This window comes from Polypterus senegalus, chromosome 1, assembly GCF_016835505.1.
Source record: "Polypterus senegalus isolate Bchr_013 chromosome 1, ASM1683550v1, whole genome shotgun sequence".
Classification (NCBI taxonomy): Eukaryota; Metazoa; Chordata; class Cladistia; order Polypteriformes; family Polypteridae; genus Polypterus; species Polypterus senegalus.
Window position 1 is genome coordinate 207,030,149 of NC_053154.1, and position 72,089 is coordinate 207,102,237.

The following is a 72,089-nucleotide window of genomic DNA, read 5'->3' on the forward strand; positions in this document are numbered from 1 at the left end:
ACTGCCAGTGTCCGCTAGGAGTGCTGAACGCGGTCTTGACCTTCGTGGAGTCCGTTAAAGGAATCTGCCAGTACCCTTTGGTCATGTCAAGTGTGGTCAAAAATTCAGCTTGTCCAAGTCTCTCGAGGAGGTCATGCACGCGAGGCATGGGATAAGCATCAAAAAGGGAGACCTGGTTAAGCCGACGGAAGTCATTGCAAAACCTATAACTGCCGTCAGGCTTACTAACCAAGACAATTGGGCTGGACCAGGGACTATAACTTTCCTCAGTCACTCCTAGTTCCAGCATCTGCTTGATTTCTAGCTCCACTTCTGCTTTCTTTGCCTCAGGAAGTCTATAGGGGCGCTCTCGGACTATAACCCCTGTTTCAGTCACTATGTCGTGCGCAATCAGAGAGGTCCATCTGAGTTTTTCACTCACCACCTTTGAGATGGATAGGATAGCTGATTCCAGCTCCCGTCTTTGTCTATAGGTAAATTCCTCGCCGAAATTAAGGGTGTCTATATGAGCAAAGAATGAGCAGGGCTGAGCGGAGGAGGGATCTGGTTCCCTCTCCTTCCACGGCTTCAGCAAGTTCACATGATAAACCCGCTCAGTTGGTCTACGATTGGGTTGTTTCACCAAATAGTCAGCCAATCCTTTTCTCTCCTTAATTTCATAAGGGCCTTGCCAATGGGCGAGTAATTTAGAATGAAAGGTGGGAATTAATACCATGACACGATCCCCCGGCTGGAATTCTCGGAGTGTCGTGCCACGATCATAAAACAGGCCTGTGCTGCTTGTGCCTCTTCCATATGACTTTTTAAAATAGGTCGAATTTTCTCAAATCTACCGCGTAACTGTGCGATATATTCCAAAATATTTGTAGATGGAAGAGCCTCTCCTTCCCAACCTTCTTTAAAAATATCCAATGTACCTTGGGGTTGTCGTCCGTATAATAATTCAAAAGGAGAGAACCCCGTAGAGGCTTGTGGGACTTCCCGATAGGCAAAGAGAACGAGGGGGAGGAGTTGATCCCAGTTCCTCCCATCCCCGCTGACCACCTTGAGAAGCATCTGCTTGAGAGTCTGATTAAACCTCTCCACTAGACCGTCGGGGCATAGGTGGATGACGTATTTGCCTGTGACGGACCAGGAATCTCTCCGTCGTCCTCGTGGGCTTCCGTATCTCTCTCCGCCGGCTGTGTACACGCCGTGGAGACAGCTTGAGACGAGTTATCCCCATCTACAACGAGGCCTAAGTTTATATCAGGAGTAGTCAATAGTTTACCGCATTTATTTTCTGACCAGTCCCGTCCTAGAATCGCTGAGAAGGGAGTATTAGGGTGGATCGCCATGGGATGTTTTTTTAGCGATCCTCCCTGACTCACGAAACACAGGGCGGTGTTGTACACCTGGATGTCTCCTTGAATACATTTAATACTGGTCTTTTTTTTTTACTTCTCTGTCGTGGTAAAACATATCGGCAATCAACAATGGAAATGTTGCTGCCAGAATCAAACGGGGCAAGGAGTTTATAACCATTAATGACTACAGATCCTGTATTTGAACACGTCAGGGGGTTGGCAAGAGCACACAAACTATCTCCCCCCTTCCACCTACATCCCGGCTCGCTCCCGGGTAGGTTGCACGCCCAGTGGCCCGGGAACTCAGAAACAGGCTCCGATGTATGTGCAAGAGACTTATTCAGTAGGACGTGATCTCTAGGAAATCCACTAGAGGGCTGTTCTGCTCTCCCAGATTTTGAGACTGGCTCGGGTGTTTTCAAGAGCTTTATAAGCTCTTCCATAGAATGGAATTCACCCCAGTCCGGCTGGGCAAAGTTTTAAGGGAGGCCTTTTAAAAAGAGGAGACAGGCTACCTGTTGAACTGTTTGGCAGGTGGTTAATTCAAATGGCCTTAGCCACACAGCCACCTTCTCCCAGAGGGCCATAGCCTGCTCCTGGACTGATCTCTCTGGATCAAGTGTCCAGTTTTTTATTATTTTTACCTGCTGGACGAGGGATAGCCCATATTTATCTGGGACCTCAGTCCCAATGGGCGGCTCAGCTCTCTCCTCCGAGAGAACATAATAAGCCCTTTTTGTTTCATCCCCAGAAACCAGCCTACGTCTGTATGTCCCCTTCACATTCTCCATTTGGTAAGTTATAAGCCCGGGGTTGTATTTGAGGAGCGGGGCCTGTACTGAGTCCTTCCTGACCCCCAAACGCACCCCCAGAAACTCGGCCCCAGTACTTTCCTACCTGGTTCATTACATGTCCGAGTCCCGGTTTCTTCTGGGACTTCATCCTGCCGACTACGCCACTGTCATAAAAAGGAGTCCAAGACATTATAAAGGTTTGGGGCAACCACCCGTATATTGTTTTTCCCCAGCTGCAAAAGGGTTTTCTTTATCAAACAAACGATGTGCATATCACAGAGTCCAAAACAGAACTGCTATAGTAGCCTAAGATGGAGGCTTTAAAGGTCTTGAGAGTAACTGACGTCATCAAAGGGGCCGGCTTCGGAAGTGACGTCTTCAGAGGCGCCGGAACCTTGCAGAATTTCCTGGGAAAGGTCTGTAGGGAACTGAGAGAGACAGTCAGCGCACTCCCCGCCCCCTGGTCAGATGTTTTATTACAATTACTCAAGCCCTTTAGGTGCCTCCTACTCGCACGTGTGTGACTATATATATATATATATATATATATATATATATATATATATATATATATATATATATATAAAGTTGTGCTTGAAAGTTTGTGAACACTTTAGAATTGTCTATATTTCTGCATAAATATGACCTAAAACGTCATCAGATTTTCACTGAAGTCCTAAAAGTAGATAAAATAGAAACTAGTTAAACAAATGAGACAAAAATATTATACTTGGTCATCTATTTATTAAGGAAAATGATCGAATATTACATATTTGTGAGTGGCAAAAGTATGTGAACCTTTGCTTTCAGTATCTGGTGTGACCCCACTTTGCAGCAATAACTGCAACTAAACGTTTCCGGTAACTTTTGATAATTCCTGCACACCAGCTTGGAGGAATTTTAGCCCATTCCTCCTTACAGAACAGCTTCAGCTCTAGTATGTTGGTGGGTTTCCACACATTAACTGCTCACTTCAGGTCCTTCCACAACATTTCGATTGGATTAAGGTCAGGACTTTGACTTGGCTATTCCAAAACATTAACTTTATTCTTCTTTAACCATTCTTTGGTAGAACAGCTTGTGTGCTTAGGGTTGTTGTCTTGCTGCATGACCCACCTTCTCTTGAGATTCAGGTCATGGACAGATGTCCTGACATTTTCCTTTAGAATTCTCTGATATAATTCAGAATGCATCGTTCCATCAATGAAGGCAAGCTGTCCTGGCCCAGATGTAGCAAAACAGGCCCAAACCATGATACTACCACCACCATGTTTCACAGATGGGATATATGTTCTCACTAGCCTTCTTACGAACTCGAGGATAATTATTATCAGTACAGGTGATTTGTTTGATTTCAGCTTATTTAATCTGAGCAGCACTTCTCTCTCTACAATTTCCAAATTCCTCAGTATCTCCTTAGTAGCCGCGTTTACCTCTGGGAGGTTATCCACTTGCTCACTTGTAAACACCTCAGAAAAATGTAAGTTACGGCGTCCGTTATTTCATTGTCTGTATCTTTTAATTCCCCTTTACTATTTCTGATGCACTTGACCTCCTCCTTAACTGTCCTTTTACTACTGAAATACTAAAAGAATCTCTTAGGGTCTTCTTTTTCCTTATCCGCTGTATTCCTCTCCACCCGTCTTTTAGCCTCCCTGATATCCTTCTTAATGGTTGCCCTCATGTTCTCATATGCTCTACGATTCACTTTGCACTCATTAGTCTTGTATGCCTTATAAAGCAGTTTTTTCCTTTCCAACTTTTTTTTTTTAAATCTTTATTAATACACCATGGAGTTTTTTTTTTTTTTAAATTTCCTATTAATTCCAGATTCAGGTATATCTGAGAGTGATCCTGTCTGTGTCTAACATTAGGGTTTTATGTAAACCATTGCTTACTGGAGAAAAAAGTATTTGTTTGCTACATAGTGGCACATGGAAGCCACTAATTCAGTTTGCAGAAAATAATAATTGAATCTCCATTAGAGCACAGTATAAATTATGTTTTAGTTTTAGTGGGGTAAATTGCCATTGTTGGATATAATCTGCTTTGTCTTTTAGAGTAGAACCACATCAAAGTATGTGCTGTGTAGCTTCACTAAGGAGGAATATGTGAGAAGTTTTGCAACACCTGAAATGTGTATGGAATAAGTTGTCCCATATGTTCATTATTATGAAGGTACCGTGTGGTGATATGTTGTAATTTCTTTGTGAAAATGTGAAAGCCATCAGTCCAAGCAGACGAGGGAGAAGACTTGTTGATGTTGATTAATCTCTGCAAGACCATAGCTAATGTAGGATGTCCCAGCTGTGTAGATGGTGGAAATTTAGTGCAGTAGTGCTTGGTGTTCTGATCCTCCTACAGTGATGGAGTTGTGGTCTTACCACATCCTTCTCAACATGTTTCACAGCTTTCTTGCAGCCATTTCTACCCACTGTACAAAGACAAAGAATTAAGTCAAACTTTAGTAGTTTGTATAACTAATGAAAATGTGCTTAACGTACATAAAAATCTACTATCTTAGATTTTGGTCTATGCTGATCTGTCTTGATTACTTTTATGAAAAGGGCCAGTTTATATTTAAGTAATTGTTAAATGGGCAAAACTACCTAATTTTAAACCTTTCTACATATTGAAATCAAAAAGGAGGATCAATGCTTATTTGCAGTTGTGACAGATAGGGGGCGCTGTCGTCCCCTTGAACCCTCGGAACAGACCCCAGACACCAGATAAAAGTCCAATAATTAAATTTTTTTAGACTATAATGTGCACGAAGCACCCTCCACTCCACAATACTCACAAACACTACAATAAACAATAACAATAATCAATCCTCCAACTCCCAGACACATTCTTTCCTTCCTCCCAACTAAGCTCGCCTGTCTGGGATCTCCCACAGTCTGTTATAGTCCTTGACCCAGAAGTGTTTCTCTCTCTCTCTCTCTCTCTCTCTCTCTGTCCATGTGACTGGTAACACTTCTGGGTCAGATTAAAACTCCTTTTCTTCAACCCGGATGTAAGGCAAGTAGTCCTTGGTCCTCTCTGCAGCGTCCTCTGGCGGCCCCCGTGGTATCCAGCAGGGCTGTAAATAAACACTCCAATGTCCATGATGACATCTCGCATGTGAACGGTTTTAGAATGACCAACACTTATTTTTTAATAAAACTACTAATAAGAGCGTAGAAGGCACAACGTGTCCAGTGTGCGGTCGTCCAAGCGAGAGCGCACATTCGTACAGAGTAAGCAAGCCACTGAGAAAGCACGCTCTGCCTCCACTGAAGTAGGTGGCACAGTCATCAGATACTGATACACTTGTTCTAAACAACATCCGCACTTGCCGTTGCTCTGAAACACTGCCATTTCAGCTTTTACTGATGTATCCAGTTTCTTGTCATTCTGTGATATGCATATACCTTTCCAAAAATGTATTTTTATTTTTTTTTTAATTCGGAAAATTACTTGTGAGGCTCAGAAATCTAAAGAAGCTACACATTTCTTAATTACAGTATGGCATTTAAAAGGTCAGTTTCAAAGGTTGTGCAAATAAATATGGAGAAATATTTTATTTTACAGGCTTTAAGAACATGCTGGTGCGCACACACAGTCTTTCTGCCTTTCTCTCCATTTTCCAAAACTGGAGTTTGGAAGACAAGATGATAAAATGTCCGTCCTTAGGAGTCCACATTTCTTTGCACAGTACACCGATACAAGGCATATTAACCTAACCAAATGTTTGTGGATTGTGGAACAAACCAGAATATACACAGTAAAGCTGGAGAGAATTGGTTCATAGAAAAATTCCAGAATATTGAATTTTCAGCTACTGTACTTATGGATGCATTTCATCTCAATATTGAAAACAGACCTTTTTCGATGCCAGCAGGACATAGTAGCATAAGAAGGAAAAGATTTGGTCTGATAATATACCCAGGCTGTCTTATCAGACAATAAAACCCACCAAGAAAAAAAATTCCAAACCTGAACTGATGTGGCCATGTATTACACATCGTGTAAAACCTTTACAGTTGGCTATCTGCAGAAAGCTTGAAGCAACAGGATCTGGGAAGGTTACATTAGTTTGATTTTGATAATTGAAATCGTTCTATTAATGTACTGCAGACGTTAGTATTCATTTCTTCACACTTGCCGTGTACTATCAAGAGTCTCCAAGGCTTGCCCTTTTTTGGCAACTGTGACCCTAGGCTTGGAGAAGCAGAAATATCTTAAGTGCTAGTCCCCTAGCTTTTATTTCAAGTAAATAGCAAATTTAATGTTAACATTCAAGAAAACTTATACTAAACACACCGTTACTTATATGTGGTTTTATTTTAACTGTGTTTGTGTGTCCTGGATGTTAATTACTCTACCTCAAATTGCCTGAATTTCCTTCTAGCTTCACATTATGTGCTCTTGGTATGCTTTTCTGTCAATTTTCAGCATTCCTTGGCTAATCTAATTTAGCTTTCTAGGGCTTTGCACAGGCTATCTTCCAATTTCTGTTTATAATATTTTACCCTTTAGGCATGAACTAAACCCAGCATGTACATCATAATGTGTCAGAAATAAGTATGTGAAAAATTCAGAAATTAGGAATCTAGATGGAAGGAAAGGAACAAAAGTTTCTCTTTATGCAGGCGATAGGATTCTGTTCATTACAAACTCAAATGTATCATTGCTGAAATTCATAAATGCATTAAATGTTTTTTTTTATTAAAGATTTCTGGGTTTAAAATTATACTTTAAATGCTTGCTTTTTTTCTGTAAACTTGTATACACATAATAGTAATATTAGAAGTCCATCAAACTGATGGTTTCACAACTGTAGCCAGGAGTTACATTTACAAAGAAGACTGAAGATCTCTTTAAACTCATTTTAGGCAGTTTGGTTGAAAGCACCATACAGGTTATTAATAACTCTTTACATCTCCTTTGGAGGCAGGGTTAACATAGTTACATATTCTCTCAAATTTTTATTCCTATTTCAGAGTATTTCTGTAGTTATCAATAATTCATTTTTTAAAAATGGGGATTGTGTTGTGGGCTTGTTTACAGGGAGGAACAAAGCCTACATATTTTAAAAAGTTGCATTCCAAAGATTAAAAGCAGAAGGTTGTATGTTTATATTGATAATATATACTTTGGAAAGAGGAAGACAGTACTGAATTCACACCAACTTCGTTGGTTCTGAAAAGAAAATCTTGTAGAAGTCTTTATGCTGTGCTTTGTTCTCTCATTAATAATTATATTACATTATACACGTAATCAAATTATACCTCGTTCACTCACTCAAAATATGGAACTAATGTAGAAATCACATTAAGGAAAATACACTGCTGGCTATTGCTCCATTACATGATCATTTTGCATTTGAGACCTCCCACAACTACACATTGTTTAAGTTTTGGAAGATGATAGGCATTTAAACCATTTCAATCTCCTTTATATTGATAATGTATTAGAATAGTTCAGCTTTGAACTATTCTAAATATGAAATTCCTTAGGCACATTTCATTTGTTAACATCTTAGGAACTTCATTAAAAAGAATTTACCTAGCTGCCCTTATTCACATCCAGTGTTCATACCAGAAAATATTTCTCTGTACATTTCCCTGTATAATTTTAAAAAATCCTGAGATGAGACTTTTTAGAATGGGACAAGATGTGACTTTTTCAGAGAGATACTTTCATGTCCCGTGAGACGAGACTTTGTGCCAAGAGATTTAACCATGCCCAGGGCCGGAATTAAAAGTCAAAGAGTAGATGACAAAGTAGAACATCTTATAGAATTCAAAAATGTTGGCACGATACACATGCAGAGCAGGTTAGAGATAATGAAAGTAAAAAAATTCAAAAGTCTCAAAAAAAAAAAAATGATAGTAAAGATCACATTAATGCAATCAAACGGAAATTATTACTTGGTGAAATAACGGAACAACGAAAAGAGATTGAATATATCGTTCGGCTTTAAACTTTTAAGTCGGAGACTTGTAGATCGCCTAATTTGCGTTTCCATCAGGTAAAAGTAGAGATTCATCCCAATGAAAAGGCATATCCGCAAGAATTAAAAGGTTTGTTGTTTGGTGAAAGTGAAATCCACATATGCGAGCGGCAGAGATGCAAAGTGGCTGGCACATAGCGCGGGCCAGGGGGTGTTGTTGAGCAGGAGGCAAAGCCCCCTAGTTAACCAATATGAAGATAAATATTGGCAGTATTTCTAAACTTTGCCAAATATTGTCACAGAGCTCGCTGTTAGACCACCTTAGCCAGTGCTGGGAATTAAACATCTCAATTAATTTTACAGTGGAACCTTGGTTCACGAACGCCTCGGTACACGTATAACTCGGTTTACGACCAAAAAGTTTGCCAAACTTTTGCCTCGGCTCACGACCACACACTCGGTGTATGAACAAGCTAGTTTCCCTTTCGGTTTGTACATGTTCAGTCTCTCCCTGTGCATTTCCTGTGCAGCGAGCGAGAGAGAGAGAGCGCGACACACACACACTCTCACACACACAGAGGCAGCGCACACGTCAGCACGAGAGAGTGTGACACACACACGGCACACGCAGCAGCGCTAGAAAGCACGACACACACACACACAGAGGCAGTGCGAGAGAGCGCGACACACACACGGAGGCAGCGCGAGAGAGCGCGACACACACACAGAGGCAGCGTGAGAGAGCATGACACACACACAGTGCCAGAGAGCGCGCGCCATACACATTCTCAGAGGCAGCGCCAGAGAGCGCGCAACACACACACACACACTCAGAGGCAGCGCACGCGTCAGCACGAGAGAGTGCGACACACACACGGCACACGCAGCAGCGCTAGAAAGCACGACACACACACACACAGAGGCAGCGCGAGAGAGCACGACACACACACGGAGGCAGCGCGAGAGAGCGCGACACACACACAGAGGCAGCGTGAGAGAGCATGATACACACACAGTGCCAGAGAGCGCACGCCACACACACTCTCAGAGGCAGTGCCAGAGAGCGCGCAACACAAACACACACACACACACTCAGAGGCAGCACCAGAGAGAGCACGACATACACACTCAGAGGCAGCGCCAGAGAGAGCTACGGGGGTCTTCCCAGACTGTCTTAAGACTGCTGTAGTTAAACCCCTTCTTAAGAAACATAATCTTGACCCCTCGGCTCTTGAAAATTTTAGACCCATCTTTAACCTGCCTTTCTTAAGTAAAGTTCTGGAGAAGGCAGTCATTATGCAGTTAAATGACCACCTCAATAAACATGCTATTCTTGATAAATTTCAGTCGGGTTTTAGAACAAATCACAGCACAGAAATGGCACTCGTAAAAATAGTAAATGATTTGCGAGTGAATGCAGACAGAGGCCATTTATCTGTTCTCATCCTCTTAGATCTGAGTGCTGCATTTGACACCATTGATCATAATATTCTTAGAAATCGCCTTAGTCAATGGGTGGGCCTCTCTGGCAGTGTCTTAAATTGGTTTGAATCCTACCTGACAGGGAGAAAATTTTTTGTTAGTTGTGGGAATTACAACTCAAAGACACATGATATCCAATATGGTGTTCCACAAGGCTCTATCCTGGGTCCGCTGCTCTTCTCAATCTACATGCTTCCGTTAGGTCAGATTATCTCAGGGCACAACGTGAGCTACCACAGCTATGCTGATGAGACACAGCTATACTTATCAATAGCACCTGATGACACCGACTCTCTTGATTCACTAACACAATGTCTGACTTGTATCTCAGAATGGATGAATAGTAACTATCTCAAGTTAAATAAAGAGAAAACTGAAATCTTAGTGATTAGCAATAATGGATACAATGAGGCTATTAGAAATAAACTGGATACATTAGGATTAAAAGTCAAGACAGAGGTAAAAAGCTTAGGGTAATTGTTGACTGTAATCTGAATTTTAAATCGCATATTAATCAGATCATTAGGACAGCATTTTTTCACTTAAACATAAGTAAAGTTAGACCTCTTATATTACTGAAAGATGCTGAGAAATTAGTTCACGCGTTTGTTTTCAGTCTACTAGATTACTGTAACGCACTCCTCTCAGGACTACCCAAAAAAGACATAAATCGTTTGCAACTAGTGCAGAATGCAGCTGCTAGAATCCTAACTAGGAAAAGAAAATCCGAACACATTTCTCCAGTTTTGATGTCACTACACTGGTTACCTGTGTCATTCAGAATTGACTTTAAAATTCTGCTTATGGTTTATAAAGCCTTAAATAATCTCACCCCATCTTATATATCGGAATGTCTGACACCTTATATTCCAAATCGTAACCTCAGATCCTCAAATGAGTGTCTCCTTATAATTCCCAAAACAAAACTTAAAAGAAGTGGTGAGGCGGCCTTCTGCTGCTATGCACCTAAAATCTGGAATAGCCTGCCAATAGGGATTCGCCAGGCTAATACAGTAGAGCAGTTTAAAACACTGCTGAAAACATATTACTTTAACATGGCCTTTCTATAACTTCAATTTAACTTAATCCTGATACTCTATATGTTCAATTCATCATAATAACTATTCATGGTGGCTCTAAAATCCGTACTGACCCCTACTCTCTTTCTGTTTCTTTTTACGGTTTCTTTGTGGTGGTGGCCTGTACCACCACCACCTACTCAAAGCTTCATGATGCTCCAACAATGATGGATGGATTTAAAGGCAGAAGTCTACGTGACCATCATCATCATCAAGCCCTTCCGTGAGAACCCTAAATCCAAAGAGGACTGTTTCATTTATGTTAGGTAGAATGCCCAGAGGGGACTGGGCGGTCTCATGGTCTGGAATCCCTATAGATTTTATTTTTTCTCCAGCCGTCTGGAGTTTTTTTTTTTCTGTCCCCCCTGGCCATTGAACCTTACTCTTATTCGATGTTAATTAATGTTGATTTATTTTGTTTTCTTATTGTGTCTTTTATTTTTCTATTCTTTATTATGTAAAGCACTTTGAGCTATTGTTTGTATGAAAATGTGCTATATAAATAAATGTTGTTGTTGTTGACACACACACACAGAGGCAGCACCAGAGAGAGCGCGACACACACACACACACACACAAAGGCAGCGTGAGATGCAGACACACAGGCAGCGTGAGAGAGAGCTGGACGCATTAAGGTAGGAAGGCAGTTAAAGAATGCACTGGGCTTGATTTTGTTTTCAATTCTGTTTCCAGCAATCAGTTCGTAGCGTGCATTGTTGCAATGTTATTTTTCTTTGTGGTTTATTTACGGATTTTTTCAAATGTTCATTATTTTCCCTGTCCTTAAAACTCATTAAAAAAAGTGCTTTTAGCCAGCTGTTGGTAGCGATATAGCAAGAACTATTGCAATGTTAATATTCTCTGTTGTTCAAGGTTTTCTTAGTGTTATTCAATGTTTTTACATTTAGCTTACTATTACGCTGTGCATTCTATGGTTTAATTAACTATATTTGTGCTTAACAACTTAAACAAATATATATATTTACATACAGTTCATATGGTCTGGAACGGAATAATTGTATTTACATACAATCCTATGGGGGAAATTGCTTCGGTTCACGACCAAATCGGTTTACAACCAGAGTTTTGGAACGAATTATGGTCGTGAACTGAGGTTCTACTGTATTAGTTAAGAAATGGAATTTGAGCATTTGCAACATTCATTCTTCAGTTTGTGCAAAACATGGTTTTATCCAGCTAAAAATTGTCCATTGCACCCATCTTTTCAAGTTAAAACTATAAAATTTATCAGGGTCTGAACCCTAATTTTAAACAATGCTAGATAGCTCCATCTTCAAATAGACATATTTTAGAACAGTGCAAAATGAAAGCATATTTGACAAGTTTTTTAAGTATGAGACTGTGTAGTATATATGATCATTGCAAATATGCAGGAGTTTTTTTGGAGTCTTTCGGACTAGCATTGTTTATCTGTTGACAAACCGACCATTATTTCCAACACTCCATTGCTAGCGTGTTGACTAATTGTGAAATAAAAGACTCCAAAATTTGTGCCAAAATGAAATAAAGTGACAATTATGAAATAATCACATGCAAAAGCATATAAATAGCTCATTGTGGAAAAAACGCATATTTAAAGGTCATATTATTATGCAATACAATGTTATTTTATAATTAAGTTTTATTTCAAAATTGACTTATTATTAAAGAGTTTTAGTTTTACAATGCAACTTTTCCGAACAACACATTTCCGAATAGCTCTTTTAAAGGCTGTGCTGTATATTTCCCAATGTCTGTTTTCATGCTGTTTTTGTCAATTTTCATTCAAGACCAGTGGGCTGATCATTTTCTTATTGGTTAATCCTTTGCTGTTGATTACTTTTGCCTGAGGCAGATTGTAGCTATACCAAAAGCCTTTTAACACTACTTTTCTCATGTTCAAACTGGCAAACTATCGGGGTGTAGTACAAGTTGTGCTAGTTTTGCTAAATATATGGAAGTAATTTAACATACTGCAACTGTACCAAGCAATGGCTGTGACTAACAAACTGTATGTTAAAAGAGTGAAAACCTAGTTATATATTCTCACTGTTACAATTCAGGATATATATCTGAAAAAAGAAGCCATGCTGCTGATCTCCTGCTGTTCTCCTCCTTAATGTAAGCTGTTACTGCCGCTATATCTGATTGCCTACTCCTTCCCGCTATTGTTTTATCAGTCTTTCTTTCATTCTTCCAGAGTCAGCAAGAACTGTTGAAGATAACCAATAAGAACAGATTCATCCAGGTCGTCTTTGTCTGATCAAGTGTCAAAACCTTTAAGAAAAGAGGCATTCAGAAAAGTTGCGTTGTGAAATACAAACGGCCTGTAAAAGTAAAGCCATGGTGAAATAAAACCTGTAATAATAATAAAATAATGACATTGTATTTCTCAATAATTAGATGACTTTTTTTCCATAATTTAAGGACTCGTCTATCTAGATAGAGATATAGTGCTGTACTTTTACATGTGATCATTTCTTAATTGCCCTTTTCCTTTTCATTTGGCACAAATGGTATTCCATATGTAACACACCCTCCATATAATATTTTCTATTGTCTGAAACTAGAAAAAAAATCTTCACATGGAAGTGTCTAGAGATCCTTAAGAGATTGTAAAGATTTTATGATTTTTTTTTTCAAATGAACTTTTCTGTTTGCTGGTGGTGTCTCTGCTAAATTCCTATTGTTTTAATTAATAAGACTGTATAGCACAATGTGCCTTCCTTATTTTTTTTCTCATTTTATTTAAAATTTGCTCTCTGTTCTGGGTGAGAGTGGGGGTTGTTTTATCATGGTTTTTGATTACATATTTGAATTATTTCAGTGCTTTATGGGATCACTTGTAGATCTGATTAAACAGATTTAAAAAAACTCATTGTTTTACAGAAATCTAGAATGTCATTATTTAACTTGCGTAATGTATTTATTTTGAACAAATAATTAAAAATATATCAAAGTGGCAAAAAAGCCAAGTGCATTATGCTTTTTTTGTATATTATTTATATCTAAGTTTAATTTCTCTTTCTTTTTTTTTTGTTTTTGCAACAATTGGTTTGACATTTTGTAAAACACTTTGAGGTACATCCTATGTATGAATATATAGTGCAGGATAAATCCTATTATTATTGGGAAGTCCTAACTGTGAAAGCCGTCTCTGATTACTGCCTTCTGCATGTCCAGTTCAGTACATTTTTGAAAGCTAGTTTGAAGTTGGCATACAAAGTCAAAGTAGTGTCTAGCTTTACCATTTTTCCTGAAGGTCTACCAAATGCATTTGTCATAGGTGTCCATGGTTCTTACATTTACTGTATCTGTCTCTCGCCTATTTTGGCACAGGAACTTTCTGAGCTTCACTTGGCCAGCAGGAGTCATTTCAGCTGTTCAAGATCATTTTGAGTACACTGACTTGGACGTGTTCAAGAAGGTTGCAACCAATGGTGACTGCATTAATTTGAAGTGGTACACTGCATCAGGGACCAGCTACATTAGCAAGTGCATTGACCATGTTACCATCTCCAAGATTATCACCACATGCCTCAGTCATAAACCATGGACTACTGCAAAACTGTGTGTGCTACTGAGACTCCAGGACTCCGCTTTTAGAGCAGGTGACAAGGTGGCCCTTTTAGCAGCCACTTCTAAGAAAGTGGTGACGCACAGCACGTGTCAAGGCATTCAGGCTATCACTAACTACAGGATAACACCGCCAACCTGTGAAGGTGATGCCTCCCCTCCAGATGTGTTGAACAACTTCTCTGTGCGGTTTGAGACACCGAATGACATGGCAGAGAGGAAGACCACCACTTCTCACAACGATGAAGTACTGTGTCTGTCCACGGCCGATGTGAGGAAAACTCTACACAGAGCCATCCCATGGAAGGCTGCTGCACCAGACAATATCCATTGTTACAACTTGCTTTAAGACTGCTACCATCATTCCTGTGCCAAAGAAGTCCTTATTGTCCTGCCTCAACGACTGTCATCCTGTTGGACTCACACCCATCATCATTAAGTGCTGCGAGAGGCTCATCTTGAAGCACATAAGACCTTGCTGCCCCTCAGTGGACAACCTGCAGTTCACATACTGCCAAAACCATTCAAAGGATGATGCCATAACCACAACCCTCCATTTGGCCCTCTTTCACTTAAACAAGAAGGATACATACAGTATGTGTGAATGTTGTTCATAGACTTTAGTTCAGCATTCAAGACTCTCATTCCTCAGCACATGATTGGAAAACTAAGCCTGATGGGCCTGGACGCTTCCCTCTGTAATTGAATCTTAGACTTCCTGCGTGAGACACCTCAACCAGTCAGGATTGGAAACCACATCTCCAGCACCACCACACTTAGCACTGGTGTTTCACCAGGCCTGTGTGCATAGCCCACTGCTGTTCACTTTACTAACTCATGACTTTTCAGCAGTGCACAGTTTGAATCACATAATCAAGTTCGCTGACGACACATCTGTGGTGGGCCTCATCAGCAAGAACGACTAGTTACCATTCTAAGAGAAGGTACAGAGGTTAATGGAGTGGTGCAAAGCCAACAACCTAACCTGTCTGTGAATGTAGACATAACAAAGGAGATGGTTGTTTACATCAGAAGTTCTAGAAGTGACTACTCTCTCCGATGTACATCGGCGGTTCAAATATCGAGATCATCAAAAGCATCAAATTCTTTGTTGTTCACGTAGCAGAGAACCTCATCTGGTCATTCAGTAACAGCTCCAGAGCCAAGAAAGCCCATCAACACTTTACTTCCTGCAGAGGCTGAGGAAAGTCCATCTCCCACCACCCATCCTCACTGCCTTCTACAGAAGGACTATTGAGAGCATCCGTCTGGTTTTGAAATGGTACTGGATTGCAAGTCCCTGCAGAAGATATTGAGGACAGCTGAGAATGTCATTAGAATCTCTCTTCCCTCCATCATGGACATGTACACTTCATGCTGCATCCGCAAAGCCGTCAGCATTGTGGAGGACTCAAATTACCCCTCATGTAAACTATTCACTCTCCTGCTGTCTGGAAAAAGGTACCGAAGCATTCTGGCCTTCATTACCAAAATGTATAATAATTTCTTCCCTCAAACCATAAGACTCCTAAACACTCAGGGACTAGACTGATAACACATACACACCTTCCCACTCAACATGTCTTTATATCTATTATTTATCATCATACTATTATTCTTTTACTACTTCCAATTTCATGTTTACATTTGTCCCTCTATTAAGATACTGTCACATTTTGCCCTGACATGTGTTATGCTACATTTTTCTTTAATATTATTGTCACTGTCTCTATGCAAAATGGTATGGATTTATTCACATGTGCATGTTAAATATGGCACACAGGGGCTCAGCAGTTAGAATTGCTAGCCAAGCATTGGATTAGATAGCCAAAGACAACTGGAGGATTGTATAGTCGGCTTAAACACAGAATAGTGTATTTCTGTCCTCTGTCAGCACACAATCTTCTTTCCTTGTTGGGAGAATGAGAACTGGCATGTAAGCACTATGATATTTCTGTATTTTGTGGAGGAGGAGTTCAGCCCTTTCCTGCCCTTGTTTGGAGACAGAAAGGACCAGCAAGTTGAAGAAGAACAGTATAAAAGGCTTGGACAACAGCCAGACCCTTTGGGGCACGTGTCGGCAAAGTTCTGAAAAACCTCCCAGCGTGGGGACGAAAAATGGCTGACTGTGTTGATCCAGATTCCCACCTGGATAAAGTCTGTCCATATGCCTCCCGTCTGTAACCGGGTTAACCGTCAGTAAATGTAAACTAAAGTATATTTTTTCTCATGTGATTCTTGTACCACCGGAATCACGATGGGAGGGATATCGCCTTTTCTGGTATATTACTATATTGTTTAGTTACTTAATATGCCGCAATTTCAAAAGAACACATTTCCAAGAGAGCTAATGCCTCTTCAGGAAACAACCTGCTATTTTTTTGTACCACTGTCTGTCTTTGCACTGTCCTGCAATGTTTGCACATGCTTCCACACATGCACTTTATGTTAAAATGTGCAGTTTTTTTTCTGTATTCCTGTGTTCTATGTAGCACCGCGGTACCTGAGCAACGTTTTCGTTTCATTATCTACTGTACTAACTGTATATGGTTGAAGTGACAATAAAAAGTTACTACTACTGGAGTACATCCATTATTATTTGGAAGCCATATTACCAGTGTGAAAGCAATGGAGAACAACATATGTAAGTTTTACAATCAGGAATTTTATATATTCCTTGCTGTAGTAGACTTGAACTAGCACCTTATCCCTAGCAGATTTTGAGGCAGATGTGCATTTTTTAAATATGTCATATGAAGGACTGTGTCCAGCCTGACATCCTTGTTTTACAGTGTTTTTTTTTTTTTTTTCTTTTGCAGCAGGAATTAAATCTTTTATTAAAAGAAAGATTTGCTAGCAAGGACCAAAGAATGCAAGGTTTTGTAGCCATAGTAAAATGGTACATGTGCAAGTTAAACACTCTGAGCTACACAGTATATCCAATCATAGTTTTGCCTAATAATCTCAGCTTTACAGATCAGGTAGCTGTTTTAAAGTCCTTTGAGCAGCTGCCAGATATGACCAGGGCTAACTACAATGTATGATCTACGTATAGTTACTGGCCTTCAGTTTGTATAAGGCAGGCTCAAATGAAAACTGTTGAACTGAACAAAAGAGTCTCTTAACTTGAGAAGGATTTTATTCATGTTTGGCACAAGTAATCTTCTCTAAAAGACACAAAACCAATTCTGGTCTGTCCCAGTGTGAGTGTGTGCATGATGTTGTGAGATACTGCTCTCATGACCCTGAATTGTATTAAGCAGGTTTTAGAATATCTTGTTATGACAAAATAACATGTTATTTTTGGGGTGCAGAGTGTTTAGAATGCCAAATTTACTTCTATACAATGCAGATTATGGAGCAGTGAATTAATTTACAAATCATTAGTTCTCCATGCCAATTTCAAGGACATGTCTTATGTTTCACCAGATGCATCACCTCACATTGCCCAGGTTAATAATTTTAAAGCAGAACTATCTTAACTTCTATAAAATGTGTTTCTTAAAGTTTACCCACCCAATGCCAAATTATGGACAAGGCACTGTCCTTAAAACTCACTGTAAAAAAGAAAATGCCCTCCCAAAGGTACCCCAGTCTCAAAATATTGGGTTCCAATATAGTCTAATGTTGTTTTCCAGATTTTGAGCCACTTTGTCAGGAACAAAGGCACTCTTCTTAAAAATGTACTGTACTAATAACACCACCCAGGTGTTTCTTACAATTTACCAAATTAGAGGCAAATTTATTTTATTTCAGGGCTCCAAATCTGTGAAAAAACACTGCCTTTAAAGCTCACTGTATTAGAAAAAGGAAAAGGGGTCAAATTTTTGTGTTACAAAGTAGTTTAGTGTCTCTGATAAAGTGGGATGTGTGTTCGGTATATATTATTGAGGTAGGACTAAGGATGTCAAATTGTATAAAGAATTCACACACACATTGAGCTTTGTATGTTTATTTTTAGCTGCTGGCTGTCATTTGCTGTTCAGTGTTGTGGCCATAAAAAATGTAATGTGGTTTAGACTTCTTCAGTAGCAGCACAGTTTCCAAGAAATATCTTACTATGTTTTTAGTAGATGATTTTCATTTTCTGAACAACACTTACTCATTGAATTTAAAAAAAAAAAAAACTTCCTTTGTGTTTTTATTTGAACAGGTGGTAGGCTTGCGGATCTGCAAATAACCCCAACACTGTTGCATTATAAAACAATTCATAATACTAAGGCTCTATAAGCTGAACTCAAGCCATGTTGAAGCAGAGGGAGCTAATGGCTGGTTTGGAGCAATAAACATTTTGCCATTGGTTTCTTTGGTGTACATAAATCCAGCGTTTTGGTTGTGCATATATTTATCCCTCAAGGCTGTCAAAGATGAGTTGTGCTCACTGTCATTGCGGAGTAGGGTGTCAGCATTGGCTGTGTCTTTAACTCAACATTAAAGCTGGAATACAGTGTAAGTCGCATGGGCCAGCTAAGGAAAATACTAACTAATTATGCTTTAGAGATGCTTTTAATTTATTTTTTCCTTCAGGACTTTGAAATTGTTAATTTCAGTTCAGAAACTGTTATGTACTGTATGAATGTGTATGTATCTATCAATATATAGTGTATAATGTAAAAAATGTGCTCTGTGTAAAAATACAGCATATGAGGAGTGAGATTCAAAGTGAAATTTAATATCGGCTTAAATTTGTTTGGTTTTACTAGGTTTATTTTTTCAGCATAATTCCATTATATTAAACATGCATAAAGCTTTTCAGTGCCACTCCAAAAAATATTTTGTTTTTCTTTGAACACTATTCTCCATCCATTTTCCAACCCGCTGAATCCAAATAGGGTCATGGGAGTCTGCTGGAGCCAATCCCAGCCAACACAGGGCACAAGGCAGGAACCAATCCTGGGCAGGGTGCCAACCCACCGCAGGACACACACAAACACACCCACACACCAAGCACACACTAGGGCCAATTTAGAATCGCCAATCCACCTAACCTGCATGTCTTTGGATTGTGGGAGGAAACCGAGAGCCGGAGGAAACCCACGCAGACACGGGGAGAACATGCAAACTCCACGCAGGGAGGACCCAGGAAGTGAACCCGGGTCTCCTAACTGCGAGGCAGCAGCGCTACCACTGCACCACCGTGCCGCCCTTGAACACTATTCTGCTGACGCTAATTTGACTTCTTCATCATTTGTATAGCATGTCGCAAGGATGTAATGTTTCAGATTATGTGATAGTCACACAGAACCCGGTTTGTTGAATAGGTTACATCTGTAATCTCTTTGAATCCACGGTTTCACATATAAGCCTTTGGAACTCAGGTGGCATAAGCAAAGGCACTGTTTGACAAGCATCAACCTTTCATTTCTGTTTCATCTCCTCTTGTACACTGGGTTATGTGGTTATGTAAGTATTAAAATATATGTATTAACATATATGCTGAAATTATTTAAAATGGAAGGGTGTGAAAAGATAATATAAAGATTGTCAAACGAAAGCTTCAGTACAGTAATACTGACTTCAAAGCAATAACCTGTTGGCCCTAATGATTAATAGAAGTAGAAAACAAAAGGTGTTTCTTCTTTTCATAGAACCTCTTTTTTAAACCTGTAAAAGCGTGAAATTAATGGAACTAAGGGATGTAATGTGGGAGGGTCTCAAAGGCTTTGTATTGACATTACAAACAGAACTATAGTTTACAAGAATATTACACAACAGATAGTAGCCACACTGTGACTGTATCACACTTCATTATAAATATATTTTGTTTTATATAAATAAATGTCGGGTCAAACAAGATCAATACAGACGGGATCCTGGCACATCAGCTCACAAAACTAAATATCAAATGATGAGAGCAATGCTTCAAGTAAGAACAATACAATACTAGAAAAACCTGAAGATCTGCCAAACAGTAAGGAGACCAGGGTTTGTGTCCTGGGTCCTACCTGTGTGAAGTTTGCATGTTCTCCCTGTGTCTATGTGGGTTTCCTCTGGGTGCTCCACACAGACCAAAGACATGCAGGTTAGTAATTGGCCCTAGTGTGTGATTGGAGTTTGTGTGTTTACACTGCAATGGACTGGTGCCTTGTCCAGGGTTTGCTTCTGCCTTGCACCCGATATTAGCTGGAATAGGCTACAGCAGACAGCTGCAACTGTGATCAGGAGTAAGTAGGTTAAAAATGACTCCCTGACTAACTGATATTCACCAAAAGTTGTTCACGAAAATTGTCTCTTCCTGTTATACATCCAAAGAAGCTGCAACAGAACTCTCTGTTTGCCAAAGCCAACATTGTCAATTAAGTCATGACATGTGTTTTATTATGTTTCTATCAGTCATTTTTTATAGGTATCTTCTGCAATACATAGTGTAGAGCAAGGTTTTTATAGTTAACGAAAACTAAAATCAAAACTGAAACTATTATTAAAAAGCATTTTCGTAAACTGAAATGAAATAATTAACAAAACCGAAATGAAAAACTAAACGAAACTATTAAATTAGCTGGATAGACTAACTGAAATAAAATAACAATTTACTAAAATATTTTTAGTTATCTTTTTTGAATGAATATTCTTGCCGTTAGTGTTAACCCTTGTAAGTTTTAACTCTAAATCAGAAAGTCATCCACCACGAGCCCCGCCCGCACACATTCATCTAGTGAACAGTGGCTGGTGACGTAGGGCGGCCGTTCGCACAGCATTTGCGGCGACAGAGCAAACTGAGTGCGGGTGCGTAAAGCGTAAGAAATAGAAAGCGAGTTGTGCTTGTTGTATATCAAGATGTAATTCAAACGGCAGAAATCAGAATGTGCAAGACAACAAAACGTTTATCATATGGACAGAAAAATCACGAGTGGGTAACGTTTCAGTTTATTTCTCAGGTGTCTGTTTTTGTTGACAGCAATTTACCTGCCACTTCGCACAGGAGAACTCGTTTTTACTTTTTCATATCCAAAGTATGAATCTTGACGTTATAGACCTCCCAGAGTCCAACGATACTGTTTTTTGGAATTGTGTGTGTACGCGCGCGCATGTATGTGTTTGTAAACACGGTAACTCAAAAGTGCAACTAGATATACGGATGAAATTCAGCATGTGGTTGTTACACCACAATTGTAGATTTGTATTAACTTTTGGGCCAAATCCATCACCCGGAAGTGGTACTTTACCTGAACACATACTCGATTTTTTTATTTTATTTATACATCTGCAGAGTCCGATTTATTCAACTTTACTTTTATAATAATTGTTCAATATATTATTAATTTCATTTTTTGTTGATGGTTCCTTAATGTACATAATATAAAAATATAATCATTGTCTTGCGGTTTACTCCTCAAATATCCATCCCCATATCAGAGTATACGAGAAAGTCGAGGGGAGACCACTGGCGATTTTTGAAAATAAAACGGCACTGATCGAGACACTGACTAGGTCTTCATACAAGATCAGCAAATTGTTGCTGACCAATCACTTTTGCTTTAAAACATCTTTTAACTAGGAAGCGATACAAACAAAGGTAGAGAGTCTGACAAGTGATGAAAAACTGCTAATGGGTTTTTGTATTTATTCTATATTTATTAATTTATCTTTTTTAGTTCATATTCACAACTCAAAATACCTGATATTGTTAAAGTAATCCATTAGCAGAATTATATTTTAAAATATTTGTCTCCCTCTTTTCAATGTTTTTCTCTCTCTCTCAAAATAGATGGTTGAAATATAATATTCTTTTTGTTCTTAACATGAGCCTTATCATACATATTGCATTCCAGGGATTTTTCCTGACTTGCATCCAAACTTGCTGCAGTAGGCTCCAGGTTTCCTGCAACCCTACTCTGGATAAACAGGTTTAGATAATGTACAGTATATGTTGTTTTTAATTTCAGACGCTGTCTCTATTGTTTTTTGCCTGTCCGTACTCTTATTATCTGCTCTTGCCGTGCTCATTATGGTTTTACTGTTCTTATGGTGGGCAATTCAAGACTCACCACCCCTAACTTTGACACTACATGCTTGTTCTTTGTTTCCCTCAATACAGCTTGGTGGTGTCTGCACACTGATTCAACTGTAACAGCCCTGTTCTTCCTAGGCCCCTGTGATTTTCATGAGAAAATACTTAGAAAATTATACAATTGTATAAAATTGTTCATATTTAGTGTCTAGTTTTGATTATGCTTGTTTTTATCAGACAAAAACAAAACCAGATAATAAACCAGGCAGTATAGTAAGCTTTCACTAACATTAAATTTGTATCCAAATCTGTTAAGTATACAGTTCTGATTGTGACACAAAACTAACTCCGTAGGCACTCCATGCCATAATTACTAAAACTAAAACTGAAACTAATATATATATAAAAATAAAATAAATATGTCTTTGTGAAATAAAAACTAAACTAAAACTAAAAATACATGATGAAGGCAAACTAAAACTAAACTGAATTTCTAAGTAAGGTCAGAAAAAATATTGAAATAAAAACTAATATAAAAAGGCAAATCTATAATAATTTTGGTGTAAAGTCACTAAGTAACAATATGATAGGTGTATTTGTTTGAAGCTACTCTGATATGGAAAATTTATTTTAGACTTCTATGTTAAAAAAAAAAGGTATGAATTGATTTGGTATCCTTTTTATAATGTGTTTCTAATTTTTGGAAGATGCTTACTAGTATACACAAGTTTTGATCAGCAGTTCTATCCTAACCCTAACAAACTAATCAGAAAGAAATATTACCTTTGGTTCACTCTGTTTCCTTGAAGATGCCTTCTTGATACTTAAATTAGAAAGCTACATTTCTTCATACAATGCTTTACAATAGTTACGAGTACAAATTATTGATACCTAGATATTAACCTATGGGTCATTGGATGCCGTAGATGGATTGTCAACTCAAGTTAAAAAAAACCATCCGACATCACTTTAAAGTTTAAAGGGGCTGCAGATTGCATATATCTGTTTTGTACCATTCAAAGAAACATTTTGTTCCTGCATAGAGATTGAAACAAATGACAATGGTCTCCAAGCAGATGGTATCCTGTCATACCTTGCCTGCTTCATTAAAAAATGTAACAAACATGAACAAGTTGCTTAAATACCCCATAACATCACCTACTCCAGACTTTTCCAGTTCTACAGTATGTCAACCTCACAAGATTCATCCCATAATCCTGAATGTTAGAAGAGCTTACAGCCTAGATTTTCTGAAATACACAGTTATTCACTTTTAATATGAAGCATAAAGAGAAGTGGTCATTGTGCATTATCTGCAGTTTGGTACTATCAGACGTAAGCATGAAGCCTTCAACTGTAAACAAATTTGGAAACAAACACTGCTAAGTAAATTATTTGACTTTTTAAAATGAAAAATTTGAAGCTTAACAAAAATCATTCTAGCATTTTGTACAACAAGCCAGCAGGCACTCAGGCCATTGTCCGTTGACACATCAAACTTTCAAAGACTTGTATAGGAAAATGCACATGACTGCAGTAGAGTTCATCTTGCCTTGTGCAGTAGCTGTGTGAATGGAAATTCTAGACAAAACAGCTGCCGGCAAAGTAAAACACTGCTCTCTGCATTCTCTTCACTTCACCTGGATTTTGATATACTTGTGATAATCTTGTAAGCCCAGAGGCCTCATGAATAACACGATGTGTAGAATTCGCACTATAACATGACATAAGCACAAAAGCGGAAATGTGCTTACGCACAAAAAAATCCAGATGCATAAATCAGTGCGTTCACCAGCTTCTACGTTCTTCCGCTACATAAATCATGGTCAGCGTGAAAATTAACGCATGTGCACACACCTGCTGCCCCACTCCAATTCCTCCCAGAATGCGTCTTTGAATACCGTTGCTCCAACTACTATGAACACTGGAAGTATTGCGAGATCACTGCACCCCAGTATGGGAAATACCCGAGCCATTGAGAGAAACATCGCGAGATCTTCACATCCCTGGCTGGATTTATTTTGTGGAGTGAATTCTAAGCTAAATGGAGTGGATTTTAATGTTTTGCGACCTGTACAGAGATTTACTCCACAATCATTGGTTAGGTTTGAACTGTTTAACTCTCAATCCATCAGCAATAAATCCACACTGATTGAAGAACACATTAGGGAGAAAGGACTTCACTTCATGTGTCTGACAGAAACCTGGTACCAGTTAGTGGTTTACGACCCCTTAACATCTAGGCCGGTCTCATTCTTGTGCTCAGCACCTTTGTACCCCTGCGAGCTGCAAAAAATGAAGGTGGCTGGGTGTGTCGCTCAAGGATTCTGGGCTGACTGTCCACAAACAGGCTTACAGGGAACACAAGAGGGCATATGCAGAAACTCTGAAGGTTGCACGGTCCAGGTTCTATTCTACCATCGTCAGAAACAGCTCCAGGAACACCAAAAAACTTTTTTCAATTATAAATCACCTTCTAAAACCTCCTTCACCTGCCCACTCTGAGGCTACTGATGAGAGGTGCCACATGCATATCAATTTTTTTAAACAAAAAGTTGATAACATCCGCTTACACCTCTCCACTACGGATATCCTGTCCCCCTCAACTGTCGACCTAGTGTCTGAGACTGTTCAGCCCTTTTGCTCCTTCTCTGTTGCCACACGGGAAGAGGTGGAGGACGTCATCAGGAAAATTAAACCGTCTACCAGTTCCTTGGACCCTTTCCCCTCAGCCTTGCTGAGGGCCAACATCTCTGCCGTCTCTCCACTTATCACCAGGATCATAAACCATTCCCTCCTGGCTGGCTATATTCCTTCTGGACTAAAAACTGCTGTCATCAGACCTTTACTAAAAAAACCCACCCTGGATCCTGAAGTTCTCTCTAACTATAGGCCCATCTCCAATCTTCAATTTCTTTCTAAAGTTCTGGAAAAAATAGTTTCAGCACAACTTCATGATCATCTCAAACTGAATAATCTGTTTGAAAAGTTTCAGTCTGGTTTCCGCCCTGGCCATAGCACCGAAACAGCCCTGGTCAGGGTCACCAATGACCTTCTGATGATAGCAGATATTGGTTCCCCTTCTCTACTTATCCTCCTTGATCTGACGGCTGCTTTCGACACAATAGACCATAATATCCTTCTTCACCGCCTGCAATACACCATTGGACTCTCAGGAAATATTCATAACTGGTTCACATCATACCTGACTGGTAGAACTGAGCATGTTGCCTTGGGCAGCGCAAAATCTCACACCATTAACGTCACCTGTGGCTCTACATGCTCCCTCTTGGAAATGTCATAATTTATCTTTCCATTGCTATGCCGATGACACTCAGCTTTACCTCAGGACTACCCCCATCTCCTCTACTGCTCCTCTGCCAACATCCACACTGACTACCTGCCTGGAGGAGATAGAGGCATTGATGAGGCTCAACTTCCTTCAGCTGAACAGATCTAAAACAGAAGCCATCTTAGTTGGCACACCACACCATCTCTGCTCTTATACCATCACCAGTATCACTTTCTGTGGCCAAAATATTCCTCTTTCCACATCTGTTACCAATTTGGGTGTTAAAATGGACTCTCAACTCACCTTTGACACCCAAATTAAACACTTCTGTAAGTCATCTTTCAAGCACCTCAAGAACATCGCCAAACTCCATCCAACACTCACCTTGGCAGATGCAGAGAAGCTTGTTCATGCATTTGTCTCCTCCAGGCTGGATTACTGTAATGCACTTCTCATCAGGATTCCAGGCAAGAGTATCCAGAGACTCCAGTATATCCAGAACAGAGCTGCCAGGATCCTGATGAAGGTGTGAAAGCATGATCACATCACCCCCATCTTGAAAACACTTCACTGGCTCCCTGTCCCACTCAGAATAGAGTACAAGGTCTCCCTCCTCACCCATCAGTGCATTCATGGACATGCCCCCCTTTATATACAGGAATTTCTCACTCCTCATACCTCCTAGCACTCCCTCCGCTCTGTACACGCAAACACCCTCCAAGTCCCTAGAACCAAGTTCAGCAGCATGGGTGATAGGGCTTTTTCATCTGTGGCGCCGAGGCTGTGGAACACCCTCCTTGACTACCTGAGAGCCCCACAGTCGACTGATGCTTTTAAACGAAACCTAAAAACTCATCTTTTTAGAAAGAGTATTTTATAGATTCTCTTGTTTATTACTTTATTTTTTACTCTGTAGCATTTTGAGATTGCTAAAATCTAAAGTGCAATACAAATAAAATTTATTATTATTAATATGTAAATCGATATAAATAGCCCTTATGCTCAGCGTTCTGTGAAAAGGCAATGGCAAAAGCACGAGAGAAAATAGAAATTCAGGGAATACCAAGTGAAAGCAAGGAAAAACTTACTATTTGTTGGTTTAAACAGTGGTATAAACAACAAAAGGAAGTTGATCGAGTGACATAGCGTGTCAGAGAAACTTGAAAGCTGAAGTTCACAAAGTCGCACAGTGCCCAAAATAAAAAAGAAGTTGTCAGATATCAAAGTTGCCGTGAAAAGGCGAGTCGTAGCCCACCGTCTGAGTGTCATATGAAAGCTCATTAGGGTACAGAGGAAAAAAAAAAAAGGCACACAGTGGGGAAAAAGCACGAAATGTCAACTTTAATCTCGAAATTTCCACTTTAATCACGTAGTTTATTTTGTGATTAAAGTAAAACATCATAAACTTCATGCATGTTATTAAACATGGGAACACGGTGGCACAGTGATTGTTCATGTCTCACGCAAGATGTTTGCTGCGCCATGCGCGACCTATGAAATAATTTATTGTAGCAGTACTGTCTCTTATAAAATGTGCTAACCTCCAATTCCTGTCCTTACTTTTCTTTCTCCAAATACCCAAACGCCATACAATCAGCTCTGTAATAGACGTTAAGCCATCTGTAAGCTTAGAACGCCGATTCTTCAAAACTTTTAAGAAACATTGAAATATCTTCGTAGTACATGTTTAGAAGAATACAGTGCGAGGCAGGAACAATCCGTGAACGAAGCACCAGCGGCTCACTAGCGCTGCGGTACTATGTCCTTGCATGTTTATTAACAATATAGATTATTTAAATGAAGTTAAAGTTTTATCTGTATATTATAATAAACCTATTTTGCTGCATTTCATCTTAAAAATAATACAGTCATCATACGTAAATATGTGCTTTATAAAGTGGTTTAGGTTGTGCAATATTAGAACTGTATCGCAAGTTTACAGTGAGGTAATTGTACTTTTAAGTACAAACAGTTCTACAAGGAGCACTTGATGTACTGATTGAGTGCGTTTAGAGTTCTTGGGATGAAACTGTTTCTGAAGTGGTTCCTTACACAAACCAGTAAAATCCTGTTAAACTGAAAAAGTATATTGCGATGTCTTGCTCTATTTTTCTAAATGTGCCTGCTATCATCTTTTAATCAGAATGAAAAGACGGAGCTCAATCAGTCTGTTATGTTGTGTGAAAAGTGCTAATTGTCAGTCCAGTTGGTCTTTCTAAACTTCAGTTAAACGTTTGAATAAGGGATTATATATTTTCCAGTTCATGTCTCCGTCATTATACGTTGATGGGCACTCTCAAATTAATGATGGGAGCATGAAGATATCCTAGTACAAACATGGTTTGATTTACTCTTTAGGTTGTACTATTAAATCACATGTTGAGGAAAGATACATGAATGTACATTTATTCATGGCTGCAATTCAGGGTTGCAAGTGCAGGAGCTTATCCAGGCAGCATTGAGTAGACAGCAGCAACCCGATGAGGTGTTCGTCCTTTGAACTCATATCAGTATGGAGCCCATTTAAAGAAAATTTATGTAGGCAATGGGAGAACATACAAGCTCTATAAAATGGTGATTGGGCTTAATTGAAACTCTGGACTCTGCAGCTATGAGGAAGTAATGTTATCAACTGGGCCATATCTTGCAGATTAGATGATGTTAATGCTCCCAGCTAGCCATTTCCGATCAGTTTTTTGTTGTTGTGGTTATAAGTGTAAACGACATTCAACCACGTTTCAGCAATAACCACAATGTATGCTAATTTAGAATGCAGCTTAGGAATGAATCAAACCTCCTTTTAAAACTTAAAATCATAGCTCAGTCAAGTTACTAAGAAATCATCGTGAGTAAGGATCTGCTGCTTTTGCTACAATGGCTTCTTATACTGTATACAATCAACAAGGAAATAATGCAAGATATTATGTACCTTCTACTGTCCAGGGAAACCCAGCAGGCTCTAGACCTGCTCTCTACCAGTTTTCAGAAAACCAGAAAAAGTGTTTGAATGGTGAACCAAAGGCTTTAGGGGTATGTTTTACATATTTTGTTCTTTCTAGTTCTACCAATAGTTTCTAGCTGGATATATGTATGTATATATGTGTATGTGTGTGTGTGTGTATGTGCTTGTACAGGTATTTCATTTACATTTTTTGGCTAAGCAGATGCATTTGTCCAAAATGACTGCGAAAGAGATCAGCATAATCAAGTATTATGTATATGAGCACATAAAATACATAAATTATTTCCAATATTATAAATATATTTTAACATTAATGTATTACAATATGCCTATAATCTCTGTTTTATAAATTTATTGCAGTGCTTATCTATATATAGGTGAGTTTGTAAATGATTCTTAAAGAAAGGTAAGTTCAGGTCCTTTATTCTATTATTAGTACTATTAAATGTTTACTATTTAGTATTTTGACCCAACAAATTAATTTTCATACAAGCTATTTCACATTTACGTATATATTAAAAAAGATTCTAACTTTCAATAAACTTTTACAGTAGATAAATTGTATTTGTTTAACATTGTAAGGGGAATAGGCTCCACAACCCAGTTGAGGACTAAGCGGGTTAGGTAATACTCTTAGAAAGTAATGTAAACTACCTTAAGCTAATGTTGCTTTTAGTGGGCTGCATTACAAATTAATATTTTTTTAATTTATGCACAAATTGCACACTTTTAATATATTGCATATCAGTAATAATAAGTCGTAATACATTTTATTTGGCACCTTTATCATGTTCAAAACACTTCAGCAATAGTTGAAAGCACAGAAAAGGATGTCAAACATTAAACAAATAAAGAGGAAAATACATGAATGTCAAACGTTTAAATTAGAGTAAGAAACAATAAATAGGAAATTATGCGAAGTGCTAGAAAAAAACTAACAACATAACTGTCTGGAAAGAAAGAAGATTGTTGGGGAATTAGTAGTTAAGTCAGATCACTTAAAATAAAGATCTTTTGTATTTTCAAAGACAAAAGAGAATTGTTAGTGGGATAGGACCAGATTTTATTAATGGTTTTACAGTCAAACACTAGAAAGACAATGTACATTCAATTTGTATTCATTTGATGTTTAGATTAGATCTGACAATTAAAGAGAGACCATTGCCTTGACCTCTTCTGTAAGCTGCTCAGAGCACAGTTCTTACAGTTAGACATGCAAACTGTTTGGGTCAGCTGCAGTATACCTGAGGGAGAACCGTTCTTACTGTGGATCAAGACCAGGCTACGTGGTACAGTACTAAGAAGAGACAATACTTGCATCTAAGTGCTGTTAAGATGAACAGCAGAACAAGATCAATACCAAGTTTAAGACACAGCTAGTCTTGTTTTTGTTTCGTGTTTCTTTTTGGTTTGCTCAAGTGGTGTGCTGGCAATTAATGTCTCACCCTCTCTGTTAATGACATTACGCTACACTTTCATCTCTGTTTAAAGGGACAAAGCAAAAGGAAAAAACATCCTTGTGTAAACTTAATAATAATTGCAATCGTTAAGCTAAGATAAATCGAAGTGAGTGTCACAGTCGTTGTTGTAGATGTTATTCACTTCAAGAGTCTGAAAAGCTACGAAATCTATAGAAAGTGAAGAAAGTAATGATGATGAAAGGTGCATGTTTAAGTAGAATCATATCCAAGGATGCACCCCTTTTGGTTGCATGACTAGACTTCTGTATGGGCTAACCTGGGCTACAGGACACCCAACGTTTTATTAACTTATATGAAAAAACATTTGTTTCTTTAACTTCATTGCTGTCATCCGTGATATCATTCATCCTAGTCATTCGCACACAGCCTACCCCGAGCGCTATTGACATTGCATTTGAGGTAGCAGAACGTGTGGCATATAGGCTTTCAGAATGTAAAGCTCGAGAAGTAGAAAGCGATTTGTCATGTTAGTGACTGCTCCTCAGAAATGGCCAGTGGTTGCATTTAGTTTACACAGTAAATTCCGGTTTATAATGGTAGTGAAGCATACAGAGGTAATGACTTTGCTCAGACAGTAAACTGAGCCACTTCTGAATGTGCGTTGAAAAATGTTACACATGCTCTGCCCTTTCCTTTGCTAAAAAAAAAGTTTGGGAACTGCTGGCGTAAAACATGCTTAGTCCATTGCAGGTTTCAACTTGATTGATTATTAAACTTGTAAGGTAAGCCCAAGTCTTTGTTTTTAAATAACTAGTAGAACGTTACATTTAAATTAGAAGTGGTCATATCCACTTAAATTCTGTAAAATAACATCAAGTCTAGTTTCAAAGGTCCCTAACATCCTACAGTCTACCACACTGCTTGGTAACTTATTTATAAATGTCTGTGGTTCTTTGTGTGAAGAAAAACTTTCTAATGTTTGTGCAAAATGTACCCTTAACAAGTTTCCAACTGTGCCTCTGTGTTCTTGCTGAACTCATTTTAAAGTCTCAATCCAATGTACCAATTTCTTTCACAATTTTAACACATTAATCATGTCACTTCTTTATCTCCTTTTGCTTAAACTGAGAATGCTTAGCTCCCTTAATCTTTCATTATAACTCATCCCCTGTAGTCCTGGTTTGAATATTTAAATTAAAAATAAGTTGCTAGAATATCGCTCATTTTTTATGCTGGCTTTTGTTGTTGATGTTGCCACCATAATAAAAATAATAATAATGTATAGAAAAGCATAACTACAAGTAATGCCTAAAACCATTAACCCAAGTTTGAATATATGTGAAATTTTTCTTGGGTTTAATTTGAATATTCACACTTTATTTTTTGATTAATTTGACAGCCCTAGTAAGTATGGGACTCCATTCGAGCTATCCCAAGCTGCATAGGTAAAGTTTTCAAAAGCTTTGCTTGGATTTCTGTTTCTTGTTGTAGGGTGACACAGCCATTGTATAAGGTTGGTTTGGTCACAGTGGGGTGCCCAATGTGCTATGTTTTCATGAGCTCAAACACTCTAGTGACATCCCTGCTGGTAATGCTATAACTGATTTTGTCATTTGTGTAGATAACACAGAACAGTTGATACTTGTCATTTATTATGCTCCCAGATTTTGCTAATAACCAAATTAATCCAGCAGTCACCACAACATATAAAATACCTAGTCAGAATCTGGGCAATATTTATAATTTCTCCTCACAGCATAATGTTCACAGGGGACCATATATATATATATATATATATATATATATATATATATATATATATATATATATATATATATATATATATATATATATATATATATATATATATATATATATATATAAAACATTTTATAAGAGATCTCGTATTAGATTTAGAAAACACTCTCAAAGATGATTTCATGACTCTACAATACTGTATAGAAGAAACTGGCAGCATCTTTTAATACACACTTTCTGAACTGGCATCCGAGCAATTTGCTAATTAGGGACACTGACTGAGCGTCTTTTTACTGAATATTAATGTTTAAATGTATGTTGATCCACAGTTTTCTGGTTTATTTTTATATATATTATGCAATAAAAATATTTCCATGCATCGCTTGTCTGTGACGTTAAGCTAAATATATTTAAATCAGTATCATGCTGTTCTACATTAGAACAATGTAGATGAGAACAGGGCATACACCCCAACAAAGCTAGCCAGTCCTATCTACTTAATTCTTCTTAAAAAAAGTCAAGTTGAGTTTTGAAAGTCCCTAAAGTGTTACTGTCTACCATGCTACAGTACTTGGTACCTTATTCCAAATGTCAATGGTTCTCTGTGTAAAGAAAAACTTCCTAATGTTTGTGCAGAAGCTACCCTTAACAAGTTTTCAACTGTGTCCCTGTGTTCTTGATGGACTCATTTTAAAATTAGTATTTATTCCTTTCATAATTTAAAGCACTTCAATCATGTCACTTACTCTTTTTTTGCTTAAACTGAAAAGGTTCAGCTCTTTTAATCTTTCTTCTTAATTCATTCCCTTTAGCACTGGAATCAGCCTAGTCGCTCTTCTCTGGACCTTTTCTAGTGCTGCTATGTCATTTTTGTAGCCTGGAGACCAAAACTGCACACAGTACTCAAGATGAGGTCTCACCAGTCCATTATGAAGGTTGAGCATAACCTCCTTGGACTTGTACTCCACACATTGTGCTATATAACCTAACATTCTGTTAGTCTTCTTAATGGCTTCTGAACACTCTTGGGAAGTTGATAGTGTAGAGTCCACTATGACTCCTAAATCCTTCTCATAAGGTGTACTCTTGATTTTCAGACCTCCTATTGTGTATTCAAACCTAACTGTACAGTTTATAAGGTTGGAGAAACCTGCAGTGAACTGAGACTTAGGAAGTCACTTGGATGAGTGATGAAACGTATCGAAAAAACATTCAAACCTAACATTTTACTGCCTCTGTGTCATACTTTACATTTACTGACATTAAATTGTATCTACCACAAATTTGCCCAAGCCTGTATGCTGCCCAAGTGCTTCTGTAATGATTTATCAGATTCCAAATTATCTGCCAATATCTTGGTATCATCTACAAACTTATATTCCTATCTAAATCATTTATTTATATATGTATTAAAATATATATTAAAAATAGTAGCAGCCATAGCACTGACCCCTGTGGGACACCACTCTTAACATCAGCCAATTCTGATGAGGTTCTTTGCACCATCATCCCCAGCTTCTTGTGTCAAAACCAATTCTACACCCATCAAAAAACATCACTCTGAACTCCAAATTTTTTTAGTTTGATGCCCAACCTCTCACCTTATTAAATGCTTTCTGAGATTCCAGATAAATAATATGATATGCTCCACTATGATCATATTCTTTTGTTGCTCAATGTTTTTTTTTTATTTTATTGATTTTATTGTAATCATTCCATACAGATAGATCAATTTTTACAAAAAATAGGATTGAAAAAAAATCAACCCAACCACCACCCCTGAGAAAGAGAGCATGGCCAACGAGTAAAGCTTAAAGCTTGTAAACATACATAAATTGATGAGTTTAATAGGCGGATAAAGATAAATGGACAAGAAAAAAAAAAGGAAATTGGAAGATAATCTATTTACGCAGTGCTTTAAGAGCTTATTCTGAAATATTATTGATTAGATCCTGCCAGGTTTTGAAAATGTTCTGCACAGATCCTTTAACTGAAAATTAGATTTTTTCCAATTTCAAATAGAATAAAGCATCAGTTTCCCACTGACTTAAAAGAGGAGAGTTTGGATTCTTCCAGTTTAGCAAAATAAGTCTGCGTGCCAGTAGTGTAGTGAAGGCAATCACAGTTTGTTTGTCCTTCTCTGCTTTAAGCCCATCTGGAAGAACACCAAACACAGCTGTTAATGGGTTAGGAGGGATTGTGACTGAAAGGCATTAAAACATTTTTGTCCAGAATGGTGTTAATTTGGTGTAGGACCAAAACATATGACCCAGTGAGGCTGGAACTTGATTACAGCGTTCACAGGTTGGATCTCGCTCTGGAAACATTTTGGACAGTTTTAAGCGAGACAGATGTGCTCGATATATAATTTTGAGTTGAATACTTGTATGCTTTGCGCATATGGAGCTCGAGTGAATTCTCTGCATTGCTACCTTCCACTCCTTTTCTGATATGTTGAGTGAGAGATCTTTTTCCCATTGACCTCTTGGATCTTTGAAAGGGAGGGACTGTAAAATAATTTTATATTTTGCAGAAATGCTGTCTGAGTCCTCCAAACTGAGCAATATTTTTTCCAGCATAAAGGAAGGTGCAAGATGAGGGAAATCAGGCACGTTCTGTTTAACAAAGTTTCTAATTTGAAGATAGTGAAAGAAATGTGTCGCTGGAAAGTTAAATTTGGAATGTAATTGTTCATAGGATGCAAAAATGTTGTCTATATAAAGATATCTGAGCAATTTAATCCCAAATGTTTTCCAGATATTAAAAGCTGCATATGTTTGCGAGGGTTGAAAAAGGTGGTTGTCTGCTTAACGTCTTCCAGCTGATCTGGAAGTTCTCTGAGTTTAGACGCATTTTTCTGAATGTGTTCCTTAATTTTTCTCAGTATATCTTTAAAGAATGCATCAAAACTATTATATATACGTTTTCCCAAGTCTTTATATTCCTGCCGCATCTCTTGCAGCTCCAGCCGCAGCTTCTCGCTTGTCTTGAGCAAGCCATTCATTTCTTTCTTCATATTTTTCTGAATGTCTTTCTTGAGCTCACTTGTTGCTGTGGCCATGGCCGATGTTGCGATCATTTCCTTCAGTTTGGACAAATCGTTTCGGCTTTTGTGCTCCGCAGGTGAAGTGGCAACCCCAGCTACAGCTGATGCTGCGGTGTTGCTCAATCTTATCCTTAATAATTCCTTCCATTCATTTTCCTGTGATGCATATTAAGCTTACTGGCCTATAGTTGCTTGGATCTGCCCGGTCACCTGTTTTTTACAACTGAGTAATATTTGCCATTTATCAGTCCTTTGGAATCTCCCCAGTGTGCAGTGACTCCCTAAAAATATGAGTCTAGGGTTTATATATGTACTCATTAACCTCCTTAAGAACTAAAGGCTAAATATTACTTGGTCCTGGTGATTTGTTTATTTTCAGCCTATTTAATCTGAGCAGTACTTCTCCCTCTACAATTTCCAAATCCTACAGTACCTCAGATATCAAGTTCAGTTTACATATTTTATTGATGTCATATTTATGCCTTTTCGTGTCCACAACAGTATGTCTGAGTTGTGCTTAATTCTGCAATTCTGCGCGGACGCGCGCGCACACACACACACACACACACACACACACACAGGCACGCACGAGTCACACACACACAGGCGTGCGCAAGTCACGCACACACACACGGGCGAGCGCGAGTCACGCACGCACGAGTCACGCACGCGCACACACACACACACACGAGTCACACACACGAGTCACACACACACGAGTAACTCACTCACACACGCACTCACGCACATGCACACACACATACACGCACACACACACGAGACACACACGCACACGCGCACACGTGAGACACACACACAGAGGCACACGCGACGGACAGACACACACACACACAGAGGCGGGAGACAGACAGACACACACACAGGCGAGAGACAAACAGACACAGAGGCGTGCGCTTAAGAGACATACACGCGAGAGACACACACACACACACACACAGGCGCGAGCGTGCATTGTTGCAATGTTACTTTTCTTGGTTGTTTATTAAATTACAGATTTTTCAAATGTTCAATTTTTCCCCTGTGCTTAAAACTTAAAAAAGAGTTTTTAGCGAGCGGGTCATAAGGCTATAAGCAAATTCTTGCAGTGTTAGTTTTCTCTGTTGTTCAAGGTTTTCTTAGTGTTATTCAATGTTTTTACATTTAGTTTACTACAGTATTACGCTGTGCTTTCTATGGTATAGTTAACTATATTTGTGCTTAAAAACTTAAAAAAATATATATATTTACATACGGTCTGGAATGGATTATTTGTATTTACATACAATCCTATGGGGGAAATTACTTCGGTTCACGACCAAATCGGGTTACAACCAGAGTTTTGGAACGAATTATGGTCGTGAACCGAGGTTCCACTGTATTACTGTCCGACAAAATTACAGGCATTTTACGGAAATACAAACACACTGAGGAGAGGCAAGACACATGACAGCCCGCATGGAGTTTGCTAAAAGAAACCTGAAGGACTCTGAGATGGTGAGAAATAAGATTCTCTGGTCTGATGAGACCAAGATAGAACTTTTTGGCCTTAATTCTAAGCGGTATGTGTGGAGACAACCAGGCACTGCTCATCACTTGTCCAATACAGTCCCCACAGTGAAGCATGGCGGTGGCAGCATCATGCTGTGGGGGTGTTTTTCAGCTGCAGGGACAGGATGACTGGTTGCAATCGAGGGAAAGATGAATGCGGCCAAGTACAGGGATATCCTGGACAAAAACCTTCTCCAGAGTGCTAAGGACCTCAGACTGGGCAGAAGGTTTACCTTCCAACAAGACAGTGAGCCTAAGCACACAGCTAAAATAACGAAGGAGTGGCTTCACAACAACTCTGTGACTGTTCTTGAATGGCCCAGCCAGAGCCCTGACTTAAACTCAATTGAGCATCTCTGGAAAGACCTAAAAATGTTTGTCCACCAACGTTTACCATCCAACCTGACAGAACTGGAGAGGATCTGCAAGGAGGAATGGCAGAGGATCCCCAAATTCAGGTGTGAAAAACTTGTTGCATCTTTCCCAAGAAGACTCATGGCTGTATTAGCTCAAAAGGGTGCTACTACTAAATACTGAGGTAAGGGTCTGAATACTTAGGACCATGTGATATTTCAGTTTTTCTTTTTTAATAAATCTGCAACAATTTCAAAAATTCTTTTTTTTTGTCTGTCAATATGGGGTGCTGTGTGTACATTAATGAGGAAAAAAATTCATTTAAATGATTATAGCAAATGGCTGCAATATAACAAAGAGTGAAAAATTGAAGGGGTCTGAATACTTTCCGTACCCACTGTATGTATATATATATATATATATATATATATATATACATATACACAGTTGTTTAAACATTAGGTGTGTTCTGTGTGCAAAAATCCTTGTAGCACTCACTGTGGTTCCTATTTAAAGTGGCCCCATCTGCCGTTCTTATATTTGCTCATATTTTGACCTGTGTTCATATTGCAAAAAGTGTGCAGAAACCCTTGCAGCACACACTATCCTGAGCAAAAGTTTTGTCACTGAATTGCTGAGGGTTTTGTACGGAAGCGTATTAGGGCCACGGTGAAGAAAAAAAAAAAAATACGTGAAGTGAAGAAAAAAAACTATATGTCGAGAATAAAGTAGAGATGCTGACTTTATTCTTGACATTTCCACTTTAATCTTGACGCTTATGATGAGAATAAAGTCGACATGTTGCTACATAATTTATGACGAAAGATTCATTTTAAGATGAAGTTTAGTTTATGATGTTCTACTTTAATGACAAACAATGAGAATAAAGTCAACATGTCGAATTTAATCTTGAGATAAACAGCGATAATAAAGTAGAAATGTCGAGAATGCGTATCTTCCGTAGTGCAAGTGTGAATTGAATATCCAACAGGCTCTCCCTTTCCCACTCAAAAGTCTTATTCATAGGTACTTTACATTTTTTTCAAACGTTTTACCAACAAAAAACAGCAAAAGAAGTGTTCAGAAAACAACACTGCTCAGTTATTTCAGAAAAGAGACGTCACAAACTAATGAAGGTGTGGCATCAACTCCTCATGTGGCAATTTCAGACAAAGACACTGCAGAGGCTGGTCAATCAGGAGAAGTCTCTTCAGCACACACTCTGCCAATTGATAAATCTAAGCACCGCTTATCTGTTATAAACAAACAATGGTTTAAAGATTTTGATTGGCTAATGGTCAAAGAAAATTTTACGTGGTGCTCATTGTGCATGAAATACTCAAACAAACACCACCCAAGGAGGGGTTACTTTGGGTAAATGTGCCATACACAAGAATTCGAAAAGAAAGCTTGCTGGACCATGAAAAAAGTAAAACGCACATGGAGTCTTCTGCTGACCTTTTACTAAAGGATGTACTTCAGCAAACTCGAATTGGTCAAATTGAAAGATCTGTATCTGTGTTAAATAATTTACAGAGCGATGCCTTTGTGGGAGCTTTAAGATCCATACATTGTTTGGCAAAAAATGAGTTGCCACATACAACGTTGTTTGAAAAGCTGTTGGAACACTGCAAAGAAATGGGTTGTTCCTTTTTACAACACCTCAATTCACATTACAACTCTGAAAGACTAATGCAAGAGCTGCTGGATGTCTTAGCATCAGAAATAAAATCTAACATACTGAAAAATATACACGTTGAAAAGTTTTTCAGTATTCTGTGTGATGAAACCACAGATATCTCAGATATAAAACAATTAATTATCAACATTAAATATGTTTGCCAGGTCACTAAAGAGGTCAGAGTTAGTTTTGCATCAACCCGCAATATGATTGCGGAGACTATAAGCAATGCACTGCTTAGTGAGTGAGACAATGGACACTCTAGGCTTGAAAAATGCTAATTTGGTTGGACTAGGGTCAGATGGAGTGGCCGTTATGATTGGGAAAAAGAAAGGTGGGGCAAAACTGCTTAGAGATAAAAGATCTGGACTCTTGGTCTACTGGCACTGTGTAAAACCACTGATTGGCCCTTGCAAGTGCCCAAGCAGCAGCTGCTGTACCTTATTTAACAAAACTGAGCATCTTAAGGCAGCTATTCTATTTCTTCCAAAATTCTTCAGTTAGGATGGCTGGTTTAACGGAAATTCAAAATATTCTGAACATTCCCCAGATTAAGCTGAAAATGGCCAGTGACACTAGACGGCTGTCTGATGACTTTGCAGTACAGTCACTATGACAGTGTATGATGAGTGATTTCCTTGGGGGGCCCAGATCCTGGGGACTTTGATTATGGGAAAGCTTCAGACAACTGGGCCTGTAGGAAGAAAAGAAGAATAAATATTTAACTGAAGACACCTTCTGCATATGCAAGTTGGCTTTGAAGAATATTTTAACATTTTTCTTTATTAGGTTTCCTATACTTTTTTTCATTGTTTTCACTTTTCTTACCGACAGCGACAATACTTGTGCCTCTTGGTTTATGTCATAACAATTGTTATTTAAAATTTTTGTTAGGGTTGCAGGATCCTGAATTGGATACTTCTTAAATTTAATAAAAATATTCTGGCACAAGTGTCAAACCTTAAAAATGGAAATCATATTGAGCTTTGTAAAATAATAATTAACTAATAAAAATAGTGCACATTTAATTTTCCCCACCACCAAATTTCCCCGTTCCGCCCCACCCGGCTACTTTTTCTTGCCACCCAGCTGGAAAAAATTTCTGGGGAGAACACTGATATTATCCATTTATCCATACATGAATACTTCATATTGTGCTTGGCAAGCTAGACTGCAAGGAGGTTCAAATTACCTTGAATAAAAAGTAAATAAGGATATCTTGAGTTGTACATGTATGTATATTATGAATTTAATTTGAATTACACACGAGTAGGAGTTCCAACCAAGGTAAACTGGTAAATTGCAGAATTAAATGTAATTGTCACAGCATAAACTTCGAGCACTAAACATAAAGATCGTGTAGGCTCACACTAAGGCTTTGAAAGTATATGTTTTTACTACTGTTTGTATTCACTTATTAAGGAAATGTCATCTCTGATGGAGGAGCACTGGATTTGTCAGGTAGAAGGTTCCTTTCATCAGATTGGCTTAACCAGCACTGACTCAGCTGTGGAATGACCAATAGGTGGAGGCAGCTTGATGGCCGAGGTCTCCAGGATTCTGAACAAATCTTGATCCTATTATGTTATATCATCTACTGCTGAATCTACTGTAATATTACTATTATATTGTATTGAGGATTACTTGTGTTCTGTTCTGTGTATTGTATTTACCCCTTTTTTGACACCCACTGCACACCCAGCCTACTTGGAGAGAGTTCTCTCTTTGAACTGCCTTTCCCAAGGTTTCTTCCATTTTTTCCCTTCAAGGTTTTTTTTTTCTGGGAATTTTTTCTTTGTTTCTTAGAGAGTCAAGGCTGGGGGGCTGTCAATAAACAAGGCCTGTTCAAGCCCATTGAGGCACTCCTTGTGTGATTTTGGGCTGTACAAAAATAAATTGTATTTTAAATTTAATTGTTTGTTACAATCTAATTGCTTGTTACAATAGTGGCCTTCTCAAGGTTAAGTGGTATCAACAACATGTGTTACTTTGCACTAGTCTGTTTCTTAGGTTGGCGATGCCATGATATCCACATGTTAACGAGTGGCCATTTAATGAAATTATTAGATATTCAGTCCTTTCTGGTTACAGAAAACCAAAGATTCCTTGAATATCCAGCATACCAAAATAAACTTATATCATAATGTGTGCAAAGCAGTGCTTGTTACTAAAAGTATTAAAATATGCTGCCACAGTTTCTTAATGGGATGTTTAAAATGCTCAGCTTAAAATACATAAATGACATTTGTAGTTAGGTGTCGCCTTAAATTGGCAAGTGAATTCAGATCAGCAAACCCTACTGTTAAAATTTATGAATGGAATTTTCAGTAAAGATCTCTAATGTCTTATCTGTGATGTTCATTTCTGATGTGGAACGAGGATAATGTGGAAATACTGGATGATACGGGTTTATACTCTGTTGTGGAAGAAGATCTTGAATTAACTATTTGTTTAAAGTTGCTCTGCAGGGCACAGGCAATCAAACACGCATACACGTGTAATAATTGTGTCTTCACAAGGAGATACTAAATTGGCAAAATTTTAGTCAGATCATTCCAAAAGACTATTTAAATGAACCTCAGTATTTGTGCAAAAATACTTATTTTTCAAAATACATTTTTTAATAGATATAGCGGAATGAAAGAGAATTTGAAGCAGGTCTTCACTGGTTTTCCTTTTCTCTCAACTGTCTTGTTTTATGTTTACAGGTTGTCCAGATCGTGATTGGAATACTAAACATCTTAATTGGCATCATTCTTTTAACAAGTTTCTCAATGTTGAATTTTACTGGTATTTCTATTTGGGGAGGTATATTTGTAAGTTTTTTATTTTATTTTTAGCTTTTTAATCTTAAAACCATGCTGACTCAAAAGTTCTTAATATTGCTTATTTTCGGTCTTGAGATAACAATGCATGATTGAGCCCGAGTGCTCAAATCCAGACCTAGAAGATCACAGTTGTTGCAGGTTTTTGTTCCAGCCCAATTGCCTTTTTTGAAACCAATCCTTACTGATAACGTAACTTTTTAAAAATTTTATGTCTTGCTAATTTTTTCATTTGGTCTCATCCGGTCAGCTTTGTATTATAGATTTTTCTGTTTCTGCCAATATCATTTGAATAATTAGTGCTACAAAGAAGATTAGTAATTCTTAGGTCTTCATTTTTCTATCTTCTATTTATTTTTAATAATTGATTTTTCCTGTTAAATACACACTGGTGTAATTGGAATCAAGTTAGATGTTGGTCTGCTGGTTCCTTTTTCATTTGCATCTCCCTTTTATTTTATCAGCTAGTTAAAACTACAAGAAGCAATTAAAGGTTGGGAATCATCAAACGAATTAACAAAAATGAAAAGTATCATGTTTCTTGATTGATGATTAACTTCCAATTAACAAACTGGAACAGAAACCTGCAGCCATCTGTGAGCCTGTAGGACTGAAAATGAGGACCCCTGCTTCAACATATTGTGGGACAAAATACCAAAACGTGAAACGATCAGAGCAAGGAGTAACAGAGATATCAACAGTGTTAAATACTGGAAAATTTTGAGACCAGGAACATATTGGAATTTAAAACAAATTATTTGGAAAGTAGAACTTAATCTAAACCAGCTGTGGGCAGAATGTGGACCTGTGCCATGGGGACGTATACTTTGTTTCATTTGTGATCGAGCATTGCATTTACATGCCACAGGAGAAGAAATTGTTGATCTCTTAGATTTGCTTTGTATAAGGTATTTCTTCTGTACAATAGCTACTTAAACTAAACAGTATTTCAAACACTGTCCTAGTTAAAAGGCACAATGAAATTTCTGTTTAGACACGATCAAAGCATGGCTGATTTTTCTAAAGGTCAAGAATAATCAATTAGCAATCAGAATGGAGTTGATTAATGTGGTTTCTGTCAAAAGACCTAAATATGGTTAAATGGTTCCCATGAGGTAAATTGAGTTCAGCGTGAAACCATTCAAGTAAGCTGCCCTTTAAATATGCAGGAATGAGCTTCTGTGCTGCTTAAGTTTAGCTCATCCTAAGCTTTACTGCAGCCTGAGAGATTGTCTCTCATTCTGTAGTGGAAAGGGGACCGCTCAGTTCTAACCTTTCAACAGAAAGTGTTCAACAGGGTTTACTTAGTTAGAATGCCATTGGCTCCAGAAAGTGTCACACCACTTTTCTTAAGCGGAAGGATATCACATTTAGAGTCATTTGGCAGGCTGCATCATTTACTGCATAACCACCATCTACTTAACCTTGATATTTGGCTTTAGAAATGCAAGATTTCCTTGATTTTGTATGCATCTCTTTCTAAGATTAAAACAATAGGCAATAAAACACATTGGCATTTGAGGAGGGTTTTGTCTCAGGTCTGAGGTAATTTCAACCCCCCGTTTTACATATGGTAATAAATGTCTCAATAAATTGGGACATACATGAACAACATTATTTGTATAGCACATTTTCATACAAAGAATGTAGCTCAAAGTGCTTTACAAGATGTTAAAGAGTAAGTTACAAGAAAAAAATATATGATTAGGTAAGAATAATATTAATGCATAAATAACAAAGAAAAATAAATCCATATGATTTTATAAAACATAGATATATAATTAGTAAAACATACCAGGTACTGTATATTTTCAACTGCATTATTTTTTACTTTTATACAACATACATTAGTAAGAAGCAAATAAAAATAAAACATGTTTCCAGTGCTCCATTCTTGACACTTCTTTTACTTTCAGTTTTATGATACCTACAGTATGTACATGTAGACCTACTGTGTCTCATTCAAAATTGTTGTCATGGAAAAAACAAACCATAAGGATATTTTTTTCACATTAAAATTAGATTAAATTAAGTGTCTTTTAACTGGTTATATGAGGGGGAGTCAAGCTAAAGTTAGAAAACAGGATTTATTAGAAAATGGGAACAAACCTTAACAAAACTGATAATACCATTTCTCAGTGAAGTCTCCACCCTTCTCAATGCACTTGCACCACCTGCCTGGAAGTACCTGGATTTTAGCAGAATAAGGTTTTGTCCTGTTCACTCGTGCACCTCAGTTATTGCCAAACACTACATGCTGAGGGGTTCTATAGTCACTAGTTCAAGTTACTGTGACTTGTTGGAGACCAATGTGAAACCTGCTATTTGATCCATGTGGCGAGGACTGCTGTCTCAATGAGTCTTTTTGCTGCAGACAATCGGCGCCCGCCTGCCAACACACTGCTAAGAACACCAAGGCTTGTCTGGAGAAACCAAAGTTTGAGGTATCACCACATTCTCATTATTCGCCAGATTTGGCACCGTGAGATTTACACCTTTTTGGGCCACTATAAAACATCTGGATGATTGTTGATTCAAGACAGATGACGATGTGAAGGAAGTGGTGTACAAGTGGTTGCAGTGACAAAACAAAATCTTTTATTCTGCTGGAATCCAGCCATTTTCAGGCAGGTGGTGCAAGTGCATTGAGAACTACATTGAGAAATTAGATGATCAGTTTTGTTAGTTTGTTCCATTTTCTAATAAGCCTTGTTTTCTAACTTTAGCTTGACTATCCCTTGTATAATGTAGCAATATATTCTAAAGACTTTCCCTTATTGTATTAGAAGATTTATATTATTTATAAAACATGAATTAAACTTAAACTGTAAATGCATCACTCAAACAAGACAATAAAAATGTGAAAACACTACACAGTTCAGTTCTCAGCACGGTATAGAAGTATATAGGATGGATGATACAACAAGTGAAGCCAAGCCAAATCTGAATGTTTTCATTGCTTCATCTTCATGTAGAACTTCATGAAGAACTTGTCTTCCCAAGGGGTGTACATAAATCTTTACTCTTTTTCCCATTCTCTGCAAATTCCTCTCAAACATTCAGGTAACCCATAATAAGGTTGTGGCTAATTTTAGTGGATGCAAAGTTCCCCGTGATCTTTTGAAATATGTAAAGACAGCCATTTTTATTTGCCAAATAAAGTTAATACACCTTCAAATTTAGTTTCTATCCTCTACTTAATGCAAAAGTAGACCACATAAACAACATTTTGTGTTAACAATTACAAACCACTTTAAATAAAGTGTCTAATGTAATTCACTGTATATTAAGTTACAACACTATAGACTATTTCCAGACTTTTGAATATATTTACTTGTTAGTCAGTGATTTACAGTTTAGGATTGAATGACTGCAGGTTGCCAACAGGTGACATTTTCTGTCTTTCTTCCCAGTATATCATTTCAGGATCTTTGAGTGTTGCTTCAGACAGATATCATAATCAATCCTTGGTAAGTTAAAATCGCTGAAGCTCTTTCTTTTTCAAGTTCTATGAACTTTTCTTCCTGGGCATATTAAATGTTTAATCCAGGAGAATATATTATGAATCGTAATATGATTTTAACAGTTCATGCTGTCTGAACTTCTTCTCACTAAGTAACCCAGTTTCTAATATTTAGCTGTCTGCTGTGCCATCAGATGTTTCTTCAAGCATCCTTCTTAGGTGTCAGTTATTACAAATGTCTGTTTATTCCAGAAGTAATAGCTGAAACAGGAGGAATCTTAAACTAGTGATTATACATACAAATGCTTTTAATGATGTAGTAGCATCTTTTGTTTTGTTTATGCCATTTCAAGCCATGTTGTACATGACATACTCAGAGCATTACCCACACTGCACTGTTTTTAAACATTTGCTTATGTTAGTTGATTTAATTTTATATTATGCAATATCCAGTGTGAAGTTTACTAGATCAGTGACAAAAGTGTAAGCATTTACTAATATAACTGTGCATTTAGGCAAATACTGAAGAAAAAAAGGTTCTTGTACAGATTTAAAAAAAAGTCTAACAAATAATAAAATAAACAAAATAAATGTCCTAATTGTCTTTTCTATGGAAAAGTATGCAAATATTCATTGCTTATGTTTGATGCAAACAATGTTAAAGTGTTGTAATTCCTGCTTTAGACTTCTTGGTTGTAATGAAAGAACATCTATAAACTGTCAGGTTTCTTTAAGCTTCTGGTGTAAGGAGTTTTTGGAAATTGATCTGAATTGTCTGTGATGTTCACCCCTGCTGGATAAACAAAGCAGCTGCATGTTAACTTTACATTTTTTTCATTAAAGCATTGGCCTTAAACAAAGACACATAGAGTCACTGCCACAGAATAGATTTTACTACATGATCATATGATATAACAACATAATATGATCTGATTAGTAAGGTTCCTTTTCTGATTTTTATATTCTACGTCTCATGTATTATTTGTTTAAAATGTTTTTGCATTAGCAGTCAGTTGATTAGAATTTGTATTGCTAATAACAACCATTAGTATAATAGTACACTTCTTAATGACGCATGAAACTCGATGAATATCTGTCTTTACAGCTCTAAAAGTGTGACATGGCCTAAAACTTTGTAAATGGCAAAAAACAATGCTTGTTTGAATTAAACCTCAGCTTGTGAAAGAGTGAATTATACAGTAAAGATACAATTGCTCTTCTCCCAAAAGGAATAGCTTGTTCTCTACATGTAAGTAGTGAGCAGCTGCCTCAAATGGAGGATCTTAATTATTTTGGGGTCTTATTCATAAGTGTGGTTAAAGAAGTTTGTGAGAGTAACCAACTAATTTTGTAGAGCAGCCACAGTTTTGCAGACATCATATGGGGCCGTGGATGGTAAAACGGGAGCCAAGCTCTAGGACAGAGTTTGTAATTTACTTGTCAATTTACATCCCCAACCTCGCCTATCTAAATAGCTTTGGGTAGTGGCCAAAAGAATGAGATCATGAATTCTAACTGGAGGTTTGATGCTCCTGTGAAGAATAGCTAGATTTAGTCTCTGTGACTGAATGAAGAGTACCGGAATATGAGAGAACCTCAAGGCAGAACCACTGTCTCTCCATAATAAGTGGAGCTAATTGAAGTGGTTTGGGAATGTAATTAGTATGCTTTCTGTGCACCTACCATAAGTGTTCAAACAGCCACGTCCCAGACGCAGACTCAGTATTCACTGGGGGGGTTATATCTCCCTGAATGTCCTTGAAAACATCTGGGAATATCACAGGAAGAGCAGGAAGAAGTTTCTAGGTATAGGGTGGACTGTTCTGTTCAGGTCAGCATGTTAACACCATGCCCCTTGGAGTGAAAGTGAAGTAATTTTCCTTACATTTTCAGGGTTTAGCTAAGACATGTAGTCATAGTATGTCCAGTAACTACTGTGAGATGAATATTCCTTTACAAGCTGCATTAAATGAATGTGCCTTTTGACTTTAAAGTCAGCTATATGAAATATGCCCCTCATTACCTTTAATGAAGCATTATACAATTTGTCAAACAGGTCCTTTTCAAATTAAATATGTTTGGTTGTATTTAAGAGAACACAAGCCCCAGTGATTTCTATCCATTGAGCAGCTATGTAGCAACAACACATTTTTTGTAATAAATGTATTTATTCTTATACATTGTGATGTTTTGTTGAACAGATAAATTGACATTGAAATATGATATTAAATATATATATACATTATAGAAGATGATTATCAATATGGCATTCCAATTTACAGTGATATCTTTTTTTAACAGATTAATGGAAACCTAGCCATGAATATCATCAGCAGCATTTCATCTGGTATTGGAATCATCTTTTGTGGTATAGATTTGATTATAGCTATGGACGACTATGACAGACCTTATATGTATGTAAGTACCATTCCTTGTGTTAATTTGGAGTGGTTTATTTTCTTTGTGATAAAGAACTTAATTCCTTCACACTATATATTCATTAACTAGGCTGACCCGCATTTTAAGGCGACCGACTTTTAAGTTGACCACTTCTTAAGGCAATTCAATATGTAGATCAATTTGATATTTTATACAAACTCATTAATTTGGTTATATTGCATTTGAGCAGTATTACTTTAATACTCGTAGTTTCTGTTATTTTTGTGATGAAATTTAAACTTTTTTTCTATATTGAGGTCGCCCTTTTGAACCCCCTTGATATTTACTACACGATGAGGCATTTGTACTCCATCAACATTAATTATTTCCAGAGACATAATTTTGTCTATTTTTCCAGTGCATCGCGCACAAAAGCAAGGGAAAGATGGGAGCACCAGAACTCTGCTCACATCATGTCGCTTCGTACCACAAGCTGCAAGTAGTAAGTCTGTGATAAGCGGAATACCGCTACGCTTTCCACTCACGGGACGGAAGGACAATCCCGACCGCTTTTATATAGTAAGAAAGAAGAAGAAGAAGATATCGCAGTCTGGAGTAGAAAATCATCTTTTACCTGGAAAAACGAAACTACAAATCCCATCGCATTGCAAAATGGACGGGGCGTGTGAAACTCCACGCCTGCGTAGCACTCACGGGATGGAAGGACACCCGACCGCTTTTATATAGAAGGATCATTTGTCAAACTGATGGATCAGTTTAATACAATTATATACAGTGCATATATCTTCTTCTTTCGGGTGCTTCCATTTAGGGTTTGCCACAGTGGCATATCTGTCTCCATCTATCCCTGTCTTTTACATCATCTTCTGCCACACTGACTGCCTTCATGTCCTCCCTTGCCACATCATAAACCTCCTCTTTGGCCTTCCTCTTTTCCTCTTGCCTGGTAGTTCCATCCTCAAAATTATTTTTCCAATGTACCCCTCATCTTTCCTCTGTACATGCCCAAACCATCTCAATCTAGCCTCCCTCACTTGGTTATTAAACTGCTGTACCTGTGTTGTACCTCTAACATACTCATTCCTAATCCAGAGCAAAAACTGTAGCATTTTCAGTTCAGCCACTTCAGCTCTGTGTCATGCCTTTTTGTTAGTGCCACTGTCTCCAAACCATACAACAAAGATGGTCTCACTACCATTTTATAAACCTTCCCTTTCACTCTTGCAGGTAATCTTCAAGCACAAATCACTGTTACTACTCCTCTTCGTCTAGTCCATACTTCCTGTGCTCTCTTCTTCACCTTTCTGCTGCGCATTCTGTTTCTTTGGACTGTTGAACCCAAGTATTTAAATTTGTCTACCTTCACTACATCTGCTCTTTGCAGCTGCACCCTTCCAGCACCTTCTCTCTCATTCACGCACATGTACTACGTAATACTCCTACTGACTTTCATTCCCCTTCACTCGAGTGTGTACCTTCACCTCTCCAGGTTCATTTTAACCTGCTGTCAACTCTCACTACACATCAAAATGTAATCTGCGATCATTATAGTCCACTGAGACTCCTGTCTGACTTCATCTGTCAAAAAGGAAAGGGCTCAGAGCCAATCCTTGATGTAATCCCATTGTCACCTTGAACAAGGCTGTCATTCCTACTTCACACTTCACCTCAGTCACACTGTCCTTATAAATATCCTCCACCACCCTCATATACTTTTCTGCTACTCTCGACTTCCTCATACAGTACCATAACTCCCTGTCATACGCTTTCTATAAGTCCACAAATGTGCAATGTGATTCCTTCTGATATTCTCTTTACTTCCCCATCAACACAATTAAAGCAAACATTACATCTGTAGTACTCTTTACTGGCACACAGATCTGCTCACAGATCTCCACCTCCCCTCTCGGCCTAGCATCCATCACTGTTTCCCATATCTTCATGTTGTGGCTTATCAACTTGATACCCCTGTAGTTACTACAGCTCTGCGCATCTCCCGTGTGCATGAAAATTGGTACTAATATACCTCTTCTCCCCTCCTCAGTCATCTTCTAAATTTTCAAGATTTCACCTAAACATCACCATGCATACACTGGTATGTTGCCTGGGCCAACTGCTTTCCCAATTTTCATCCTCTACATAGCTTTTCTCACGTCAGCCTTGCTGATTCCTGGTACTTTGTGATTTACTATATCCCCTTCATCCAATCTTCACTATCACTCATATTCAATGTTTATCAGTTATCAACACACTCTCCCTGCTTGTCAGCAAATTTACATCTGCATCCGTTATCACCCTGACCTGCAGCACGTCCGTCCCTACTCGGTCCCTCTGCCTGGCCAATTGGTACAAGTACTTTTCTCCTTCCTTTGTGTCCAGCTTCACACAGCTTGACATACTCCTTTTCCCTACCGTTTGTCACCTCTCTCTTCACCTTGCACCTCTTCTCCTTGTACACCTGTCTGCTTTTGTACATCTTTCTGGATATCCTAGTTGTTTTCACTATTCTTTTCCTCTTTATGCTTTGCTGTACTTCCTCATTCCAGCCCCCAAGTCTCTTTGTCTTCCTTCCTATGTCCAGATATCACACCAAGCACCTTCCTAGCTCTCTCCCTTATCACTTCAGCTGTAGTGTTCCAATTATCTATCATGTCTTCACCACCACCCAGCACCTATCTCACTTCCCCTCTGAATTTCATACAATAGTCTTCCTCTTTCAGCTCACATCTTCTCTTAGTTCCTCACAATAGTCTTCCTTTGAGATGTCAAAATATGTTGTCCTGAAGATCATTGAATCTGTTAGGGTAGGTGTATGTTGGAGGTAAAAGATAACAAGTACTTCTTTTTGTCAGAAGTTATTAATTGGATAATGAAATATCCGTTGATTAAATAAAAATTCAAATTGATTTTAGTAATTAGTTTACATTGTTACTTTGCTGTTTAGTGGGGCTGAAAGTAGAAGTAAAGTTTCACTTGGGTAGTCTCGGTGACTCCATTTTTAACAAAAATTTCACAGCCTCCCAATGCAGAATTTAATATGAATCCCATAGATTTTTCCCTGGTGCTAGCCCTGCTTCCCATATTGTGGACAGAGCCCTCCCTCATCTGTGCCTGGAGCAGATTCTACGACTACTACTATATTTTGTTTTTCTTGTTCTTTTCTATTTCTCCTTCTTCCACTTCTAGGTGATGTTGAGTATTTGATCAACCTTCTCTGTACAGCTCTGACCTGCACCTCGTATTCAGTCAGACCATTTTCTTTCAAATCTTCTTTTACTTTGTCCATCCATCTCTGCTTTGGCCTCCCTCATTTTCTCTTCGCCTATACATCCATTCCTACCTCCCTTTTGCCGACATATTCTTTGTCTCTCTTCATCACATGTCCATAACACTTCAGCCAATTTTCTTGTACTTTCTTAGATATCTCTTCTGCTTTTGATGTACCTCTGATTGTTGTATTTTGTCTTTTGTCCTTCTTTGTAACGCTACACCTCAATTTCATTTCTGCCACATCTAATCTGTTCTCTTGTGCTCCCTTCACTGCCTGTGTCTCAGCTTTATACATCATTGATGGTCTTACCACTGTCTTAAAAACTTTTGAATGTCAGCTGCTTTGATATTTATATATCAAGAGCATATCAAGATTTACTCTGTATCTCCTATCAGTTTCTCCATCCACACTACACTCTGAGCTTTATCACTGCATTCAGTTCTCCATCATGGGTTACAACAAATCCACTCTTTGTAACTTCCCTGGAGGCTACCCTTCTACTTTCATCTTAATAAAGAATACCTAAAATGGAGCCTACATACCAGTCATCTTTACTTCCCACCCTAACACTCTTTTCTATCCCACAGGTCATTAAGCACAATTTCCAGATTTTACAGACTGGTCCTGCCATTAGAGTCTTTTTTTCCATTTCTTCTATAATCTTTTCCCATCAGACACCTAATTTGTGCAGTTCTTTTCAACATTTCAATATTAGTCACACAGACCCAGTCCCGTGCACAAACCCCAACAATCACTCAGTCCTGGCCACAAATGCCTTCTTCGGGCCGCCTCCACACCTCCTCTGTGCTTCGTCCTGCCTCCTCCCGACTCCAGCCCTGAATGAATGGAGATGGCCCCTTTTATGCAGTCCCCGGATGAGCACCAGGTGTTCCCGGCATTCCTCGCTTGGCCATGCCCCAGCGTGGCAGAAGTGCCGGCTGTCCTCCCGGCAGCTCTCAGGGTGTCTCCCAAAGTCTTCCCCCCAGCACTTCCTGGTGTGGCGGAAGTGCTGGGGCATCAGGTCCCCAAGGCATTGGGGGCCTCCTGGAGGTGACCACGGGCCCCTACAGGGTAGGGCTTCCATGCCCTCAACCCGTGGCACCCAGAACAACCAGGAAGGTGGCCCCCACGTGATCCAGGGTGGGCTTTGACCCTCTTCCGGTCCCTCACGGCATCCCGGCCGGGTCGTTGCCCCTGGCATCCCTGACAATATATATACTGAATATACTTTATACATGAAATGTATGTTGTCGTACCTTGCATAACTGAATAACCTTTATGGCACAATAACAATTCAATACATTTATGGTCACTACAGTATTTGGATTTAATAATCATCATGTGGGAAAAGGCTGACTCGCATAAATAAGTAGAGCCGAATAATGCAGTCAAGGAAGTTTTCAATTCAGCCGAGTGAAAAATGACGGCTGTCTGATTAACTGCGATTTTAGTTCCTTCTACTTTCTCTTTCTCAGATCGCTTTTTGGAAGGACGTCAGTTCCGTAGTTTTTATGAACAGTTCGAAAGTGCCTTTCCACATTTTCCTTCTTTGGAATAGCAATGATAGATTGACAGATCAGACAAACGTACTTCGATTGTGACATTGTGAGAAAAAAATCCTCTTCCAATTCCACATCCAGCCCATACCCTGCCCAAACATTTTTTTTTTAAATCCCTTCTTTAGTCGATATAAATTGGAAGGTTAACTAGATCACTCAGATAGCCGGAGTTTTGCAGTAGCTCGCGCATTTTATCGTGCGTGCGGGATGACAGAAGAAAAGAGATCTCAGACTGTCCGCCCTGTATGTCAGTCAGGTGGCAAATGCCATAGGGAGGGTATATGATAGACTAATATTTCAAAAAAAATTTTTTTAATGCAACGCGATCTACCTGCACTACCTTTGCGATCTACCGGTCGATCGTGATCGATGCATTGGGCACCTCTGTTCTATGGTCTTTCACTCCTTTCATGTTGCCTGGATTTGCTTCATCCATTCCCTCCTGTATAGCTAACCTGTTTTTTTTCCTTTTTTTAGTCAACCTGATTAAGATTATACAGTAAATCACTGTGTCTCTAACCTTTTCTAATTTTTACCATGAGAATAAACTCTGCCTGTTTTTCCTTTAACAGGAGCACAAATACCGAGTATTCCAGGTATGTAGTGTATTTGCACCACACTGTAAAATGTTCTGTTACTTATATGATATAACTTGGATTTCTGAAAAAGTCTATATTCATTATTATATGTTTTCTTCAAAGGGGTCACAGTTAAGAAAGGGTGTGGTTGGTGTGTTGGTGGTATTTCTGCTGCTCGAGTTGTGTGTGTCCATTTCAAGTGCAGCCTTTTCTTGCAAAGTTCTCTGCTGCAATGATATGGTAAGACATCAGTAAATGTAAAGTAAAGCCTCATGCTGTGTAATGAAATTAATAAAATGGTGGATGTGAAGATAAAAAGAATGTGAAAATTTGGAGATCACAGAATTTTGGGAAAGCAAATAAAATTTTACCAAGCAATAGTGATTGAAATGTGGTACTATTTGATAAAAAAAATGACTACCCCTTTTTCACTTTTATATTACCTGACATCATATGTTCAATCTTAGAAAGTTCAAAGACTAATAATATACACGGCTTAAGCAAAACTAATGAGCATGTTGCAGTTACCAAGAAATGCCTAATAATATTGAAATTGATGGTATAGTATGTAGTTGTTCAATTTATGTGTAAGAGCCATTTTCCTAGTTCTATAAGATTCATAAATATTTTACTAGATGACAATGCATAATCTATGGGAGGTTCCTATAACCCCCATAAGTAGAATTGTATTGGTATATTCTTGCCATTTCTAACAGCTTTGAGTAAACATTATTCTTCAGTTAGTGACAGCCTTGCCATGTGTAAGGTGTAGAGGCATACGGTTTTAAACCGCGCTTGTGATCATGCTTGTGCACGTGACCGTGCTTAATGGCCTACGGGCTCTTTGAATGTGTGAAGTAACACATAAAGAAAACGCACTTATTTAAGCACGAAGCTGTGTGCTTATAGCGTACAGAAGAAGAACTTTTAAGTATAGAAATAACTAAAGATCCTCAAGAAAAGCTAAGTTTAGACAAGATACATTTTTCCTTTTTTTTTTCCTTTTATTCTACATGTGTAACTATTTTTTCTTTTATTCTTGTGTGGATTATTTTCTTTTAACTTTCACTAAACATTTTTAAAACAAACGTTTGGACTGTGAGATTTCTTTAGACACGCGTTTTACCTGTGCTTGACTTCGCCTTACGCTTCGCCGACTACAGTATGTATTAAAAGAGAATATGTCATTTCCTGCCTCATGTAATACAGTCATGTATTCACGGTTCAGTAAAAGAAAATGGCTGACGAGGACATAGTTTCAGCAATGTGTGTTAATATAACTTCTTGTGCAGAATAATATCCTTTTAAATAACATTTACACATGACATCAAATTGCAAAAGGGGATGACTGCATGGCCATTAGCCTTGCCAAGAACCTGTTAACCACTTTAAACACAAAAGCACAGATGTCATCAAACTACACCTAAAAATGCTACTACCAAAAACAACAATGGGAAATTCAGTAAGCTGTTTAGGAAGAAGTAGAATATGTGACAATCTAAGAAATGGCAGTGGAGAGTATAATAGTGTACCATGCAGCCTAGCTGATTCTGCACTCCTAGAATGGAGTTTAATTACAAAGTGTTTCATCATAGAGGAGTCCTCAGGTGACCCTATTCTTACCATTAAACTGTTTTACTATGTAAACCTGAATGTTTCAAATCTTCAGCTATTTTCCTAATATGTTTACACTTACCAGCCTGTCAAGGAAATGCAGCTGAAGTCTACATCTGCAGTTGTACTTACCTGGGGGTAAGACAGAGCACCAGTTCAGGACAGCACGTTTACAGCTTTATTCAAGCATTATAGAGTAACAGTCTCTAGACTGAAGTTCCTAATGTGGTAAATCAGAGGCACAGCAAAGGAGTGTGGCAAATTACGGCAATGCAACTTGGCTGGAGAGCAGCTCTTCTTGCTAGGAGTCTAGGCACCCAGTTTACCAAATGGTTCATTACCTTTGTGTTGCATTATGAACTGGTTGGTCTGATCTGGCCTGGTCTCTGGATGGAATTGATGAAATGAAACACCAGGCTTTCATAGGGTTCAGTTTTTAAGCCAATCTTGTACTTCCACTCCTCTTGAACAAGTGTACTGTATATACGTACACACACTTTTCCCTTGAGAATATTCCCAGTCTGTATGTTAGTATACATCAGACATTATCATGGATAGATTTTATATAGTGGTGAAAATGCAAGCAATTTTTTACTTGTGTCTTCTCAGCTATGACTTAACTTACTGGAATGAATAACTTGGCTTTAATTGCCTGATTAAATCCAGCAACTCAGCTTGACTTGCTTGAATCTAATCATTATAACTTTAAGACTGGACTTGAAACTTGCTGGTCAGGACTTGAAGCTTACTTGAGATGTTCATATCTAGGACTTAGTCCCATTTCTAGTACACACAGACATGATGTTTTTGCATCTGTAGTGATAAGCCATACATCAATATAGGAGGTCTCCTTTCAATATGATCAACAGTGTGAGCAATAACTCCAAGTTATGGACAAAAGGCTTTCTTGGATAGTGTACACTTTTCACAGAGCTAGAGGTACTCCACTTTTTCACATTTGCTGAACTGTACATTTCCAAAGAGCACTCGATATTGGATACTGTTCCATAAATCCCTCACATGTCAACTTGAAGAAGCCTGTACTGACATCTAGCTCCACAATTTCAATATGAATAGGACATATCTGGAGTACACTCATGAATATCATTACTAACAAAACTAGACAAAACATGCACAGGCTCTTTCTGTTAGGTTTACCTGATTATGCTTTCTGCTGCTATAAACAGGGCATGACTTATTACTTGCACGGACCTTCTCTTAGGTGTGCCTCCCTGCACATACATTTAAATTGGAATTTTGTAGAAGAGTAAAGAAATGAATGCACATTTGATTGAAAACTTGTAATTTACTCTTGAAATCTTTATTGAATTGTAAAATCAATCCACTCATTACCATTACCACAACCTTTATGTATTATTATTTGGAAAGATAAAATAAAAGACCTAGATATGAAGAAAGGCTGAAATGGTCTTGTCTCTAATTAATACAGTTTTTATGTTGCATTAAATAATGTGCTTTCCCACAATTCATTTCTTAACATCTTTTAATTAAGGGACCTGAGATATCATTAGTAAACTTTACTTTCTACTATACTAATAAAATGTTTTTTCAGTCTGTGTGCAAATTTAATTTCTAATATTGTTATTCACTGTATTTATCTTTCAGCCCATGACTGCTGGTCAACAGTGTGACATACAGTTAACACAACATGAAGTTGCCTCAGCAAGTGCCCCGAATTACCCCGCTACATCCCAGCAGATATCTTACAATATTCCTCCTCCTCCTCCTTATCTTCCAACTTCCTTATGAATGCTTTCACCAAAAATTGCCTGCTTAAACTATGTAATACAGTGGTAACATTCTAAATAAAAATTTTAGTATCAAATGTGCAACAATATGCCACACTGTCACCCTTGGAATAAAATATGTCTGGCTTTGAGTGGTCTAAGTTTTTGAAAGTTGGGAGCAGGTATCAGCATGTCATATTTAATACATACTGCATTCAGTTTAAAAATTGTGTCTCTGCAACACTGGACTGGTAGAGTTATAAATTATAACTGCTTTTGACGGCAGCATAATTTAAAGATGATTATTGAATTACAATAAGGGCAATCTCAAAAATACTGTGTGCCTACGACAAGAAGAAATGCATTGGTGGTGTACACTATAGTCCAGGATACTGTGTCTGAATTTGACTCAGGCTACTGTCTCTGTAGAATTTACATGTTCTAGCTGTATCTGTATCAGTTTTTCTTTGAGATTTTCCAGTTTTCATCCTCAGTTCCAAATATGGACATGTTATTTAAATCATACCTGTTAATTATGAATTTTCCTGGGCATGAGTTCTAGGACTACCTGATTCCTGATGCTGATAGCATAGGCTCCAGACCTAAATCACCCTAAACTGAACTAAGCAGGTTCTGAAAATAGTTGCTACATTTACACCTGGAAAAGGGATTAGGTTATATCGAAACTCTCCTGTTGTTGCAGTACTTCTCATGGGAATATACCGTATAACCATTTTTCACCATTAAGAGTCATGAAGTGGCTATGTGTTTTAAATTTGTAAATAACAGTATATGTGTAGACTTCTCTCAGTTAAACATTAACTTACCTAATAATATTTGTCCCACTTTTTTGAGTAACCAGCCAAACACACAAGTTGACACTCCTTTCACATTAAATCAGAAAGTGAGATTTTGGGCCCTGATCTGTCATGATCATGACTGGCATCAGATTATTGTGCTGCCCTTTTACCCTAACCCTAATTATCCAAGAAAATGAACCCACACAGATTTAAACACCAAGTAAAGTAAGATTCTGGCAACCACCTACTGCTCAGGAAAATATATAAACAATGAGCTGCCAAAAGTGAAACAACAACAACACCTCAAGTTTAGAAACAAGCAGATTTGAGGTGAAAAAGGACAAGCGACCAAATACTCGATTGACACACTAATAAGCTTAGCCTAGGGTGCAAAATAACCTAGCACTAATCCTACCACCAGCACTAGGCCTTAAAAGCTTCCCTAGACAGAGCTACTGTCTGTTTTAAAACATAACATAAAGTAACATGACATTCCCAAACTCATTCTATCCAATTCAGCATCACAGAGGACTAGAAAATATCAAGGCAGCAATGGATACCATTCTCTAGCAGGGCCCACTCAATCTCACTCAATTTGGAATCGTCAACTCCCTAACCTGGTTGTTTGTGAATGTGGGAGAAAAACCAATGAAAATACAAGGAGAACATGTAACTGATGATGGTATTTGAACGCAGGCCACTGGGTCTGTGAGGAGATAGCACTGTTCGCTCTTCCACTCCAATCTATTGGAGATAATTTTCATTTCTCCTGTAGAAATTTAATATGCATTTGATTAGCAAGTCAAAGACTGAGAATGGAAAAGTAATTTAAAGGTAATTGGTTGGTGGTTTATCAAAGCACCCATAATTATGGGCTCTCAGAGTTCACTATGTTTTGCATAGTGATACATATTTTATTTTGTCTATAAAAGATTCATATCTATGAATATTGTACATTTAAAGATGAAATGTAGACTATTCATTTACACTTTAATGTAGGCTCATTTTAAAACGTACATGAAAGATTAATCTCACTCGTGTAAAGCTACCTGCTAGTGCTTGCCGATGATATGAGTAAAGTGCAGAATAATCTTTGAAAGCAGATCCCTTCATCAGAATTGAGCTTTTTTCCTTTTGAATATTTGGGTGGAAAACCCAATCATTAGTATACGTATAAAGTACAAGTATGAGTGTAAGTATTCTGTGCTTTCACCTGATTATTTCCAATTGAAAGTACAAAGTATTTTGAAATGTTAATGAACCACAAGTCCTGTCTCAATGTTCTTAGTAATTTACATATAATTAACTGACAAGCTTCAGTCCAATACGTGATGATCATGCAGCGCACATTTTTCTGTAAAATGATATTATACAGAAGTCCACCCTTAACTAACTCTTGCTGCAGGACACATTTCCTTTCAGAGCTTCAGTTATCTTTAAAAGCTCGACAATTTCATCTACTGCAGTAGTTCTCAAACTTGGTGCTGGAGACCTTCTTGGGTTGCATGTTTTTGTTCCAACCAACGTCTATTTTTAATTGGACCCCTGGCCTAATTAAGTAAGCTGTTGTTTCCCAGTTTCTGTGTTTTGGATCCAATGCAGAAATTACGAAACATTAGAACACTCTAGACGAGAACAGGCCATTCGGCCAAACAAAGCTCGCCAGTCCTATCCACTTATTTCCTCCAAGAAAACATCAAGTCGAGTTTTGAAAGTCCCTAATGTCTTACTGTCTACCATACTACTTGGTAGCTTATTCCAAGTGTCTATTGTTCTTTGTGTAAAGAAAAACTTCCTAATGCTTGTGTGAAATTTACCCTTAAGTTTCCAACTGTGTCCCCGTGTTTTTGATGAACTCATTTTAAAATAACAGTCTCAATCCACTGTCCCTTCATAATTTTAAACACTTCAATCATGTCACCTCTTAATCTTCTTTTGCTTAAACTGTAAAGGCTCAGCTCTTTTAATCTTTCCTCATAATTCAACCCCTGTAGACCTGTAATCAGCCTAGTCGCTCTTTTCTGGACTTTTTCTGGTGCTGCTATGTCCTTTAAGTAGCCTGGAGACCAAAACTGCACACAGTACTCAAGATGAGGCCTCACCAGTGCATTATAAAGGTGGAGCATAACCTCCTTGGACTTGTACTCCACACATTGTGCTATATATCCTAACATTCTGTTAGCCTTCTTAATGGCTTCTGAACACTGTCGGGAATTTGATAGCTTAGAGTCCACTATGACTCCAATATCCTTCCCATAAGGTATACTCTCGATTTTCCGACCGCCCACTGTTTATTCAAACCTAACATGTTTACTTCCTATGTGTAATGCTTTACATTAACTGACATTAAATTTCATCTGCCACAAATCTGTCCAAGCCTGTATGCTATCCAAGTCCTTCTGTAATGATATAATGGATTCCAAATTATGTGCTAATCTACTTATCATGGTATCATCTGCAAACTTAATGAGCTTGTTACTTATATTCCTATCTAAATCGTTTATATATACAGTAAACCCTTGTTTATCGTGGTTAATCCATTCCAGACCCTACCGTGATAAATGAATTCCCGTGAAGTAGTATTCTTTAGTTATAAATCGAATATTTTCACAGTTAGAGCATAGAAAACCTGTTTATGACCTTCTAAATATGTCTTTTAACATTATTAGAGCCCTTTAGACATGAAATAACACCCTTTAGTCAAAGGTTTAAACTGTGCTCCATGACAAGACAGAGATGACAGTTCTTTCTCACAATTAAAAGAATGCAAACATATCTTCCTCTTCAAAGAAGTGCGCGTCAGGAGCAGAGCATGTCAGAGAGAAAGACAGAGAGAGACAAAAGCAAACAATCAAAAATCAATAGGGCTGTATGGGCTTTTAAGTTTGCGAAGACAAAGCAGCTGCAAGGAAGGAGCAATGTGAAGGTAGTCTTTCAGCATTTTTTATGAGGAGCGTCCGTATTCTCTAGGCCGGTGTGCGAACAGCCCCTCTGCTCACACCCCCTCCGTCAGGAGCAGAGAATGTCAGAGAGAGTGAGAGAAACAGAGAAAAGCAACCATCAAAAATCAATACGTGCTGTTTGGGCTTTCAAGTATGCGAATCACCGAGCAGGAAGCATATTGTATATGATTGAGGAGTTTTATTTAATACGTGCTGTGATTGGGTAGCTTCTCAGCCATCAGCCAATAGCGTCCCTTGTATGAAATCAACTGGGCAAACCAACTGAGGAAGCATGTACCATAAATTAAAAGACCAATTGTCCTCAGAACCAGCAAAAAATCCGTAATATATATTTAGATATGCTTACATTTAAAATCCGCAATAGAGTGAAGCCGCGAAAGTTGAAGCGCGATATAGTGAGGGATCACTGTATTAAAAATAGCAGCGGCCCTAGCACTGACCCCTGTGGAACACCACTCTTGACATTGGCCAGTTCTGACGAGGTTCCTCGCACCATCACCCTCTGCTTCCTGTGTCTGAGCCAATCCTGCACCCATCTAAAAACATCACCCTGAACTCCCACTTATTTTAACTTGATGCCCAACCTCTCATGTGGCACCTTATCAAATGCTTTCTGAAAGTCCAGATAAATAATATCATAAGCTCCACTTTGATCATATCCTTTGGTTGCCTCCTCATAGAATTCCAACATGTTAATAAAACACGACTTCCCTCTTCTGAACCCATGCTGACTGTTCAGAATAACTCCTGTCCTTGCCATGTGTTGCTCAATCTTATCCTTAATAATTCCTTCCATTAATTTTCCTGTGATGCATGTTAAGCTTACTGGCCTATAGTTGCTTGGATCTGCCCTGTCACCCTTTTTATATAATGGGATGATATTTGCCATTTTCCAGTCCTTTGGAATCTCTTCAGTGCACAGTGACTTCCTAAAAATATGTGTCAAGGGTTTATATATGTACTCACTAGCCTCCTTAAGAACACGAGGATAAATATTATCTGGGCCTGGTGATTTGTTTGATTTCATCTTATTTAATCTGAGCAGCACTTCTCCCTCTACAATTTCCAAATCCCTCAGTACCTCCTTAGTAGTTGCGTTTACCTCTGGCAGGTTATCCACTTGCTCACTTGTAAACACCTCAGAAAAATGTAAGTTTAGGGCATCTGCTATTTCATTGTCTGTATCTTTTAATTCCCTTTACTATTCCTGATGAACTTGACCTCCTCCTTAACTGTTCTTTTACTACTAAAATACTGAAAGAATCTCTTGGGGTCTTCTTTCGCCTTATCTGCTATATTCCTCTCCAACTGTCTTTTAGCCTCCTTGATATCCTTCTTAATGGTTGCCCTCATGTTCTCATACGCTACGATTCTCTTTGCAGTCATTAGTCTTATATGCCTTATACATAATACATATATTTTTTCCTTTGCAACTTCTTTTTAAATCTTTATTAATCCATCGTGGAGTTTTTTTTAGTTTCCTATTAATTCCAAATTTAGGTATGTATCTGTCCTGCATTACATGTAAAACATTTTAAACCTGTTCCACTGCTCCTCGACTGTCTCCACATTTAAAAGCTTATCCCAGTCTATCCTACTTAGACTTTGTCGCATCTGCTCAAAATTAGCCCTACTAAAGTTCAACTTAACAATTTTAGTCTTTGCATCTGTACTCTTACAAAATACTGAGAATTGTATTACATTATGGTCACTTGACCCTAGTGGTTCAATCACCTCTACACCCTCAATTCTATCCTGATTATTACAGAATACTAAATCCAGACGGGCTTCACCCCGTGTTGGTGCTTTAACATGCTGTGTTAAAAAACAGTCCCTGATTACTTCTAAAAACTCTTGTACTCCTCCATCTGCAAGGTTATCCCAGTTAATATGTGGATAATTAAAGTCCCCATGACTATAATATCCCCTGTAAACTTGCCTTTTTGATATTACTAAAAAGATGTGTGTTGAAATTACTGTCTGAATTGGGTGGTCTATAACACACTCCTAAAATAAGACCTCTTTCCCTAATATTTTCCAGGCGAAGCCACATGTCCTCACTAAGATGGGGTTCATCATCCAACTGAAGAAGACTTTTAAATCCTGTTTGGCATAAACAGCAACCCCACCTCCTTTTCTGTTCTGTCTATCCTTCCTAAAAATGTGTATCCCTCTATGTTACACTCATCCCCATCTTTGTTTAGCCAGGTTTCAATTATTGCTATAATATCATAATTATGCTCTGCTACATACAACTCCAACTCACCTTATTTTTGATACTTCTAGCATTACAGCAAGCTAGTTTTAATATGTTATTAAAACTTTATCAATACATTTAAATAAAAAATAAGCAGTTACTTGTAGATAAACATTATAGATTATACATACTCTATCTACAGTGGTGTGAAAAACTATTTGCCCCCTTCCTGATTTCTTATTCTTTTGCATGTTTGTCACACAAAATGTTTCTGATCATCAAACACATTTAATCATTAGTCAAATATAACACAAGTAAACACAAAATGCAGTTTTTAAATGATGGTTTTTATTATTTAGGGAGAAAAAATCCAAACCTACATGGCCCTGTGTGAAAAAGTAATTGCCCCCTTGTTAAAAAATAACCTAACTATGGTGTATCACACCTGAGTTCAATTTCCGTAGCCACCCCCAGGCCTGATTACTGCCACACCTGTTTCAATCAAGAAATCACTTAAATAGGAGCTGCCTGACACAGAGAAGTAGACCAAAAGCACCTCAAAAGCTAGACATCATGCCAAGATCCAAAGAAATTCAGGAACAAATGAGAACAGAAGTAATTGAGATCTATCAGTCTGGTAAAGGTTATAAAGCCATTTCTAAAGCTTTGGGACTCCAGCGAACCACAGTGAGAGCCATTATCCACAAATGGCAAAAACATGGAACAGTGGTGAACCTTCCCAGGAGTGGCCGGCCGACCAAAATTACCCCAAGAGCGCAGAGATGACTCATCCGAGAGGTCACAAAAGACGCCAGGACAACGTCTAAACAACTGCAGGCCTCACTTGCCTCAATTAAGGTCAGTGTTCACGACTCCACCATAAGAAAGAGACTGGGCAAAAACGGCCTGCATGGCAGATTTCCAAGACAGAACCAATGTTAAGCAAAAAGAACATTAGGGCTCATCTCAATTTTGCTAAGAAACATCTCAATGATTGCCAAGACATTTGGGAAAATACCTTGTGGACTGATGAGACAAAAGTTGAAACTTTTGGAAGGCAAATGTCCCGTTACATCTGGCGTAAAAGGAACACAGCATTTCAGAAAAAGAACATCATACCAACAGTAAGATTTGGTGGTGGTAGTGTGATGGTCTGGTCTGTTGTTTTGCTGCTTCAGGACCTGGAATGCTTGCTGTGATAGATGGAACCATGAATTCTACTGTCTAGCAAAAAATCCTGAAGGAGAATGTCCGGCCATCTGTTCGTCAACTCAAGCTGAAGCGATCTTGGGTGCTGCAACAGGACAATGACCCAAAACACACCAGCAAATCCACCTCTGAATGGCTGAAGAAAAACAAAATGAAGACTTTGGAGTGGCCTAGTCAAAGTCCTGACCTGAATCCAATTGAGATGCTATGGCATGGCCTTAAAAAGGCGGTTCATGCTAGAAAACCCTCAAATAAAGCTGAATTACAACAATTCTGCAAAGATGAGGGCCAAAATTCCTCCAGAGCGCTGTAAAAGACTCATTGCAAGTTATCGCAAATGCTTGATTGCAGTTATTGCTGCTAAGGGTGGCCCAACCAGTTATTAGGTTCAGTGGGGCAATTACTTTTTCACACAGGGCCATGTAGGTTTGGATTTTTTCTCCCTAAATAATAAAACCATCATTTAAAAACTGCATTTTGTGTTTACTTGTGTTATATTTGACTAATGGTTAAATGTGTTTGATGATCAGAAACATTTTGTGTGACAAACATGCAAAAGAATAAGAAATCAGGAAGGGGGCAAATAGTTTTTCACACCACTGTATATATATATAAAATCCTAAGCCTAAAACTGCAACGATTTTGTGCCACGATTTTATGTAACGTTTTTATGTCACATTTTTTGTCACGCTTTAAATCAGGCTTATTTTAAAACCTACATATATACTGTATATATATGTTTGGTATCATTCTTTTCAGAATTTATCGAACTTTAATGTGATCTTGTTAGATTTTCATATTCTTTTTCCATTTTAAAATTATAAACTAAAAAATATCAAGAACTTGCATCCCACAAGACAAGACTTTGTGCCAACAGATTTAACCACGCCCGGGGCCAGAAATAAAAGACAGAGTAGGACACCTGCTGTACAGGCTTTTAAATGTTTGAGGCACCATGCAAGATGTGGATCATGCAGCATGGCAGCAGCAGCAAGCTAGCAGTTGATTGAGCAAAGAGGAGGTAAAAAAAACTATTTGTTTCCCTCTGTATCACTGTTTAAGAGGGGGTTTCGGAGGAGCGACTACATCTCCTTGGGGTGCGTTCAGCCTCCCTCTTCACAATGCGAGTGGCAGAGACGTGAAGTGGCTGGCGCATAGCGCAGGCCAGAGGGGTTGACCAACGAAGCAAGCAGGGGTAAGCCCCCTAATATATACTGTATATATGTATATATATTGTGAATCTTGAGTCACAAAGTTGCACTGGAGAGTACAGCAGGAGTAGAAACTTCATTGCTGTTCTGCCAAATAAAAATATAAGTCTCTTTCAGAGGCAATCTGGCCTCACAAGGAACAGCTGCCAAACTGAACACATCAAGGTGTCCAGCCGCCCAGTAGCAGCAGCTAGAGCAGAGGGAGTCTGGGTGACGAGAGATAGGAGAGTGAGACCTCAGTATGGCCGCAGCTCAGTCTTTTAAATGCTGAAAGCCCTCATTGCGCGGCAAGTCAGCAGCTGATCCTGCAAAGAGGAACTGTAAGAGTGAGTTTTTTTTTCCATTGAAAAACTATTTAAGAGGATGTCCCCCTGAAGCAGTGGTATATATATATATATATATATATATATATATATATATATACTGTATATATATATATATACTATATATATATATATATATATATATATATATATATATATATATATATACTGTATATATATATATATATACACACTCAACTAAAGGATTATTAGGAACACCTGTTCAATGTCTCATTAATTCAATTATCTAATCAACCAATCACATGGCAGTTGGTTCAATGCATTTAGGGGTGTGGTCCTGGTCACGACAATCTCCTGAACTCCAAACTGAATGTCAGAATGGGAAAGAAAGGTGATTTAAGCAATTTTGAGCGTGGCATGGTTGTTGGTGCCAGACGGGCCGGTCTGAGTATTTCACAATCTGCTCAGTTACTGGCATTTTCACGCACAACTATTTCTAGGGTTTACAAAGAATGGTGTGAAAAGGGAAAAACATCCAGTATGCGGCAGTCCTGTGGGCAAAAATGCCTTGTTGATGCTAGAGGTCAGAGGAGAATGGGCCGACTGATTCAAGCTGATAGAAGAGCAACTTTGACTGAAATAACCACTCGTTACAACCGAGGTATGCAGCAAAGCATTTGTGAAGCCACAACATGCACAACCTTGTATGGATGGGCTACAACAGCAGAAGACCCCACCGGGTACCACTCATCTCCACTACAAATAGGAAAAAGGGGCTACAATTTGCACTAGCTCACCAAAATTGGACAGTTGAAGACTGGAAAAATGTTGCCTGGTCTGATGAGTCTCGATTTCTGTTGAGACATTCAAATGGTAGAATCAGAATTTGAAGTAAACAGAATGAGAACATGGATCCATCATGCCTTGTTACCACTATGCAGGCTGGTGGTGGTGTAATGGTGTGGGGGATGTTTTCTTGGCACACTTTAGGCCCCTTAGTGCCAATTGGGCATCGTTTAAATGCCACGGGCTACCTGAGCATTGTTTCTGACCATGTCCATCCCTTCATGACCACCATGTACCCATCCTCTGATGGCTACTTCCAGCAGGATAATGCACCATGTCACAAAGCTCGAATCATTTCAAATTGGTTTCTTGAACATGACAATGAGTTCACTGTACTAAAATGGCCCCCACAGTTCACCAGATCTCAACCCAATAGAGCATCTTTGGGATGTGGTGGAACGGGAGCTTCGTGCCCTGGATGTGCATCCCACAAATCTCCATCAACTGCAAGATACTATCCTATCAATATGGGCCAACATTTCTAAAGAATGCTTTCAGCACCTTGTTGAATCAATGCCATGTAGAATTAAGGCAGTTCTGAAGGCGAAAGGGGGTCAAACACCGTATTAGTATGGTGTTCCTAATAATCCTTTAGGTGAGTGTATATACTGTATATGTGAGAAACTTTTAAGTGCCGGGTCTTAGCTGACATTACATACAGCCATGGACATCACAAGAGATGGCACCAGCACAGCCGGGAACCTTCGATGCAAGAACACCAAGCGGCTCACGTGAACTGACGCAGTGCACAGACAAAAAGCAACAGTTCCAAAGAGTGCTGAACAAAAACCGAATTACACAATTGAGAAGGCATCAAAAATATATGAAGCGTCTGATACATACAGACATATTCATAAGTGCAGCTACTGCGGAAACAAAGCACACGGTGGAAAAAGTCAATGTCCTGCTAAAGGAAGACAGTGTAAAAAAAAAAAACGTGCATGCAGTGTGTCACATCTCAGATAAAGAGGAAGACGAGCTGTTTATTGATGCAGTAAGAAACGAATCGATGAATGAAACCTGTTATCTTTATAACGATTGACAAACACGGAATGTAACTTGAACACAGCACATCGTACAAATACACTGTGTGCACAATTATTAGGCAAGTTGTATTTTTGAGGATTAATTTTAATATGGAACAAATACAGTGCTATCAGTCAATCCAAAATGTTAATAAACCTGAAACCTGAATGTTTCACAGCGGAAATGTGAGTGTGAACATCATCAGGGGAATACATATGTGCGCACAATTATTAGGCAACTATTAGTGTGCAGATTTATTATGCAACTAAAGGAAAAATGAAAATTTTCCCATCTCACTTGTTTATTTTCATCTGTTATAGTGAGAATAATAAACAAACACCTCAAAATTTACAAATAAACATCTCTGACATTTAAAAAAAAATCAATCAATCAATCAATGACCAATATAGCCACCCTTCTTTCCAATAACAGTCATAAGCCTTTCCATTCATGGAGTCTGTCAGTTTCTTGATCTGTTGACGATCAGCTTTTTGTGGAGCAGTGACTACAGCCTCCCAGACACTCTTCAGAGAGGTGTATTGTTTTTCTCCCCCGTAAATCTAGCGTTTAAGAAGTGCCCACAAGTTCTCGATAGGGTTTAGGTCAGATGAGGAAGGGGCCATGTCATTATTCCTTCATCTTTAAGGCCTTTACTGGCTGGCCACGCAGTGGAGAACTTCGATGCAAGTGATGGAGCATTGGCCTGCATAAAAATCATGGTCTTTTTCCTGTATCACTGTTTGAAGAAAGTGTCTTCGAAAAACTGGCAGTAGGTTTGGGAGTTGATTTTGAGTTCATCTTCAATGCAAAAAGGTCCAACTAGCTCATCTTTAAAAATACCAGCTCATACCAGTACCCCACCTCCACGTTGGAGTGGAGCTCTGTGCCCATTACTGATCCACAGGTCCATCCATCTGGTCCATCAAGAGTCACTCTCATCTCATCGGTCCATAAAACCTTTGAAAAAAATCTGTCTTCAGATATTTCTTGGCCCAGTTTTGACGTTTCAACTTATGTTTCTTGTTCAGTGGTGGTTGGGTTTCAGCCCTCCTTACCTTGGCCATGTCTTTGAGCACTGAACACCTTGTACTTCTGGGCACTCCAGGTAGGTTGCAGCTCTGGAATATGAAAGTACTGGAGGATAATGGGTTCCTGGTAGCTTCACGTTTGATTCTTCTCAAATCTTTGGCAGCTAATTTGCGTCTTTTGTTCTCAACACGTTTCTTGCGACCCTGTTGACTATTTGCAACAAAATGTTTGATGGTTCTGTGATCACACACCAATATCTTAGCAATTCCAAAAGTGCTGCATCCCTCTGAAAGACTTTTACAATTTTGGACTTTTCAGAGTCAGTTAAATCTCTTTTTTGGCCCATTTTGCCTGAGGAAAACTAGCTGCCTAATAATTCTGCACACCTTGATATAGGGTGTTGATCTCCTTAGGCCACACCCTCCCTCATTACACAAATACACATCACCTGACGTGCTTAAATCCAATAAGCATTCAAGTTAATACAGCTTGGAGTTGGAATATACGCATTAAAAATGATGATATGGTCAAAATACTCACTTGCCTAATAATTGTGCACACAGTGTACGAACCTGACTGAAAGAAATAATGATAATCAAATCCTTGATGACAGCAAAACTCAATAACACTCACAAAACAATTACTGTATATTGACAATCATGTTACGTTATTTTTAAAATGTTCCCTTTTCTTTTTCATAACTTCTTTAACAAACTACTTCTCTGCTGCGAATATATATATATACCCCGATCTACATACTCTCAAAGAGACAAGTCGCACGCCACGGCGCAATTGTAGAGGCTTTGCCTACAGCGCCGAGGTTCGATTCCCGAGAGGGGATGTACTGAGTATGTACGCGCGCTTCACGATTCATTTTAATCTCGCATCTCCTTGGTTTGGGACGTATGAAAAAATATGCGGTTAACGAAGAATCATGTTACGTTATTTTTAAAATCTTTCCTTTTCTTAGCACAAGCACAGCTGAGAAGCTTCGCTGCATGTACTTCATAACAAAAAATAACACATTTAATCACACTTTCAATTCCAAGCAAAAGGGAACTTTTGTCAATGCATGATTTCCTGGTACATCGATTACACTGATGCACACATCACAGCTACAAAAATGTCAGAGTCGGAATGAAGCGCGTTTCTACGACTGATCGGAGGAAAATTTCATTTCAAAAAACTACCCGAGCGAAGCCTTGATAAAAGCATGGTTTTGTTCACACTGAAAAGCAAGCAAAATTAGATGCATTACAGAAAGCGGACTTTGTGGCTCTTACTGGGGATCATTGGACTTCCGTGACCGTTAGTAATTCTAAATACATCTAATTACAAAATGTTCAATGATCACACTGTTTTAGCCTAATGTACAAAATAATTTTGGCTAAGGTTACTCAGAGTTTAAAGATTAAGTTGGTCAAATTACCTTTTATGTTTCTGACTTATTTTTTTAAGAAGAAAAACTGCACTTTATGTTGAAATTTTGGTTATTATTATTTAAAGACAATACTATTCTGAAAATCTACTTAAAGTACTTAAACTACCACTTTATTTTTAAGTCTGCCCAATTTTAACCAGGGATGATATTTTTGTTTCTGTTTTAAATTCAAATGCATTTTAAAAGCATTTTTTTTTTCAGAAATTAATAGAGCTTGAGTTTACAATATTCATGTACATGTCTATTATTTGATTCTGTCTCCCACTAAAACTCTTTTAAATAAAAAAAAAACATTTGCGATTTGGGGCAAATTTACGTGTGCGATTACATACGATTAATCAAGATTAAATATTACACAGCCTCTAATTAATTGGATTAATTTTTTTAATCGAGTCCCATCCCTAATATATACGTATATGTAGATATATATGTAGATTTGTATATATATGTGTATATACAGTATATATGTAGATATGTATATGTGTATATATATGTATATATATAGTATGTGTGTGTATATATATATGTGTATATATGTATATATATTTATATGTATATATATATATGTGTATGTGTGTATATATATATGTATATATATATATGATGTGCTGCGGTGGGTTGGCACCCTGCCCGGGATTGGTTCCTGCCTTGTGCCCTGTGTTGACTGGGATTGGCTCCAGCAGACCCCCGTGACCCTGTATTCGGATTCAGCAGGTTAGAAAATGGATGGATGGATGGATATATGATGTGTATATATATTTTTATATATGTGTGTGTGTGTGTATATATATATATATATATATATATATATATATGCCAGCAACACTTATGACAATGACAAAAAAATTACATTGTCAATCATGTTACGTTATTATTAAAATGTTTCCTTTTCTTTTTACTTCTCTGCTGCCAAATTTTGGTATTTTGCTATATATATATATATATATATAGATAGATATGACAACAACACTCATATCAATGACAAAACAATTACATTAACAATTATCTTACGTTATTTTTAAAATATCCTTTTCTTTTTCATAACTTCTTTAACACACTACTTCTCTGCTGCGAAGCGCGGGTATTCTGCTAGTATGTGTATATAATGTATATATATGTGTGTATATATATATATATATATATATACTGTATATACATATACATATATATGTATATGTATGTATATGTGTATATGTACAGTATATGTATATATATATATATGTATATATATATGTATGTATATATGCATATATATATATGTATATATGTATTGTCACAGATGTACGGAGACACTGCCCGGCCAGGACGCCTGGACAGTCCCCAACTGGGACAATACTTCTCCTCGGCCACGAGAGGGCAGCTGCCCGTGTCTATTTGGGGGCCACAGAGATGGAGCTGGGATGCCCGTGAGAGGACGTGGCCACCGCCAGGTGGCGCCCGGACAGTTGGAGAATCCTGGATAGCAGCACTTCCGCCACACAAGGAAGTGCTGCCGGAAATAATTCCATGACACACTTCCGCAAACATGTGTTGTGAAGAGCTAACTTTGATAGATCCCTGTTCTTTAAATAACACAGGGTGCCCTCTCACACCTGATTGTCATCCCATTGATTGAAAACACCTGACTCGAATTTCACCTTCAAACTAACTGCTAATCCTAAAGGTTCACATACTTTTGCCACTCACAAATACGTAATATTCGATCATTTTCCTCAATAAATAAAGTATAATATTTTTGTCTCATTTGTTTAACTGGTTTCTCTTCGTCTACTTTTGGGACTTGAGTGAAAATCTGATAATGTTTTAGGTCATATTTATGCAGAAATATAGAAAATTCTAAAGGGTTCACAAACTTTCAAGCACAACTGTATATGTTTTATTTTTAGCTGCTTGCTATCATTTGCTGTGCAGTGTTGAGGCCATAAAACATGTAATGTGGTTTAGTAAGTAACAGCTCAGTTTTCAAGCAATATCTTACAGTGGTTCTAGGAGATGATTTTCATGTTCTGATCAACACTCATTCATTGGCCTTTGTGTTTTGATTTGAACAGTTGACTTGGTAGGCTCGTGGTTCTCCAATAACCCCAACATTGTTGCATTATAAAACAGTTCATAATACCAAGGTACTATAAGCTGAACACCGGCCATGTTCAAGCAGAGGGAGTGGGGGCTTTTGCTGACAGCTGGATTGGAAGCAGTAGACATTTTGCCATTGGTTTCTTTGGAGCACATAAATCCAGCATTTTGATTGTGCATGTATTTGTCCATCAAGGTTGGCAAAGATGAGTTTTGAGGAGCAGGGTGTCAGCATTGGCACTGTGAAGTGTGGGTGTTAAGCTTTGTCTTTAACTGCACATTAAAGCTTGATTACAGTGTAAGTCTCATCAACCAACAAAGAAAAATAGTAACTAATTATGCTTTAGACATGCTTTTATTTTTTTTTCCCCAGGACTTTGCAATTGGTAATTTCAGTTCAGAAACTGTGTTATGTTATGTAATGTACGTATTTATCAATATATAGTGCATAATATAAACAATGTGCTCTGTATAAAAATACAGCATATGAAGAGTGAGATTCAAAGTGAAATTTAATATGAGCTTAAACTTGTTTGATTTTACTAGATTTATTTTTCAGCATAATTCTATTGTATTAAACATTCATAAAGCATTTCAGTGCCACTCCAAAAAATATTTTGTTTTTCTTTGAACACTACTCCGCTGTTGCTGACTTAACGTCTTCATCATTTGTATAGCATGTCCTAAGGATGTAATCTTTTGGATTGGGGCGCAGGTGATAGTTAGACAGAACCAGGTTTGTAGAATAGGTTACATCTGTAATCTCTTTGAATCCACGGTTTCACATGTAAGCCTTTGGAACTCGGGTGGCGTAAGCAAGGGCACTGTTTGTCAAGCATCAACCTTTTGTTTCGAGCTTTCCTCCATTCTTTACCCTGTTTAGCTGCGGTTAATGCCAAACCAAAACAATGTAATATTGACTGATTATGTGTGCCTCTTGAATCATGTAATCAGTATCGTCTGCTCAGTCCAAATTCATTACCTATAGGTTCTTCTAGGAACATTAGGTGCTTCATTTAAGGATTTGACATTCTTGCCCCCCCAACAATAATAAATCTATCCCATCTTTAGTTGTTGCTGAAGAATGTATTCAGCTGATTCATAACTAATTCTTAACACTAGAATTACCAAAGCCTACGAAACAACTTGTAAATCCAGCCCACCTTAAATCCCTTCGCACCTCTCCTTCAGCGACTTTTGTCCTGTAAATGTGCTGATAAAGACAAGCAGCCTGCTATTCCATCCCCCAACCGCCACAGAACGTTCACAAAGTTCTCCCAGCTCATGCCTTGATTATCTGGGAGCAAAGTGCTGGAGTTTT

The 72,089-nt window shown here is 38.2% G+C and overlaps 1 protein-coding gene across 3 annotated transcripts; it reads left to right on the forward strand.

Moving 5' to 3' along the window:
- The first annotated feature begins 20,899 nt into the window (after nucleotides 1–20,899).
- On the forward strand, nucleotides 20,900–55,838 carry LOC120538473 (membrane-spanning 4-domains subfamily A member 8-like). Of its 3 annotated transcripts, none has more exons than XM_039767926.1 (7): nucleotides 20,900–21,069; nucleotides 40,937–41,044; nucleotides 44,467–44,523; nucleotides 46,818–46,934; nucleotides 52,319–52,342; nucleotides 52,448–52,564; nucleotides 55,565–55,838. In XM_039767926.1, the coding sequence occupies exons 1-7, from the start codon at nucleotides 21,019–21,021 to the stop codon at nucleotides 55,706–55,708; spliced, it is 618 nt and encodes a 205-aa protein (XP_039623860.1). In that variant the 5' UTR covers nucleotides 20,900–21,018; the 3' UTR covers nucleotides 55,709–55,838. The 3 variants fall into 3 exon arrangements, with proteins under 3 accessions (XP_039623860.1, XP_039623859.1, XP_039623861.1); XM_039767925.1 differs by lacking the exon at nucleotides 20,900–21,069 and adding an exon at nucleotides 28,248–28,488; XM_039767927.1 differs by lacking the exons at nucleotides 20,900–21,069; nucleotides 40,937–41,044 and adding an exon at nucleotides 28,259–28,488.
- Nucleotides 55,839–72,089: the final 16,251 nt, after the last annotated feature.

Coding starts and splice junctions, on each gene's coding strand:
- LOC120538473 (XM_039767925.1), top strand. CDS start 28,333: ATGGCTTCTTATACTGTATACAATCAACAAGGAAATAATGCAAGATAT. Junction 46,935..52,318: donor ATGACAGACCTTATATGTAT/GTAAGTACCATT, acceptor TTCCTTTAACAG/GAGCACAAATACCGAGTATT. Junction 52,565..55,564: donor TTCTCTGCTGCAATGATATG/GTAAGACATCAG, acceptor TTTATCTTTCAG/CCCATGACTGCTGGTCAACA.